The sequence below is a fragment of the Thalia democratica genome, chromosome 2, assembly GCF_965202585.1.
Source record: "Thalia democratica chromosome 2, ktThaDemo2.hap1.1, whole genome shotgun sequence".
Taxonomy (NCBI): Eukaryota; Metazoa; Chordata; class Thaliacea; order Salpida; family Salpidae; genus Thalia; species Thalia democratica.
In genome coordinates this window covers 69,057,037-69,129,125 of record NC_139166.1, presented here as the reverse complement: position 1 = coordinate 69,129,125, position 72,089 = coordinate 69,057,037, and positions in this window count along the sequence as shown.

The window sequence follows — 72,089 nt, the reverse complement described above, 5'->3', positions numbered from 1 at the left end:
ATCCCTAACTACTGAATACCTATTATTACTCAGATACTTACTTAATATGCATACTTGAGATTTTTAAATATATATATAGTTTGTTGAATTTCACGTGTAAATAAAATGAAATTAAACATAAAAATTAAGTTAAATACCAACCATACTTCGTAAATTCACGAAAAATGCATACAACCAGATTTTTATTTTACTTTTACTAACTATTTATTTAAACTTACTTTCTAGTTTATAAATGATATATATTTAGAAGATTAGATTGTATGTTACGAATAAAAAATCGAAAAAGATTAATTATTTATACTCGTTTCAATTATTAAAATTAAACATTAGCGTTTTTTATATAAACTTTATTAGAACAACTAAACTTGAACTAAGCTCAATCCTTACTTAGTAAACTTACTTAGTAATAGTTATGTTTTACAAACAATGCTTCTAAAACATCATCCTTTTAACTTTAATAGTCATAATTTACTTATTGCCTAAAGGTGAATGTTTTTTAAAGTTTTAATTTTAAAAAGCCTCCCGTGCTAAAGTTACGCTCGTTCAATAGAGTCTCTGTGAAAAAGTGTCCCCTCATGTTAAAGTGACGCCGTACAAAAGTGTCTTTGAGAAAAAGTGACACCCATCAATACATTTACCGGCTGAATTCTCAACCACTGTTAAGTAGTTTAAAAGAAGTTATTGAAGACGATACCATTGTTTTTCATTTATTAATAAGCTGTTGTTTTAAACTCGGACTGGAAATGTAAAAAAACGTGATACTTATATTTTTAGCTATTGTATTGACTGATAAAAATAAACTTGCTTGTTTTAAATAATTTAATCTAAAGGTTTATACGATTGATGTTTACCGCTGTTTATACATTTTTAGTATACAATAATAGTAACAAACTTTAAAAGTTAAAATATTTATAATTCAAAATATTTTGTTTGCAATAAGGTTTTTGTTAGCTGTTTATTTTTTTTCTGTATCAAACTTAAAGTTTTCAAGTTCAAATAAGTTTAAAAAACTTGTTTTTTTTAACATTTTCATTATATGTATAGACTATATTTAATTGAAGAAAAACTTCAAAAAATTAAATATTAAAATAATAAAAATAAAGCTTGGTTTGATTTTATACAATAATATTTTTCATTTATATTTTTGCTTTGTATTTTATAAGCTCGAATTAAGAATAGTAAATTTACTCCTTGTTTTATTACAACATCAGAATTTAAGTTGCTCAATTAATAACTAAGAGTATAACAACTGCACATTTGTAAATTTGTATAACACTTTAGGTAATAAAAAACCTTTAATAGATTGAATTTGGGTTCGCCTAATTCATATATGTTTTTAAAAATAATTTTTTAATAGATCTTAAATTTAATAAATAACAATAATTTAAAACAAAAAAAATTGGTTTGTTAACAAAGTTCAGACAAACAATTGTTTGAAAGTACATAATTCCGATTAAATCACTGAATTGCTTTTTTGGCTATTAAATCATCAGTTGTAGACTTATACTTTGTTGAAGTTTAAAAAATAGTTCTAGCAAGTCACACTGAGTTTGTTTTGTTAGTGAAATGAAGTTGATATATCAAATTATATATATATATAAGCTAAGGAATTAATACATTTAGTTCTAATTGAAGTTTATTATTAAACTTTATTTTATTTAACCATCTTACATTTATTATCTAATTATATTTTTTCTATTTATGATTTTTTTAAGTTATCATTCTAAAAAGTTATTTTTTACTTTTACTATTTTAGTTATTCTTTTAAAGCTTAACCCGGTAAGGCAACAGTAACCCGGTTAAGAACAAAACTTATACTTCGTTTAATTTTTTTATTTTAGTAGTTTAAATAAAGCTTTGACTAAAAACGAAGTTCAGCTTTTATTGTTGTTTTTTACAACTATAGTCGTAAAACTTTCTGAATTAGATATGTTTGAAAAATTATTTCTTTTTTATAAGTAAAACTGTCTTGTGTTCTTATTAAATATTTGTACTAACACGACAAATTTTGTCGTCTAAAATTTTTTTAGTATTGAATTTAGATTTTTGTTTTTCACTTATACAGAGTTATAATAAAGTTATAAATGTTTTATCTGCAGGTTTAAAGATAAAAAGATTTTGTAAACATAAAATTGTAATTCAGTTAAACTATAAGTTCATATGTACCTAATAAATTTAAATTGCTTCAGATAATGTGGTAATTATTTTATTCGACTACTATTATAGTTTGTCTCTTGAAGATAAAATAAACTTTTAATAAGCTAAATAAAAATTATTGTAAAACTTATTTGAAAAAAAACAAAAAAGTGATATGTAGACATCATTAACTTTTATTTTTAGGTTTAAATTTTTTAAGTACAAATCTCATAAGTATAGATATTTAAATTTAAGTTATAACAGGTAAATAAACAGTTTTTTTTTTGCATTTGAAAATGATGAAGTTTAAAGTTTTTTTACACTTTAAAGCAGTCTCCCGAATTTATTAACTAAAAGCCAAAGTTTATAATTTTCAAAATATAATTTAGGCATATTTTTAGTTAATAACAGTAAATTTTTTAAATGCTAAACTTTTTAAACTTACTGATATAAATAAATGCATATAAGATTTAAGCTTTAGTACTAATTGGTAACTTCAAAAGCACAATCAGAAGGAAAAACGTTCAGATAATAAAATATACTTAAGTTATAGCTTTAACCTAGTGTGAAATATTTAAAACATTTAAATTTCTGTATACAAATCTACCTGATATTATTTTTATAAGTTCGTATTGGTTGTTCTATAAAACACAATGCTGTAAACTTTCAATGTAATTAACTTAAAACAAAACACTTTTTTTTCCTTTGCTACTTTATATATAAAAAAAAAACTGTGGTTAATGCTTTATAAAATACTATGTAGTTGGATGTTCTATATTTTTCAGTCAAGCGCTCAAGCAGGCGCCTGCAACATAATTGCTAAAAACGTGAATTAATAAACGATAATTAATAAATCAACACTTAACCTTTGACAATACAATAATTAATCTTTCTCTTAACATCTATGTCAGTAAAATTAAGGTATAGGTATAAAGTAATATGAGTTTATAGTTTTCACTACTTTTTTACTAGTATTACAAACTTATGAAAGTATTGTTCTAGTAAATTACGTTTTTATATTTTACTTAAAACGGTGCAAACCTACCTAATTAGTATTAAAAATTAAATTTTACTTGTTTTTTCTAATCTGTGATGACTTTATTGATACTTTTTTCTAAATAGACTACGATTTAAAATTTTACTATTTTCGTTAAAAATTAAAAAAGAAAATAAACAGATTTTTCTTTTAGTAAAACATTAAGTCCTTAAATACTTAAATTTCATCAGCTGGGCGCTTTGGCAGGCGCCTGTAATCTAGCTGTTAGGAAGCCTGAAATGATGACGGTTTTACTAAATTATAGACCAGTGGTGACAAACAATATCTGGCACAATTTAAGTGATAAATTGAAAATTATATCATTTCTAGTAAGGTAATAACCGGATCTATTTCATTTTAGAAAACTTTATTTACAACTAAAATTTTGTGAAAGTAACAAAAAGTTTTTTGTTTTATTATATTAAATTTAGCTTAAAAATTATCGTTAAGCTATAAAGTATTACGTGTTGTACAATGGCTGACTGCTTTACTTGACTTTTTTATAAAATATAAAAACATTTTATTGTTTAGTAAAGTTTAAATACAAATTGTTTCGACTTATTGAGTTCTTGTAACTGCTGTTTAACAATAAATATCAAAAAAAAGAAACTAAAATCTTTCCGCAGGTCTGTTTGATATTAAGTCGTTTAAACTTTTTATATGATATAAAACGTTTGTTTTATATAAAAATAAGACCTTAGAAAGTAATGTTTAACTTAGTAATACACTTGTTTAAATTTGATTTCATTCTAAGTTAGGGGTAGGCAACGTATTTACTCTCGCAGCCGGATCCGGCCCGCAGAGTGAAAATGATCGGCTGCGAGCTAAATGATTGGCCCATGAAGGGTTAATATCACAAAATGTTAATTTTTATAACACTTTTACAAAATAAAACTGTAAGAATTTGACTTTAAGAACATTCTAAAAATGACTTTATAAAAAAATGCGTAAATACACCTTTCTGTCCTAATATTTTGTGTTGTTCTAACTTAGTTTGAATATCTATTTGCCAAATTACTCCAAGAAAAGTGTCTTTTTAAGTACGATATTTGTCAATTACAATGTCGATTTTGTTGATAAACACTATTTAAATATCTGACATGTCTTAATATACATTTTAAGTTATCAGTTTTAAGAAAGTTTGGTGAATTTGAAGGATTCAAAAAAGTGATCAACTGTATCCATAAAATTAGAATCCGACCGGATCAAAACTTTTTTTGAAATTAAAATCCGACTGGATCTGTATCTCGAGTTAAAATTAGTATCCAGTCGGATTCGGGTTCAAATAGTCATATTTCGGCTGGATCAAGATACTGGATCCGGTAAATTACTAATTTAAAATGCTCCGGGCCGCAAGAGACTTATTTTTTCCGGACCCAGCCACTTGTTAAAAAGCGTTACCCACCCCTATTCTAAATGTTTCCAAACTAACAGCTTAAACAATTTACGAAATTAAGATAAATTTCCTTAATCAACAGTTATCTCAATGACTTAAAATAAACTTTAATGTACATTATAAAAGTAACTTTAAAAGTAAATACTGTAAACTGAGGTTGACTGTTGAACTTTATTTATAAAAAGCTTGATTCAAATTTCAGTTAAATTATAATATAAAAAAAAACAAATACCATTAAATTTTGTTTTAACGTATGCATCAAGTTAAAACAAAATAAACATAATTTACTAACCAGAATAACTTAGAGGTTTAATCTTAATTTTGTCTTCACAAAATAAAAAAATCAATAATAATTACTTTACTACAATTACAAAAACACATATTTCTCGAGTTTTTATTTTAAATAAAACCAATATACAAGGTAAAAGAAATATTACTAATTTCTTTAAGTTTCTCAAAGCTATTAAAATTATTTTTTAACAAGTTATCTTACGAGAAATTGAACTAAACACAAAATAATTCTCCTTTTAAACTAAACTTATAGTATAAGTTTAACAAAATAAAAACTGCTTCACTATTTAAAGTTACAAAAAGTAAATGTGTTCATTTAAGCTTTGGTGTTGCTTAGTAGAAAGAAAAATAAAAAAAAAGAATGTAATTTGAACAACTAACTATAGTTCTAATTTTTGTTTACAAAGAAAAACAAACACTGTAACAGTTGTAAATATTTTGGTATATTTCCATAATGTAAAAGCGGTAGTAAACTTTGTTTTACCACAGCTTGTATGATTTTAAAAGTATTTGTAGCTTGTTTAAAAGATTATTTCCATTATGATCCACTGGATAGGCGCCTGTAACTTAATTATAAATAAATAATAGGAAATTTTAATTAATAAACAATAATTATCAAATTATAGCTTGAAGAAGGTGCTAAAAAGTAAACTATATTAAAAATTTAAAAGAGTAAAAGCTGTCATAATGTAAACTAAACAGATCTCAATTAAATATTTTTTGATTATACTTTGATTTCATTTACTTATAGAAATTATTTATAAAACCTTATAAATTATACTTTTTATATATAGAATAGAAAACAATTTTAACCTACTTATAAGTAAAAAACTATTGTAACTAAAATTGCAATAATGTAAGGTTTACTTGTTTCGCTTAACTTAGAAAAAAACTAATACTAGTTTAATTAAGTTCTTTTAAATATATTTAATTTGTTTTTCTAACTGCTTATGAGCGATAAATATCAAAAAATGATAGTAAAATTAAAATATAGGTTAACTAACAGTTTTAGCCTTATTTTAAGCAACAACCTACTTAAGTTACCTATCGTTTAACTTTAATTAATTATACATATTACACCAAAATATACATACTTTATGTATATTATGATGTTTTTAATACTTGTTTATATATCAATTTAGTGTTTTGGCAAAAATAACATATAAACTTACACTTAAACATTCAAAATAAAACTTTGAAATAAATATCAACATTTCATAACTTTCTGTATCTTGATTACAGGTGCCTACCAAACGTCCAGCTGATGATACCATAAAATCTTAATACTTATTTTAATTGAAAAAGCAAAACTTTAATTTAACACTAAATTAAAAGTAACTACAATAATATTTGCACTAAGACAATATTAGACAATTACTATAAGAGTAAATATATGAGACTTGAACTTATGTTAGACTTGGTTTTATTATATATAAACAAGTATAAAAACAATGTTAAACAATCATGTCATTTATATAAAACATTCATACAATAAATCCAGACAAAGAGAGAAATTATTTCTCTCTAAAAAGTTTTTTAATTAAAAACTTGATAAAATAAGAGAACAGATGTATTTTTATAAATATTTTAAATACCATTAAGTAAACATTGTTATGATTAATTCAAATATAGAGAAGCATCCTTAGAGTAGCTGTTTTGATAAATCTAACTTTTCTAAGTATTCACTAACATTAGCAAAACATCTGCTAAATAAAGTTTAAGCTTTTTGTTAGTCAGTCGATTAAAAATCATTACCTATCTAAAATTTTATAAAAGTTTTTGTAACATATACGTTACATAGTTTTAACAGAAATGTTTAGATCATATTAATTTTATTTATATTATTTATATTTCTTTTTTAACACTTATTTTGAAGTTTAGTGACAGCTTGACGCTTTGACACCTGTAATCTAGCAGCATAAAAGTTTGAAAACCAGACGATTAAACTAAAATGCTGATAATTTTAAAATTTTAATTGAGATTTCTTTTTCTTGTGTATCTTGGTAACTTTTATAACTATTTTATTTTTACACTGAAGAAAAATCAACAAGTATTTTAAATACAGCATTATAAAATAAAATTAAAGAGTAAAAAAATGAAATTCACTTTAAACTTAACTTAACTATTGTAGTTTATTCAAACGTTGTTTTATTTAAGATTGTGTTAAATAATATTAAAGGAAATCAGTTTAATAATATAACAGATTTAATAAACTTTGTCTAAAAATCTGTTTAGCTTTGCAAAATAATTAAAACTTGCTTAGCAAAATATTTCAAGGGGTTAAATGTAAATTATCTTTCAAAACATTTGTTTGTTTTTAAATAATAGCTAACTTCATAAAATATATTTGAAAAATATAAAACTGTAATAGTTCTATTTATGAACAGTTTGAGCTATGATAATATTATTTAACAACTAACGTTAATAACTGCGACGAAATTTAAAAAGTCTTTCTTTATAGTTTTGATTCTAGAATATATGATTTTAAAAAACTTTTTTTTTTGAATACATTTGTTATAGTTTTGTTCTTAAAGTCTACTTATGTTAGTGAAATAAATAAAAAAATATATACTTGTATAACTAAAACTTACTAAAATAACAGAACGTAAGCTTTTACAGTGCGTAGTAACAAACGAAGTTAATAATAGTCGCAGTTCAAATAAACAAAACATGAACAAAAGTTTCAACTTTACAAATAAGTAAAACAACAGTAAAAAAATATAACCAGACAAATTTTTACGAACATTCAGGTTTTCTACGTTGAATTAAAATTAGAAATGGAAGTTATATTACTTGTATTATGTAAATAGTAAGTTGAAGTTTTTGTTTTAGAGCTTCATTCTATAGAGTTTTTTATATTCTATTCTTATTTCTTATAACCTTGTTTACAGAAAGCTTTATATTTTATTAAAAAAGGGAATACTAATTCATTTCTAATTTTTCATAGCGTTTTCGGAATTAGAGTTCTAAAATTATATATATTAACGAATATCATTGTTCTAATATACTACATCAGTACTTGTTAAAATTAAATGAAATAAAGCTGAATTTGTATTTTTATAAAAACATATTTTTAAGAAAATGATTAAGTTTGTCTTGTAATTATTAAAAAATATTTAAATTGAATAATAAATTATTTTTATTATTTCTATAACTTTAAAAGTCACTTTAAAGTATTTGAAACCCCACAATTACAAATGTTTTAATTAAGTTCAAAAGCTACAAGTTTTTTTCTTTGATTTAAAATCTATTTATTAATATGCGGCTTTTTTAGAACTCGAATAAGTACGGAAAATTCAAAATCGAAACAGCTGGGTGCTTTGGCAGGCGCCTGTAATCTAATTGCTAGGAAGCTTAAAATGGTGACAGTATTACTAAATTAAATATCAACAGTGACATATTATTCTTGGCACAAACAATAAATTGTTCAAAGGTAGGTTATACACGGAGCCATTTCATTTTAGAAAATTTTATTCAGGCTTATAGTTATATTAAAGTATTTTCGGAATTATTTTAAATTTAGCGTAATAGTGTTTTTTAAATAAATCAGGCGTGTAACTGAGACTGACCGGTTTTTTCTGCTTTTTTTAGTGAAAAAAACATTTCTTTGAATATTAAAATTATTCGTGAGTAACTTGTTTTGTTTTGTTTAGTTTTTTGTAAAAGCTCTATAATAAAAACGATCACTAAATATACTAAAAGTTCAAACTTTTTTTTTATGCTAACTTTTATGCAGATAGTCTTTCTAATTAATTAATATTTATTTGTGCGACTTACAAAGCAAAAAATTAATAAATATTACGTAATGAGTACGAAATTTTGTTTCATTGTTAACAACTTAAGAAAAAGCAACATATTAAATTGTTTGCAAAATGTTATACAAACGGGAATATTTCTTTGAACTTTCTAGTTGAGGAATCAACCTAACATTTTAACTATTATATTGAAATTTAGAAGATGTATAAATAATTTTTGTTTTTTTCTATAATATAAAAATTCTTACCATATATAAGTTAAATATAGTTTGTAATGTTAGTTTAAACGTAGCTTTTGATTATATTGAATAATATTATGTTAAACATAGTTTTAAACAACTTATAAAAAAGTGTATCAATTTAAAGATTAAACATTTTAAGATATCTATTAGCTTTTAGCGACCAGAAATAAGAAAATTATCACCTGTAAATTTGTATATTCGGCTAAAATTACTATGATTGAACACTAAGAAAAGACCACAATCAAGCATCAAAAAAGCTTTTTTGTTACTCAAAGACAAACAAACAACAAAATTAAATTTGAATTTTATCTCAACTTAAGGACATAAAAATTTGATCAAAAAAATATTTTTAATAAAACATTTTTTGTATGTAGTAAACCGACGAGCTAAAAGATATGTATATGATCATTAAAGTTAATAACTTTTAGTTTCCGTAAATATTCTAGAAGATTTTTAATATCTGAAAGTATTTCAACTTAGAATTAAGATGAGCTCGACAAACAAGCATCAAAAAGCTTCCTGGTTGTACAAAGACAAACAAACAGTATGAATAAGATTTTAATTTAATTTTCAATTAAAAGACAATAAAACTTAAATTTTAATAACTTTGATTAACTTGTTACTTAAATGTTATTTATTTGCTGTAGTAAATCAGCACACTAATAAATATATATTATCTGAAGAGTTAAAAGCTGTTTTTACTCTCGTTTATGTAGGCGCCAACTAATATATTTCGAATCATGACGTTATAAATAAAAATTAACAAAAACTGCAAACAAAAACAGTTTTTAAAGAATAGCATTACATTTGTAATTACTCATAAAGAAAAAAAATAAATACTATCATAAAAAAGCAATACCCTTGTTATTATTTTATTGCTGTTCACTAAGTGAAACGTGCTGTTTGCTGATTTGTTTTCTAAATTTTGTAACTAGAAAAAAATGAATAAAGTTATTTCAGCGTACTTTGAACAAAACGATGCTCGAATTTTAAAGTGAAAAAACCCAACCAAGCGCGGGTAAACGGCTGGAGTGTGCGTTAAATTTTGCTGAAATTTTGTTAAATTTAAATAAAAAAAATTAAACTAAAACTCCCATCACAGAGCAAATTCACTAGATGAATTTACGTTTGCACTCATATCTTCGGAATATGATAGATTTATAATCCAGATTACCTTTAATTTCTTCAGCAAATTAAGTATTTAAAAATTGATATGTTTAACTTTAAATAGCTTTTAAAAATTAATTTCTACTGCAGGTTCTCAAATAAGTAAAAAAGTATCTAAATTAAACTTTATATCGTACAAAATTATTTAATCTTCGTTTTCATTTATGTGTATACTTCACGAAAAAATAAGTCAAAAAATAAAAAACGTTAAAAAAAGCATATATCTAAGTAGTATTACTACTACAATGTAAATGTTACAAAGAATTGTTAATGTTAGCAAAGCTCAAGTTTTTTATTGATTATGTTTTAGTAGCATATCACAATATTTTTCCTTTCAAATTCATTTACTAAATAATTTATTTTACAAAAGTATTTTTGACTAAAAATAATGTTAGATTTTAACATTTTCGTTAATTGTTTATTAAAAGTTTTAATCCGAGTAAAATTTATTATAAATAGAAAAAAAATCCTTATGTACACCTTAAAAAACTAAACAAGCTTAAAATACTATACAAGTTTATTTTGTTAGTTAATAAATGTTTAGTTTAAAAATATAAAAAAAACAGTTTTACAACAGATTATAAAAAGTCAATAATGGAAAGCAGGTAAGGTTTACGAGAGTATTTCAATAAGTAGTAATATTTTCTTTTTTTTGAAGCTGGGCTTTTGACAGGCGCTTGTTATCAAGCAGCTTAGAGTCTTGAAATCGAGAACAATATCAATAAACTAAAAGGCTTTTACACATCATCGTGTTCAAATGTATTGACTTACTTAGTATCGAATTTGTTTGATCACAATGTTAGTATTGTACCCAAATCTTAAAATAAATTTATTACAAAATAATTATGATTAATATTAATAATTATAAACATTATTAAAAATATTTATTATAAACTAGTTATTAGATAAAAAAAATAGTAAACTTTATTTAAAAATCATACAACAAATTTAAAAGAAATATTTAATATTTAGCAATTTACATATATTAAGTATTTAAGCAATATTTCGTTTTATTCACGGTAACGGCGTGAAATGTAAATAACAAGTATATAACAAAATTTATTTAATTTTTGCTTTAAAAAGTTCTTAGATACTTAGTTTATAATATTTTTTTTATTGCTTTAACTATTGTTTGAACTTTCTGTTTACTGTTTAAAATATAAACCTGCATATTTGAAAAGATAAATGGTAGATATACTGTCCATGCGTTAAAATCACTAAATTATTTTTACTTTAAAATTTATAAAAAAAAAAACTCTAGCTAATACCTTACCAAAATCTTACAGGCTTTGTGTTTAATTTGCTTTTTAGCATTTCCACAAAAATACGTAAATTAATTTAAACTGCTAAGCTTGGTATCAAAAATTTTCAAACAAAATTTTTCTATCTAATTTTTATGCAACTCGTTTGAAACAAATTGTATTTTGTTTAAAATTTCAAGACGAATTTATAACCTTGATTGTACTCTATGAATTTACATACTGTTTAACAAAGCTCATAGTAAGTTCAATAAATATCAATCACTGTGGTAACCTTATAATTGAGTTATACAATAAAGCTAGCTATACAGTTAACAGCGTCATGTTTTTAAACAATTGAACTCGATAAAATTTTATTTATTAAAATTTAATTGGTAATAATAAACCATTTAGTTGTAATTATAACTTACTTACTGCCTAAAGTAATTAATATATTTGTTTTTCAAATTTTTAGCTTATATATTACTTTAACTGCAAAGGTTTGTTTAGATTAAGTTTTTTTTATGTTTAAAAAAAATATTATAGAACATACACTTATGTTTAATATTCCTGTCAGTTGGGCGCTTTGGCAGGCACCTGTAATCTAGCTGCTTGGAGGCTTAAAACTGAGACCACTTTACTGAATTAAAACGCTGATAATTATCACCGCGTAAAATGTATCAAATGAAATAAACAGCAATTTTAATAGATGGTAGATATCGAATCAATTTTATTTTTAGAAGTTAAAATAAATGGTAATTTTTTTTATAAATGCAAATGTATGAAATTAAATATCAAAGTAATTAAAGAAGCTTACTGTGAACTAAAACTCAACGTTTTAATTTTTTCCGTTTTTTTTAATCTATAGCTGTTTTAAAATAGTATACAAATAGATTAATTGTATATGAGATGAACTTTATCATTTTTATCTTCACGTATTTTTAAAAATTTGCAAATAAAAACTTTAATTGCTGAAAATAATATCTTATAGATGTTAAGTCAAAGTCAATTTTAATCTTCTAAATTATAGTTATGTTTATTTTTCATATCTACTTTGCTATAATTATGAAACAAATAATATATATGTTTTTCTTTAATTTTCCTATAAATAATTTGTATTTACATTTGTAACAGTGTTACTGATGTTAGATGAAATAAAATGTTGCTAGTAGCAATAAATTATTCAAAGAGATTTATTACTAAATTTTGTTACTAAAAGCTTTTAGCATCATACTTATTTTTTTGCAAAATATTTATATTCTTAAATTGTAACATGTTAGTAAAAATTTAATACCATCAGCAAGGTGCTTTGGCAGGCGTCTGTAATTTAGCTTTTTAAAAGCTTGGAAATTTGAACAGTATTACTGAAATATGATGGTGATACATATTATGGTGATCTACAAGCTACGATTCGAAGTGGATAGGGCTGCATCGTTTCTTTTTAGAAATTTAATTATAAAACTATTATAAAAATGTAGTAGTTAGTTTATTATAGAGAATAAAAAACCCTTTTAATAATAATTTAAACGATTTAGTTGTGCTGAACCGTTTTTGTTTAAAAAAAGTTGTAATTAGTATCATTAATATAGTTTTTTGTTATTATTAGTTGTTCCAACTACTTATAAACAATAACTGTCATTTAAACCACTTAGACGAATCGTTACATGGTTTTTTTAGTAATCACTTAATTTTTTTTATTATTAAGTACACTTTCAATAACTTAGAGATCAAATATACTTTAAAATTTTGCAGAAACCTAGTTGTGTGCTAACTTTACCTTTCTTTGATAAAACCTAAAAGCTCAAACAGCTAAAGTAAAGAATATTGCCTTATATCAAACAGGTTGACAGTAAAAACGTATAAGTAAACAAAAATTAAAATATATAAATATTTAACAAGTTTTAAGAAAAAAATTCAGTGTGTTCACTTAAGTAAATAACTATAAACAACCATGCTAAATATTTAAAGATATAAACTTTGTTGATATATTGAAAAGTTCGATTAAATAAACAAAATCAAACAAATTTAACAGTTCCAGTTAATGAAGCATAACTACATAAGCGATTGAAAGAAACACATTTAAATAGTAAAAGTATATGAGTACTAATACAATATACTTCGGATTAAATAAATAAAAAATTATAACAAATCATGAAAGTTCGGGCTCTGATGATTTTTTGTAGATATGTTGTTTTATATGAACTTAATAAGCCCTATTTTATTAAGTTAACATAATTTAACTCTTACTTCCTGGAAGTACTTTCAAAGTTAAAATAACATTTAATTTCATAAACAAAAAAAATGTATTAAAATATTTTCTCTACAAATAACATTTACGATGTTGCCCAGTAACTAAAAAGATAAATTTAAAGATTAAAATACAACAAGTATTGTTAGTAACTACTTATAAATGAATAATTTATTATAAAAAGTATAAGTTAAACTAAAAGACAGACCTTATTTAATTAAATGTTAATAATTTTTTTTTAATGTGGAGTACGGAAATCATACAACTACAGAGATTTAAAATTTTCTATTTATAATAGCATAGAAGTTTCAGGTTTTGGTAATGGTAATTATTAATTAACGTATTAGTAGCAGTAAAAGTTAATAAAAATTTTAATGTAAAATATTTATATAATACTTGTCGGTTTTATATTTCGAACATAAAAATGAAAATAGGCTTATCCAGTATAATATCAACGGTAGTTTTTAGAATATAAGTTTTGTTGTTGCTTAACAAAATAATTTTAATCTTTGTAGTTTAACCAGTTAGAATACTTAGTATCTTACTTATTAAAGAAGTTAGTAGAAATACCAATACAATAAAATGTTTAAAAACCTGAATTTTTTTTTTTAATAATCATATATTGTTGTCAAATATCTATATTTCAAACAAACACTTTAAACATTTCAGTAGTACTATAACTTAGTATTGAAGTGTAACTAAATAGGTTATTGGTACTAATGAGAAAAAAATAAAATCATATTTATGTTAACACCTAAATCAAAAGTTCAGTTTCAAACTTATCAATTAAAATATTTTAATATTATACTGTTAATAAATTAAACATTTAAAAAAACTCTTTAGGTGTAATCTAAACTAAATTATCTATTAAAATAAATACAAAAACTTTTTCATTTACAAAAAATATTCAAATACTGGATTTAATACTACAACTATCACATCACATTATATAACAACTATAAAACTATCACATCACAGTAAACCGCAACGATACAATTATCACAACACAGTGGACAACAATGTTACAACTATCACATTACAGTAGACAACAATGTTACAACTATCACATTACAGTAGACATCAATGTTACAACTATCACATCACAGTAGACAACAATGTTGCAACTATCACATCACAGTAGACATCAATGTTACAACTATCACATCACAGTAGACAGCAATGTTACAACTGTCACATCACAGTAGACAACAATGTTACAACTGTCACATCACAGTAGACAATAATGTTACAACTATCACATCACAAGTATTTCATAATTAAAATAAACTTATAACACAAATCTATAAAAGTGGTAGCATTGATTTATAACTTAAAATACATTGTGACATTCTCAAAAATAAAAATCAAAGTAAATCTAATCTAGTGAAAAAGAAAATCTACTAGTTAAATAAGTGTTTGACAAATCATGGCTTTTTGATATAATACTAAAATTCTCATTTTTATTTAAATTATTTTTTTTCTAATTCCAAAACTTTTAATAAAAATCATTTTTTGTTATCCAGTAATGAACATATTACAACAATCGGTTTAATCATAACTTAAAACTTGAAAATTTACAAAGTTACGCGTAGACCAACCAACCGGTGTCAGCAACACTATGGAGTCTACACTTATCACATATATTTTTTTAATTATTTAAGAAATCAACCTTTGACGCAACTTCTTAAAAGGAGAACGGGTAAAAACTGCACGAGAACAAAATTGCACTGAGATACTTTTGCACAAAGGCAATTTTGCACAAAGGCAATTTTGCACAAAGGGTCAGTTTTGAACGAGTTACAGTTTTGCACGAGAGTAAAAAAACACAGATAAAAAATATATAACAAAAGACAGACAAAATAAAACTGAAAGATAAATTAAAAAAAAACAAAAATTAAAACAAGCTACTGCCGAGGGTAAGCGTTTGGGATGGAAGTTATAGAAAAATAAACTAATAAAACTTGATATAAAAAAATTAAATTATTTAGAAATCAAAATTAAGTTAACGACTGAGGGACAGGGGTAGTAGTGATAGTAAGTATAAATTAAATTTATAAAAAAAATAATTAGAAAAATTCAACCCGTGCAATAATGTCTCTCTTGCAAAAATTTTATCGTGCAAAAAAGTTCTGTACAATTTTATTTATTCCAGCAAAAAAGTCTTCGTGTAAAAGTATCTTTGTGCAGTTTTGTCCCCTCGTGTACTTTGTACGCTGGTGCAAAGTTAACAGCTAGCCCTTTAAAAGACTAAGTACTTTTTTGAGTTTTCTTACGTTTACATAAGTGCTTTCCTGAATTTCTTGGTCAATTAGTCTTGGACGTTCGAAAGCCATCACTACAAACATAATTTTTCAATAATTTTTACATACGTATTTTTATCGTTGTGATCTACTGTAATGTGATAGTTGTAACATTGTTGTCTACTGTGATGTGATAGTTGTAGAGTTGCAATCTACTGTGATGTGATAGTTGTATTATAGATATCTACTATAATGTGATAGTTGTAACATTGTTGTCTACTGTGATGTGATAGTTGTATTATAGATATCAACTATAATGTGATAGTTGTAATGTTGTTGTCTACTGTGATGAGATAGTTGTAACATTGTCGTCTACTGTAATGTGGTAGTTGTAGTGCTGCGATCTGTTGTGATCTGATAATGTATTGTTGCAGTTTACTGTGATTTAATAGTTGTATCGTTGCAATCTAATGTAATCTGATAGTTGGTTATTGATATATATTGTGATGTGATAGTTGTATTGTAAAGATCTAATTTAATGTGATATTGGTATCTTGCTAAAATGTATAATATAAAATATATATAATAATGTTAACATATATATATAAACATATAAAGTTCTAAGCAGTAAATGGTGACTAGTGACAAACGATAATAAATAAGTTATATCCATGTAATTTTTATCCATTTTTTTTTCTTTGAGAGTGTTTGTTCAGCAAAATACCTTATGTATACTTGTCTGAATGTTACCGTTTTTCGGTTTGTATTAGAGAAGTTATTATTTAGTCACCACTAGTGAGTCTAATAGTTCTTAAAGTAACGAGATTGCTAGCCTTTTATGAAGCTTATGCGAAGTTTTATAAATTTTAAAGTTCTAGGATTGATAACACAGCAAGTTGTTATATGTTCAGGAATACAGTCTACATTGAAAAAATTTTGGTATTGAAATTAAATCTATTTGAAATTAGATTTTTTATTTTGTATCAAAAATCACGATTGGTAAGTAGTAATAAAACTGTTTGGTTAACTTTTTGCAATATGTTAACTATTTTTGTTTTATTTTATATAGGAGATTGTTGAAAAAAAGTGTCTAGTGTTTAAAAAAATTTTAGCAGAACAAATTCAAAAATACATAAGCTTGTTATTTGTTATCGCAAAAAATTATAATTACTAAATTATTTTACTTAAACTCTTGGCTTTACGATGGTACCTTTAAATTAGCCAACATTGACCGCATTTACCACATACATATGTAAATATAAGACAACAACAAAATGCTAAGTCTTCTCCATACATACTCATGCTAGTGTAAACAAACAGTGAAAACAAAATTATTATAAACAAAACTAACAATATTTATTATTTGAAACAATTGTGAAATTTAATTGCAATGAACATCTTAATCAGAAAAAAAGATCTTAATTTTAGAGTCAAACAACACAAAATTATAGATCAAAAAGCATACAAAATTTTAATTTAAAAAAACTATTTAAATCTTAAAGCAACATTATGAGGTGAAGCATACATGAAAAGGTGTTGTTTTAGTAAACAAAAACCAGTATTTAAATTATCCTCTTCAATTATAAATGTTATACGAAATCAAGCAGACAAATTTCATCATTTTTAATTTTAAAGGGCGAAAATTATTCAATTTCTGACAATTTCAACTTTATAATTTTTTATTTTTTTTTCTCTATTAATAACTTATAACTTTACTATCGAAATATTTTTAGTTAGACCTACATGAATGTTCCTTAAGATTTTTTTTCTTACATGATAAAAAGAAGTTTTAAAATATGGCTCATTTTAGTTTAATGAGTTTTCTAATTACTCTTTTTTTTAATAATCATATGTTTAAGAATTAAACCTACATGATCATTTCATAAACTTTCTAAATTAATTTTTCTTCAGAAATGTTGCTCTCGAAAAGCTTTTAAAAAAACATTAATTTATAGCTATTTGTATATTTATGTAACAAAATGAACTGCACCTCAATATACTGCACATTTGATTATGAAACGATCATTTAAACTTTTACTTAATCCTTACATTGGTTTTTGCCAATGCTTAGAAACAAAAAGGCGGGAAGATAATTTTTCATTACAAAGTGGTGATGACATGATTGAATACAAACGCTGATATATATCGCCGTGTCTACAGAAATATTTTTCACATCTTTCAACTCCCCTGGTAAATGTCGAATGAATTATTTTACTTTAACAAAAACTTGATGTTTTTAAGATAAATCTTGATGTTTTTCGTTTTAATTTTCTACTGGTACTTATGTAAAACAAGAATGAACAAAATGAACAAAAATTGATAAAATATAACTCGATACAAATATTAAATATACTGTTGCCTAGTAACTACAAAAATTACTAGTAATTATCAAAATTAAAATCTCAATTCAACAGGGTATCGTTAGTACGACTTATAGTAAAACACTTGCTTTAAAGAAGGATATGTTTAACTATAAAGGTTGACACTTATCTAATATAATGCTAATCATTTCTATTTTCAAATTTTAAGTAATTAAACTATACAACTACACGCATTTTCTACTTATGTAAGCAAAAATGGTTAAAACATTGGTGGTGATAATTATTATTAAAATATTAATAGCAGTAAAAGTGAGTAAAGTATAAAGTATGAACATTTAAATAAACTTACATTTTAACAAACAGTACTATTTTAAAACATTGTACGTATTTCATTTGAATCTTACCGCTTTATTATGTTTAATACAGAAGTGAAAATATATTAATCCAAATAAAATATACGGTAAGTTTTATAATATAAGTTTTGCTGTTATCTAACAAAATAGTTTTAATTGTTGTGGTTTAAGCAATTTAGCATCTTACATACTGTAGTAGTTAGAAAAGATACTAGTATAGTAAGGTTACTAGAAGTGTACGAAAACTTATTAGAATGAAAATTATTTAGTTTAAAAGTTGTATATTGTTGTTATGAATCTATACTGTAAACAAAGATATAAAATTTTTAAATAAATCCATATCATAGCTTAGAAGAGCCAATGATTTTGTTATTGCTACTAATAAGTAAACGATAAAATCAAAGTTATCTTTAACATCAAGAATAAATACTATGTATTTTAAATGTTGTCATGGGTGCTTTGGCAGGCGCCTGTTATCTAGTTACTAAGAAGCAAGAAAATCCGACTTTACAAAGCAAAACACTGATGATCATCACCATGTAAATTTTTAAAACGAAACAATTTGTAGTGAGATTTTGTCGTAGAAGCTAAACGTTAGAATATTTTTATATACTAAAAACCGAATATATTTTTTAAATACAACTTTATAGAAATAAATATCAAGGTATATACTAGGGCTCACTGTAAACTGAAGTTGAATATTAAAGCTTATTAATAAAAAGCTTTATTAAAAGTTCTGTTAAAATATATTAAAAATAAGAAAAACTCATTAACTTCGTTTAACGTATACATAAACCTTAAACAAAGTTTCAAACTTAGAAACTGAATTTTTGATATTTTTCATATGCTTAGATCTATGGTCTTTTTAAATATTTCTCGTAATTGAACTTTATCTTAGGTGTAAAATCAAAGCATTGAGGATGTAATGTAAATAATCTCACAAAACAGTAAGTCACGAGTAAATAGTAAACTATTTGCACATTCTATTCGTGAATTTACATTAACTTTATGTATTTTTTAACTACGACAAGCTAAACACTTTGAAATATAATATTCATAAATCAATTAACTTATATAGTTATACAAGTATTTTATTTTTACGAAGTCTTATTTTAAGATAACAGATAACAGTAAAATTTAAAGCTGGGGCAATAAGTAAAAAAATACTTTTTAAGTACAAAAATTTATTAAAACAAAACAACTCTCGCAAATAATTTACCGAACGCTAAGAAAGTTAGTGTTTAATTTTATGTTTAGCATTTCAGAAAATAGTGCAAATTTATTTAAACAACTAGGCTTGCTTTCTTAATTTTTTAAACTCAAATTTTTAAAATCTAGGTTCCAGGCAATTTGACGCAAAAAATTGTATTTTTTTGTCTAAGTTTTAAAAGATTTTATAATTTAATCATACTTTATGTTTTTACAAAGTATTTTAGACAGTATTTAAAAGTATTTAACTCAAAGTAAGTTTAATAAAGTCTAATTACTTTAGCTATGAAAAATTTTCACCAACTAAACATTTTTATCAAACATTTTTGTGTTGAAAATAAACTACTTAATTGTAATCAAAACTTATTTACTGCCTAAAGGAATTAAAAACTTGTTTTCAAAGTTTTTAACTTGTTTTTTATTAATGTTATTGCAAGAATTTGTTTATGTTGAGTTTTTATTGAAATAAAGATATTTTTTAGGTTATATACGTATTTTTAATAACCTTGCCAGCTAGGCCTTTTAACATGCGCCTGTAATCTAGCAGCTTGGATGCTTGTAACTGAGGACGGCATTACTTAACTAAAATTCTGATAACAATAATCGTGTCAAATTCATCAAAACTCTTCCTACAAAGGATTGACAAGATATCAATGTTATAAGCTTTATATTACGGTAGTTGTCGAACTAATTTTTATTTATTAAACGTTAAAATAAACTATCAATGACTTTAAATAAAGTAGTATGAATGTAAGTATCAAATTAAATAATAAATATCAACTTAAAGAAAACTGAGATTTAGTGCTGTACTTTATTCTATAAAATGTTTAATCTATGTTTAAGTTAAAATAGAATATATACACATCATATTTGGACAAGACAAGTTTTGTTATTTACGTCTTCACATATTTTAAAACTTCGTAAACAAATATATAATTTGCTAAGTAGAATAGTTTATAGGTTTAAATTAAATTTTAATTTTCTACAATTTTTTTTAACTATCTGCCATATATGTTTCGGTATAATTATAAAAAGTAGTGTTTTGTATAATTTTGTTTTCTATATAATTACAGGTTTAACGTTATTATGTAAAATAAAACATTACTAGTTGCAACAATTTTTTCTAAGAAATTTGTTATCAGATTTTGTTACAAGCAGTATTTTATGATAAAAAATTTCTATATTACTAAACTAAGTTTTTAAATAAAACTTTGTTAGTGGAACATGATAAACAAATTTCATAACATAACCGACAAATGCAAAGTTTATACGAATGTGTTATTGACTTTGTTATCAAAAATATAAGTTGCAGTGAATATGAACAGAAAAGAAAGTAAAGTTTAATAGTCAGCCAGATCTCTAAAAATTGAAACAAATAAAAGTTTTCTTGTTTAAGTCTTAAGATGTTGTTAATAGACAGTTCTTTTATTCTAGTTCTAATTAAATTACCATTTCAGCTATAATGATAGTTTATTAACAAATATCTTATTATATACCAAAACTAAACTCAATTTATTTAGATTAGAGATTTTATTTGTTATAAACTTATAGTAGAATCGTAAAACTTGTAGTAGGATACTGTGCTACATCACACACGAGCATTTGCGGATGTTTAATTAAGATGCATTAAGCCTATATAACTACGTCACAAATACTATTTTTAGTTTTCAAGCTTTTGTATGCGTTTATAACTGATCAGTAGTTAATTTTAAGTAACGACTTTCAACGCTAACTATTTACGGTTTTTTAATTAAGAAAAATTGACTTCTTTTTATTTGTACAATAAAAAGCCATCTTTAAGTTTTTTAATAAGAAGCTTGTTTAGTTCAATTTTTTTTTTACAAACTACTAGCTCGCATGAACTGTATCTGATTTTCTTAAGGATTTTCAATTAATGTTAGAAATGTTTTAAACGTTATTAATACATTTAGTAATTAAAAAACAAAATTATATTTTTTTGCTTCTACGCCAGGTTTACTAGGCTTCTACGAGCCCAATATATTAAAGATAAGTATATGCGGGCTGACTATGAAAAACTTTAATTGCATTTTTTGCAGAATTTATGCAAAAACGTATATTTAAGTAATTATTTGTTGTACTATTATGTACAAGAAATAATTACAGAAGCTAGTTTAAAGAGCACAATATTTTATTTATCAATTTGTTATTATGCTTAAAAGTTAAACGTAAGAAGTATTGTTAGGCTAGGTGTTTGCTACATTTACTATCAATAAGCTTTTAGTTTATTCTAGCATAAAATTTAAGTATAGTAGACGGAAACTTTCTAGTATATATTTTTATTTTACCGAGTCACTTGTAGAACAATGGTTGACAATATGCAGCTAACTAGTAAGAATAATGTCTTTTGTTTAATAAATACTAAAAAAAATATTGTACTCGACAAAAACGAATGCAAAAAAAATAGAAAAAATATTTAGAATTACAACTAAAATTTATATAAAATTTTACTGCTTATTAACTCTTATACTTATACAATAAGGTGCAAAGACAAAATAATTAATTTGCTTTAATTTGTGATTGAGATCAAATTTCTTTTAGCTTAAATCAACACTTTTATCAAAATAAAAATCCAAGCTCAAAAATTTTGGTCGAAGGACCTGGTATAGTTAAAAGAAAAGATATAAGAACAAAATCTTAAAATTTTATTTCATTTTTATTATGTTATAGCATTAAAACTGCAAGCAAGAAGTAAAAGTAGGTTAGGTTTTTCCTACATTTATCATCCATTATTCGTTTACTAATTCATAGATTTTTTTATTCTAGCGTAAAATTGTAGTAAAGAAAATAAGAACTTACTAGTTAAGTAGTTTTTACTTTAATCTACAAAGTTATTAAACAAAGGTAAACAACATGCAGCTTACTAGTAAAGGAGTATATTCTAATTGATAATTACTAAAGAAAGTTTGTTTTTTTACAAAATGCAATTCAAAAAGTTTTTTAAAAGCATTTACAATTACTAACTAAATACAATTTTACTGCTTGTCAATTGTTTTACTGTTTTCACTAAATAAAATACAAAGACAAAATAGTAACTCTGCTTTACCAGAGTGTATAAATAAATAATAACTTTAATTTAGCTAGAATCAAATCTTTTATTACAAAATAAGCGCATAAAAATTTTGATCAAATAGCCTGGTATAGATAAAATGACCTTTTGTCATCAAGCTACACACGAACATTTTTTACAAGAGTTCATTTTAACACACTTCTTTCTTAGAAAAGTTTAAGTACACAACACAATGGACTAAATTGTTTTAAATAAACTATTTTTTATCACCTACCATTTTTCAAGAATTAAAGGTAACACTTAGTTATTGTAAAATTATCTTCCAGTTTTGTCGTTGTAATGTTCAAAAGTATATTTTTAAATATTTACGCTACAACTTTTGCTAAATAGTCGTACTTCTATTAGATAGTTTTTTTTACTAAGGTACTTTTTTAATAGAAACATTTTAGAGTATTGTTTATTTTACTTATAAGTTGCCGACACTGATTTTTTTTATTTAGGTTGTGAGAATTTTACCTTCAAAAATATTTTTTTATAAACAATATGGTGAGTTACTATAACGCTAAAATTTGTGAGTTGATTGAATTTTTATTAATCAGTTTAACTGAAATTGAACCCAAAAAAAATTATATAATTTTAGAGATGATAGGCCTTATTAAATTATTAAAAAAATTAAGGTTACAAAAATGAAGGTTAGATTGCAAAAAAAACTCATATAATACATATTAAAGTGCATCTATTGCATGATCTCAGAATTTCGCTTAGCCCATTTTTTGTACTTAGCAAATCACATTAATAAGCAGAACAAAAAGTGATCTATTTAGCTATAAGCTTGTTGGCTTTTTATTGATTTGTATTTTTAAATTTTGCTTTGTATTATTATCCTAAAAGATTTAAAATACAGTGGTTCTTTTTTTATGCTTTATTATGTAAAATTTCATAAAAGCAACAAGTTTCTTTTTAAAGCCATTTAAAATAAATTTCTTTTAAACATGAAAACTGACAGACAACCTAAGTAAATGTAAAGTTTAATAAGACTTAATAGTTATTTTTTTGTTTTACCACATGTCATATATAAGTAATTCAGATACATTTAGATAGATTTTGATAATGTATTGTTGCAGTTTACTGTGATTTAATAGTTGTATCGTTGCAATCTAATGTAATCTGATAGTTGGTTATTGATATATATTGTGATGTGATAGTTGTATTGTAAAGATCTAATTTAATGTGATATTGGTATCTTGCTAAAATGTATAATATAAAATATATATAATAATGTTAACATATATATATAAACATATAAAGTTCTAAGCAGTAAATGGTGACTAGTGACAAACGATAATAAATAAGTTATATCCATGTAATTTTTATCCATTTTTTTTTCTTTGAGAGTGTTTGTTCAGCAAAATACCTTATGTATACTTGTCTGAATGTTACCGTTTTTCGGTTTGTATTAGAGAAGTTATTATTTAGTCACCACTAGTGAGTCTAATAGTTCTTAAAGTAACGAGATTGCTAGCCTTTTATGAAGCTTATGCGAAGTTTTATAAATTTTAAAGTTCTAGGATTGATAACACAGCAAGTTGTTATATGTTCAGGAATACAGTCTACATTGAAAAAATTTTGGTATTGAAATTAAATCTATTTGAAATTAGATTTTTTATTTTGTATCAAAAATCACGATTGGTAAGTAGTAATAAAACTGTTTGGTTAACTTTTTGCAATATGTTAACTATTTTTGTTTTATTTTATATAGGAGATTGTTGAAAAAAAGTGTCTAGTGTTTAAAAAAATTTTAGCAGAACAAATTCAAAAATACATAAGCTTGTTATTTGTTATCGCAAAAAATTATAATTACTAAATTATTTTACTTAAACTCTTGGCTTTACGATGGTACCTTTAAATTAGCCAACATTGACCGCATTTACCACATACATATGTAAATATAAGACAACAACAAAATGCTAAGTCTTCTCCATACATACTCATGCTAGTGTAAACAAACAGTGAAAACAAAATTATTATAAACAAAACTAACAATATTTATTATTTGAAACAATTGTGAAATTTAATTGCAATGAACATCTTAATCAGAAAAAAAGATCTTAATTTTAGAGTCAAACAACACAAAATTATAGATCAAAAAGCATACAAAATTTTAATTTAAAAAAACTATTTAAATCTTAAAGCAACATTATGAGGTGAAGCATACATGAAAAGGTGTTGTTTTAGTAAACAAAAACCAGTATTTAAATTATCCTCTTCAATTATAAATGTTATACGAAATCAAGCAGACAAATTTCATCATTTTTAATTTTAAAGGGCGAAAATTATTCAATTTCTGACAATTTCAACTTTATAATTTTTTATTTTTTTTTCTCTATTAATAACTTATAACTTTACTATCGAAATATTTTTAGTTAGACCTACATGAATGTTCCTTAAGATTTTTTTTCTTACATGATAAAAAGAAGTTTTAAAATATGGCTCATTTTAGTTTAATGAGTTTTCTAATTACTCTTTTTTTTAATAATCATATGTTTAAGAATTAAACCTACATGATCATTTCATAAACTTTCTAAATTAATTTTTCTTCAGAAATGTTGCTCTCGAAAAGCTTTTAAAAAAACATTAATTTATAGCTATTTGTATATTTATGTAACAAAATGAACTGCACCTCAATATACTGCACATTTGATTATGAAACGATCATTTAAACTTTTACTTAATCCTTACATTGGTTTTTGCCAATGCTTAGAAACAAAAAGGCGGGAAGATAATTTTTCATTACAAAGTGGTGATGACATGATTGAATACAAACGCTGATATATATCGCCGTGTCTACAGAAATATTTTTCACATCTTTCAACTCCCCTGGTAAATGTCGAATGAATTATTTTACTTTAACAAAAACTTGATGTTTTTAAGATAAATCTTGATGTTTTTCGTTTTAATTTTCTACTGGTACTTATGTAAAACAAGAATGAACAAAATGAACAAAAATTGATAAAATATAACTCGATACAAATATTAAATATACTGTTGCCTAGTAACTACAAAAATTACTAGTAATTATCAAAATTAAAATCTCAATTCAACAGGGTATCGTTAGTACGACTTATAGTAAAACACTTGCTTTAAAGAAGGATATGTTTAACTATAAAGGTTGACACTTATCTAATATAATGCTAATCATTTCTATTTTCAAATTTTAAGTAATTAAACTATACAACTACACGCATTTTCTACTTATGTAAGCAAAAATGGTTAAAACATTGGTGGTGATAATTATTATTAAAATATTAATAGCAGTAAAAGTGAGTAAAGTATAAAGTATGAACATTTAAATAAACTTACATTTTAACAAACAGTACTATTTTAAAACATTGTACGTATTTCATTTGAATCTTACCGCTTTATTATGTTTAATACAGAAGTGAAAATATATTAATCCAAATAAAATATACGGTAAGTTTTATAATATAAGTTTTGCTGTTATCTAACAAAATAGTTTTAATTGTTGTGGTTTAAGCAATTTAGCATCTTACATACTGTAGTAGTTAGAAAAGATACTAGTATAGTAAGGTTACTAGAAGTGTACGAAAACTTATTAGAATGAAAATTATTTAGTTTAAAAGTTGTATATTGTTGTTATGAATCTATACTGTAAACAAAGATATAAAATTTTTAAATAAATCCATATCATAGCTTAGAAGAGCCAATGATTTTGTTATTGCTACTAATAAGTAAACGATAAAATCAAAGTTATCTTTAACATCAAGAATAAATACTATGTATTTTAAATGTTGTCATGGGTGCTTTGGCAGGCGCCTGTTATCTAGTTACTAAGAAGCAAGAAAATCCGACTTTACAAAGCAAAACACTGATGATCATCACCATGTAAATTTTTAAAACGAAACAATTTGTAGTGAGATTTTGTCGTAGAAGCTAAACGTTAGAATATTTTTATATACTAAAAACCGAATATATTTTTTAAATACAACTTTATAGAAATAAATATCAAGGTATATACTAGGGCTCACTGTAAACTGAAGTTGAATATTAAAGCTTATTAATAAAAAGCTTTATTAAAAGTTCTGTTAAAATATATTAAAAATAAGAAAAACTCATTAACTTCGTTTAACGTATACATAAACCTTAAACAAAGTTTCAAACTTAGAAACTGAATTTTTGATATTTTTCATATGCTTAGATCTATGGTCTTTTTAAATATTTCTCGTAATTGAACTTTATCTTAGGTGTAAAATCAAAGCATTGAGGATGTAATGTAAATAATCTCACAAAACAGTAAGTCACGAGTAAATAGTAAACTATTTGCACATTCTATTCGTGAATTTACATTAACTTTATGTATTTTTTAACTACGACAAGCTAAACACTTTGAAATATAATATTCATAAATCAATTAACTTATATAGTTATACAAGTATTTTATTTTTACGAAGTCTTATTTTAAGATAACAGATAACAGTAAAATTTAAAGCTGGGGCAATAAGTAAAAAAATACTTTTTAAGTACAAAAATTTATTAAAACAAAACAACTCTCGCAAATAATTTACCGAACGCTAAGAAAGTTAGTGTTTAATTTTATGTTTAGCATTTCAGAAAATAGTGCAAATTTATTTAAACAACTAGGCTTGCTTTCTTAATTTTTTAAACTCAAATTTTTAAAATCTAGGTTCCAGGCAATTTGACGCAAAAAATTGTATTTTTTTGTCTAAGTTTTAAAAGATTTTATAATTTAATCATACTTTATGTTTTTACAAAGTATTTTAGACAGTATTTAAAAGTATTTAACTCAAAGTAAGTTTAATAAAGTCTAATTACTTTAGCTATGAAAAATTTTCACCAACTAAACATTTTTATCAAACATTTTTGTGTTGAAAATAAACTACTTAATTGTAATCAAAACTTATTTACTGCCTAAAGGAATTAAAAACTTGTTTTCAAAGTTTTTAACTTGTTTTTTATTAATGTTATTGCAAGAATTTGTTTATGTTGAGTTTTTATTGAAATAAAGATATTTTTTAGGTTATATACGTATTTTTAATAACCTTGCCAGCTAGGCCTTTTAACATGCGCCTGTAATCTAGCAGCTTGGATGCTTGTAACTGAGGACGGCATTACTTAACTAAAATTCTGATAACAATAATCGTGTCAAATTCATCAAAACTCTTCCTACAAAGGATTGACAAGATATCAATGTTATAAGCTTTATATTACGGTAGTTGTCGAACTAATTTTTATTTATTAAACGTTAAAATAAACTATCAATGACTTTAAATAAAGTAGTATGAATGTAAGTATCAAATTAAATAATAAATATCAACTTAAAGAAAACTGAGATTTAGTGCTGTACTTTATTCTATAAAATGTTTAATCTATGTTTAAGTTAAAATAGAATATATACACATCATATTTGGACAAGACAAGTTTTGTTATTTACGTCTTCACATATTTTAAAACTTCGTAAACAAATATATAATTTGCTAAGTAGAATAGTTTATAGGTTTAAATTAAATTTTAATTTTCTACAATTTTTTTTAACTATCTGCCATATATGTTTCGGTATAATTATAAAAAGTAGTGTTTTGTATAATTTTGTTTTCTATATAATTACAGGTTTAACGTTATTATGTAAAATAAAACATTACTAGTTGCAACAATTTTTTCTAAGAAATTTGTTATCAGATTTTGTTACAAGCAGTATTTTATGATAAAAAATTTCTATATTACTAAACTAAGTTTTTAAATAAAACTTTGTTAGTGGAACATGATAAACAAATTTCATAACATAACCGACAAATGCAAAGTTTATACGAATGTGTTATTGACTTTGTTATCAAAAATATAAGTTGCAGTGAATATGAACAGAAAAGAAAGTAAAGTTTAATAGTCAGCCAGATCTCTAAAAATTGAAACAAATAAAAGTTTTCTTGTTTAAGTCTTAAGATGTTGTTAATAGACAGTTCTTTTATTCTAGTTCTAATTAAATTACCATTTCAGCTATAATGATAGTTTATTAACAAATATCTTATTATATACCAAAACTAAACTCAATTTATTTAGATTAGAGATTTTATTTGTTATAAACTTATAGTAGAATCGTAAAACTTGTAGTAGGATACTGTGCTACATCACACACGAGCATTTGCGGATGTTTAATTAAGATGCATTAAGCCTATATAACTACGTCACAAATACTATTTTTAGTTTTCAAGCTTTTGTATGCGTTTATAACTGATCAGTAGTTAATTTTAAGTAACGACTTTCAACGCTAACTATTTACGGTTTTTTAATTAAGAAAAATTGACTTCTTTTTATTTGTACAATAAAAAGCCATCTTTAAGTTTTTTAATAAGAAGCTTGTTTAGTTCAATTTTTTTTTTACAAACTACTAGCTCGCATGAACTGTATCTGATTTTCTTAAGGATTTTCAATTAATGTTAGAAATGTTTTAAACGTTATTAATACATTTAGTAATTAAAAAACAAAATTATATTTTTTTGCTTCTACGCCAGGTTTACTAGGCTTCTACGAGCCCAATATATTAAAGATAAGTATATGCGGGCTGACTATGAAAAACTTTAATTGCATTTTTTGCAGAATTTATGCAAAAACGTATATTTAAGTAATTATTTGTTGTACTATTATGTACAAGAAATAATTACAGAAGCTAGTTTAAAGAGCACAATATTTTATTTATCAATTTGTTATTATGCTTAAAAGTTAAACGTAAGAAGTATTGTTAGGCTAGGTGTTTGCTACATTTACTATCAATAAGCTTTTAGTTTATTCTAGCATAAAATTTAAGTATAGTAGACGGAAACTTTCTAGTATATATTTTTATTTTACCGAGTCACTTGTAGAACAATGGTTGACAATATGCAGCTAACTAGTAAGAATAATGTCTTTTGTTTAATAAATACTAAAAAAAATATTGTACTCGACAAAAACGAATGCAAAAAAAATAGAAAAAATATTTAGAATTACAACTAAAATTTATATAAAATTTTACTGCTTATTAACTCTTATACTTATACAATAAGGTGCAAAGACAAAATAATTAATTTGCTTTAATTTGTGATTGAGATCAAATTTCTTTTAGCTTAAATCAACACTTTTATCAAAATAAAAATCCAAGCTCAAAAATTTTGGTCGAAGGACCTGGTATAGTTAAAAGAAAAGATATAAGAACAAAATCTTAAAATTTTATTTCATTTTTATTATGTTATAGCATTAAAACTGCAAGCAAGAAGTAAAAGTAGGTTAGGTTTTTCCTACATTTATCATCCATTATTCGTTTACTAATTCATAGATTTTTTTATTCTAGCGTAAAATTGTAGTAAAGAAAATAAGAACTTACTAGTTAAGTAGTTTTTACTTTAATCTACAAAGTTATTAAACAAAGGTAAACAACATGCAGCTTACTAGTAAAGGAGTATATTCTAATTGATAATTACTAAAGAAAGTTTGTTTTTTTACAAAATGCAATTCAAAAAGTTTTTTAAAAGCATTTACAATTACTAACTAAATACAATTTTACTGCTTGTCAATTGTTTTACTGTTTTCACTAAATAAAATACAAAGACAAAATAGTAACTCTGCTTTACCAGAGTGTATAAATAAATAATAACTTTAATTTAGCTAGAATCAAATCTTTTATTACAAAATAAGCGCATAAAAATTTTGATCAAATAGCCTGGTATAGATAAAATGACCTTTTGTCATCAAGCTACACACGAACATTTTTTACAAGAGTTCATTTTAACACACTTCTTTCTTAGAAAAGTTTAAGTACACAACACAATGGACTAAATTGTTTTAAATAAACTATTTTTTATCACCTACCATTTTTCAAGAATTAAAGGTAACACTTAGTTATTGTAAAATTATCTTCCAGTTTTGTCGTTGTAATGTTCAAAAGTATATTTTTAAATATTTACGCTACAACTTTTGCTAAATAGTCGTACTTCTATTAGATAGTTTTTTTTACTAAGGTACTTTTTTAATAGAAACATTTTAGAGTATTGTTTATTTTACTTATAAGTTGCCGACACTGATTTTTTTTATTTAGGTTGTGAGAATTTTACCTTCAAAAATATTTTTTTATAAACAATATGGTGAGTTACTATAACGCTAAAATTTGTGAGTTGATTGAATTTTTATTAATCAGTTTAACTGAAATTGAACCCAAAAAAAATTATATAATTTTAGAGATGATAGGCCTTATTAAATTATTAAAAAAATTAAGGTTACAAAAATGAAGGTTAGATTGCAAAAAAAACTCATATAATACATATTAAAGTGCATCTATTGCATGATCTCAGAATTTCGCTTAGCCCATTTTTTGTACTTAGCAAATCACATTAATAAGCAGAACAAAAAGTGATCTATTTAGCTATAAGCTTGTTGGCTTTTTATTGATTTGTATTTTTAAATTTTGCTTTGTATTATTATCCTAAAAGATTTAAAATACAGTGGTTCTTTTTTTATGCTTTATTATGTAAAATTTCATAAAAGCAACAAGTTTCTTTTTAAAGCCATTTAAAATAAATTTCTTTTAAACATGAAAACTGACAGACAACCTAAGTAAATGTAAAGTTTAATAAGACTTAATAGTTATTTTTTTGTTTTACCACATGTCATATATAAGTAATTCAGATACATTTAGACCTTTTAATGTAATTAAGTACCATTTTACTACAAAACAAACAATTTGTTTCAATATAAACTTAATTAAAAGCTTAAGCGCTTTCGGAATATCCAAATTCCCTTATCGAAATGCTATACAATCCCTAGTTATACAAACACAAAATAAATAGAGTGAAACTATATACTTTGTAAAAATCTAAATAATCAGCTTGGTGCTGATAAAGAATCAAGAGTAACTATCAATATATTTAAATAATCCATTTTGTCTTAACTGTTTATAAAAATCCATTTTTGTTAATTACTTTTAATTAGTTGTGTTTTTTACAAATGATACAACTTCACTCTATTTTTTTTTGTGTTTGTTTAACTAGGGAGTGTTTGGCATTTTGATTTGGGAATTCGCATATTCCGAAAGCGCTTAAGTTTTTATTAAAGTCTACAATGAAAAAAATTTGTTAGTCTTGTAATAAAATGGTACATATATAGGTAATATGATCTTTATAAGTAACTATAGATTGTTAAGTATTTTATGTCTTGAATAAAATATTAAGACACTTAAAATTTTAAAAGTTATAATAAAATTATACTTCAGGTGTATCAAATGTGATGATAAAAACTATCTAAATGTAATAAAATTAGCACCTGTTTTTTACATATTTTTTATACTTAAACCTTAATATCAAACCTGTTCTAAAAATAATTCTGGGCTAGAACATATATTATATAGTGTTTATTTTTTATATCATAAAGTTCAAAGTTATTAGTATTTAATAAAAACAAAACACAGTTTGTTTTATTCACTAAAACTTATTCTAAAGCAAGTAAAAAGCACCCAACATATTCTAAGCGCAGTTATCTCGGCATAGTGGACACGAAACATTGTATTCAAGTTCTTCAGGATTGTCGATAATAGGAGTTGAAAACATTCCCTCAGTGCAAACTCTACAGCATAAGTGGTTACACGGCAAACGGCAAACTTTTTGATCTATTTCGTAATCAGCAAGGCAAACTGGACATGCTTCCACGTCTTCAAGTTCTTCTGTAAATCCTTGATATCTAAATGACATTGCACTGATATTTTCAGTAGAGATTTTTGAAATACAATAGTCAAAATGTCTTTGATCAATATGGGCCGCTAGATCTTTATAGTTTGAAATCTTGATATCAAAATTCTTATTGTCAAATAAGTAATTACTTTCTACAAACTTCTGTACATCTTCAACTGTTATAGCAGGTTTTCTTTTTATCTTTCAAAGTGTTAAGAATTTTTTTGGGTTTACATGTAATATCCGGAACTAGATATACATCATCATCATCATAAAGTTCTAGTATTTTTAAAGCAGCGTCCCTGTTTAAAAAATCTTCACCGTCATCCTTAACACTTAGATCTTGTTCGTATAAAACTGAACCATCTTCAAACTCAAGTATTATTTTTTTCAGTTTAAAAAAATTCTTATGTATGCGTAGAAAATTATACAACTCCTTTTTTATGGCTGTAAACTTTCTCATTTGAACTATTTCAACAGCTTCTGGTAAATTAGTATTTAAAGCTCTAGATATTTCTAAAATGAATTCTATGTAATTGTTAATTACGTCAATAATTGCATCTCCTACTACATGTGTTGGTTTTAGTTTATCTTTAGTTGTATTCAAGTATACCATTGTTATTTGTTAAATTAAAATATTAATGATAAATTTTTAAAATTTTATTACAATACAATGTTTCACTCGTTTATAAAAACGAGATCTTCAGTTGTTTAAAATCTGTAAAAATTTATGTGATAACAAGTAGGAAGACATTAGGCTAAACTTGAAATAAAAGAAGTTAAAAAGAAAAAAGTATAACGAAAAACTGAGTAAAATCTAATTAAAACCTATAGTTTAACGTTGCCAGCATATGATGATTTTAATGTCGTTAGGCTAAATTTAGGAAAATGCACGTTACTTAATAATCATACAACCTTAAAACTTCTACAAATAAATAAAAATATACAATAAAAAATAATTATACTAACATTTAGTGGCCTTTGAAATTTGTGGATGACTAACAAAGAAAAACATCTCTTTAACTAAGCGTTTAAGTTAAATTTACTAGTTTAAAAAAGTTTGGATATTGTATTATGACGTAATTATATATTGGTTTAAATACTTGTACAAATTAAAATAAATATTTGTTTATCAAAACGCTGTTAAGTTTTGAAATAAAGCTTCTTAAAGTGTATACAAGAGCATATTAACTCGTTCCTTTTATTCAAAGATGTTTCCCCGTCAGCGTTCGCTATTTCTATTTTTTCATAGGAGCAGGTCCTGCAGATTCTCTGCGGTTTCCTTATGTGTCCGATGTGGTGTAAAATTTCCCATTTGATGTTGTAGTTAGTGTTGTTGCGTTTTAGCTTCCAAATATATTTGGATAGTTCGGTTCCGTTCTCCTTGTAAATTTTAATATATCTCTTATGTGGCTATACCACCTTTTTTTGAAAGTTTCTCCTGTGCTTCCTACGTATTGCTTTAATTCTTTTTTCGTCGTGACCGTAGCTTTATAGATAACATTTTTAGTTAGGCATTTGTTTTTTAGCGGGCATAAGTTTTTGTTTCTACAATTACATAGTGGATCTTCTTTGTCGGTATTCTCAGTTTTTTCTACATTAATTAAAGTTTTTTTGTTGTGTCCTTGGATTAGCATTTTTATGTTACTTATGCAACTATACGCTAACTTACAGTTGCTTTTATTTATTAACTTGTTTAGACTGTTGTTCTGATTAAAAAGCTTGTTGATTAATTCAAAAAACATTTTTCCTATGTTTGTTTTTACTGATTCGCAAAATGGTGGGTTGAAATAAATTATTTTTCTTGTTCTGTTTCTTTTCTTTTTCTGTTTGTTAAAATCTTCCTTATAAGTCAGTTTATGTTTGAAATTTAATTTGTCTAAAGCGTTTTGGTATGTGTATGTATTTTGATCAAAAATATTTTTGTTTTTAGATAATTTAATCAGTCTGTTTTCTATCATTGCCGGTAAGTTCTTTTTAATGATTTTAGGATGGTTAGAGTTTCTATTAATATATCTTATTTCTGTGTTTTCTTTTTTGTACGGTTTAAATAAGTTATTTGAAAGGTCTAATGTTATATCCAAAAAGTTGCATATAGTTGCACCGGTGTCTATCGTTATTTTAAAACCAATATCTCTGAATATTTTTATTGTTTTTTTCTTTTTATTTTCTAAATCTTGGTTGTTTTTTGGTTGGATAATTGCAAGGCCGTCGTCTCTATACAAACCGATCTCTTTAGTATCATAAAGAGATTCAAGCTTGCTCAATGCATATAGCCCGATTAAATCGCATAACTTCGGCGCCGAGTTATGCGATTTAATCGGGCTATATGCATTGAGCAAGCTTGAATTTCTTTATGATACTAAAGAGATCGGTTTGTATAGAGACGACGGCCTTGCAATTATCCAACCAAAAAACAACCAAGATTTAGAAAATAAAAAGAAAAAAACAATAAAAATATTCAGAGATATTGGTTTTAAAATAACGATAGACACCGGTGCAACTATATGCAACTTTTTGGATATAACATTATACCTTTCAAATAACTTATTTAAACCGTACAAAAAAGAAAACACAGAAATAAGATATATTAATAGAAACTCTAACCATCCTAAAATCATTAAAAAGAACTTACCGGCAATGATAGAAAACAGACTGATTAAATTATCTAAAAACAAAAATATTTTTGATCAAAATACATACACATACCAAAACGCTTTAGACAAATCAAATTTCAAACAAAAACTGACTTATAAGGAAGATTTTAACAAACAGAAAAAGAAAAGAAACAGAACAAGAAAAATAATTTATTTCAACCCACCATTTTGCGAATCAGTAAAAACAAACATAGGAAAAATGTTTTTTGAATTAATCAACAAGCATTTTAATCAGAACAACAGTCTAAACAAGTTAATAAATAAAAGCAACTGTAAGTTAGCGTATAGTTGCATGAGTAACATAAAAATGCTAATCCAAGGACACAACAAAAAAACTTTAATTAATGTAGAAAAAACTGAGAATACCGACAAAGAAGAGCCACTATGTAATTGTAGAAACAAAAACTTATGCCCGCTAAAAAACAAATGCCTAACTAAAAATGTTATCTATAAAGCTACGGTCACGACGAAAAAAGAATTAAAGCAATACGTAGGAAGCACAGGAGGAACTTTCAAAAAAAGGTGGTATAGCCACATAAGAGATATAAAAATTTACAAGGAGAACGGAACCGAACTATCCAAATATATTTGGAAGCTAAAACGCAACAACACTAACTACAACATCAAATGGGAAATTTTACACCACATCGGACACATAAGGAAACCGCAGAGAATCTGCAGGAATTGCTACTATGAAAAAATAGAAATAGCGAACGCTGACGGGGAAACATCTTTGAATAAAAGGAACGAGTTAATATGCTCTTGTATACACTTTAAGAAGCTTTATTTCAAAACTTAACAGCGTTTTGATAAACAAATATCTATTTTAATTTGTACAAGTATTTAAACCAATATATAATTACGTCATAATACAATATCCAAACTTTTTTAAACGAGTAAATTTAACTTAAACGCTTAGTTAAAGAGATGTTTTTCTTTGTTAGTCATCCACAAATTTCAAAGGCCACTAAATGTTAGTATAATTATTTTTTATTGTATATTTTTATTTATTTGTAGAAGTTTTAAGGTTGTATGATTATTAAGTAACGTGCATTTTCCTAAATTTAGCCTAACGACATTAAAATCATCATATGCTGGCAACGTTAAACTATAGGTTTTAATTAGATTTTACTCAGTTTTTCGTTATACTTTTTTCTTTTTAACTTCTTTTATTTCAAGTTTAGCCTAATGTCTTCCTACTTGTTATCACATAAATTTTTACAGATTTTAAACAACTGAAGATCTCGTTTTTATAAACGAGTGAAACATTGTATTGTAATAAAATTTTAAAAATTTATCATTGAATCATTCTCCTTTTTAAGTCGAGAACTTTGATTGCAACCTTTAAAGCAAAAAGTACGCAAATTAAAATATCTGCAAAACTATAAATGTTTTCTAATTAAATCCTATCAGGTACGACTGATTAATTATGACTAATCATACATTCATATTCGATTTACACTAACAATATATAATTATAAATTCTCTTTTACGTTTTCAAACTCAATTTTTTCGGTATTTTAATATGATGTGGGAAAAATACACATTTATTTAAGTTAAATTTAAGTTTAAATTAAAGTATAATTTAATTCAATTCATGAATAAAATTCTCTGAGCCCATTGTTGAAAGGGTAAAATTAATATACTAGTGTAATTTACAATCGGATCATTTTAAGTTTTTAAAAATTAGGATTATAACTATGTAAAAACTGCACTTTTATGTTTTGAGGTTAACAATTTTAAATAGAGTCAAACTTAATTATAAATCTGTATAATTAATTTAAATCGTATTAATAAATGCAATCTAAAGTAATTATTAAAATGTTTATATTAAACCATAGACTAAATGTCTTTTAGACAGACCTTTTCAACCAAATCAACTACATTTAAGTAAAAACTAATTTATGAGAAAAAAACCGATTCATATGATCGGGCTTTTCAAATCCAGGTTAAGCTTTGTAAAGTTTTCAATCTTAAATAAATTTAACACCGTTAATAAAACCATAACTAAATATCATGGATTTTTCCTATGTATTTTTTTTTTAAAGTTGGCGGCAAGACTTCACTTTTTAGGTTGAAAAGTATTTAGTAGTTTAAATAAATAACTTTTAAAAATAAAGAAACATATTTAAGTTTTTATTTGATAGTTGTTTAAAACGTATTAAAAATCAAGTTATGATAATAACTTTTGTATGAAACAATAGTTTTTTAACCTTCACTATATAAAAGTACCAATCGTTACTTTTGTCATTATACTACTCTATTACATTTGACCATAGCCTCATAACACTAAAAATATAAGTTGCAAAATAATCTACACAACTTTAACTCTTTACACGGAGTTCTGCACAGGCGAACTTTTTTGTTAAATTTTTAACTGCTACAAAATAGAAACTGAAAGTTAATTTTATTATCACAACAAAACTAATTTGCATAAAATTAAAAAATGAAAATGAAGTTTAAAAATTATTTCATTGAAATAGCTAAATTAAGCTTATTTAGCTAATTTAAATATAGCTAAATCATATATATAATTTAAAATAAAGAGGCGATAGGAAGTAAGCCATATTTTTACAAGTTGGTCTTATTTTTTAGAGATTTTACTAAGCTTCAAGTTGCTTTTTACGATATAAAAGAACTTAAACTAGTTTTTAAGATATGACCAGTCAAAATCGTGCCGTATTATAGGTTCCTAATCGGAAGGGAAAATTAAACAAGCGAAAAAAGACTATTTTGTTTAAAATATACCTTCTCCTACATTATTTGAACATTTTCAATTTTCACAATTCATTTCATTTAAAACTTTCACAGTCTAACTTTGAGCAAAAGTAAGAAAATACTTTAGACTTTAACTAAATATTTGAGAAAAAACACCTTTAAAAATATTTATCTTTTAACATTGTACAACATTATCTCACTCAGGATTTAAAAAAAAGAACTCGAACTTTTGAAAATTTTTAAAATTTATGATAGTTTTTAAAATACAGCATACTGGCCTGAGTCACAATAATCAAATAAAAAATTTCTGAGTCTATTTTAATGTTGCTACTTTAAACTCTACCAACTACAAATAACTTTTTTGTAATAATACTTATTTTTTATATCCTGTTGTTATTTCAATATTCACTATTTGATTTAAGAATACCACAAGCACTCAATTGAACGTAGGTGTAGATTTTAACAAAAAAAATTGTTTAGTGAATCTAGTTTCAGTTCTTTTTTTAATAGTAGACTCTAGAAAATACTCCAGGTAATCAAGAAAAACTAATTCCTACAACTGATTATATTGTATGACTTTAAGGTTTTATATCTTCTTGTTTCAATATTGTTGTTTCAATTTTCATTATTCAAAACATCAGTAAAGAACTAAAAGCATTGAGTGCAGTCATTCTTAAAATACACTATATTGATAGAATAGTTGCTCAAATTGTTTGAGAAAATTACCAATCAGCTATTCAAGCATTCTAGAAAAAATAAAAAACATTTCTATATGGTATTAAATATTTTTCAATTTAATTATTAATAAAAATGTTTAAACTGAAACAAATAAAACCTTTTTTAGATCTAAAAAAATGCTTGATATTTTCTAGGAATCTTACATTGAGTTTTTCATAAAACAACTACAGGCCTAAGTCATCTGAGTTATTGTAAAACTCTAATGTTTTTGAAAATATTAAAATTGTCTTTAGTTTTCTGAGTGTATGGAATCCTTGCCTTAATCTGTTCTAAGTTAATCTAAATGATTTTAATGTTTCTAATAATAGTTAAAAAATAATAAAATACCATCTAGTAACTAAAAAAATCAACACTAAATTGGAACAAATTTGGTTATAAAATATGATATTTATGAATATGGAACAACAATATCTTCTTAAAGATTAAGAAAAAAATGACTATTATTTTATAAAATTCACACAAATTACCCATAATCCTTTATAATATTACCATACTTGCCTGATACAATTTGAGTATTAAAAATAAACTAGCTAAAGTTAACCTGAGATTCAAAATATTTCAAGCTATTTTGTGTTATTCAGAGTGTATTTAAACTTTAAACTCTCTTTAGACTTCTTAAGTCACCCTGAAGAATTTTAATTTTTCAAATTTTCCTGAGATATCCTTTTTTTTTTCTTCTTTTAGTTTTTCCTTAGATATAAACCTGAGATTAAAAAAGAATTTCATAATACCATGGGCTTTTGGCAACCCTGAATAAACGGCGTTAGTCTTAGTTTTACCAGACACAATCGATTGTATTGTAATGACAATAAGTTTTATGTGCAGTTTTTGACCTAACAACTTTTTTAGTGAAATAAATTTTAATATTTATGTCTTTTTTAGTAGCAAAGTAGGAAATAGTCTGATATACTTGATAAATACTTTAAGATAAAAAACTGTCTTAAATAGTACAAAAATCTAGGAAAAATATTATAAAAGCATATTGCAAAGTGTTTTTATTTAAAACAATTATGATAGACACAAAAAATTATTTATCTGTATGATAAATTTTCCTTAAAACTATAATTTTTCTACTTAACTTGTAAAAGTAGTTTAAAATTCCAGGTTTTTAAGAAATTTTTGTTCAAGTTTCTCAAATTCACAGGTTTATTAGTCTCAACTATTAATTATAGGTTTTTCAGAGTTCTAGTTTTTTATCAATCCTGTATAGTTTTAATTATAAATACTTACAAATTTGCTAATATCTACTAGAGTAAGTTAGTTATTATAGTTTCTGTATCATTTAAATAAGTTTAAACTAAAGACATATAATCTCTTCTTTTGAAAAAAAAAAATAGAATTTTTTTTCAAAATTAAACTATACTTAATTATTTTAAACGTTCTTTAATCCTTAATCAGGATTAATATTAATAGAATTTTCAGGATTAACAGGAAGTCAAAAAAACTACACTTACTGAAAAAATTTATCCTAAGTTATATTTTAAGAGTGGCAACTTTGATGTAACCTGACATAATAGACCTAAAAGTGTCCAATATTATCCTTAATTATCTTTAGTCTTTTACAAAATCCGTAAATAATATTTTGTGTAAAAAGAAGTAAAATATAAATGAAATGAAATTTTTGAACCTTGCTATAAAACATCATGTTATAGAAATTCAAAGAACTACATCTCATTCATGATTTAGAAAATAAAAATATAATCTTTAAAAAATATTATCGTTAAAATGAGTTATCTTTAAAAACACCATAATTGTCTACTCATTCTTATTATATGTAAAAAATCTAGCCTTTGTTACCTTGATATTTAGAAGAAAAAGTTCAAAATTATCTAGAGTATCTAACTTTTAATCAACCCTATTTCAAAGTTGTTTCTACAAGCTACAATTAATCTTATTGTAGAGAAATTTAACCATTATATCCTATTTTAATATATATATTCATTGTTTGAAAAATCAATAAATTATAACAAGCATATAATCTAACGTAGGTGAAGTTTTAGATTTCAAAATTTATTTATTAAACCTTTTTTCAGATTATCTTTTTTTTAATGGTTAACTTCAGAAAATCAAACAAAAAAAAACAGAGTAAAAAACAGTTGTTGCTTTCAGCTCTAATTCCTTCAACTGATTTCATTGTATGACATAAAAGTTTTATATCTTGTAATTTCACTATTCACTATTCAATAAATCAGTAAAATACCATAAGCATTAAGTAGAGTCATGCTTAAAAGTACATCATTTAAATATGACAGTTGCCAAAATTGTTTGAGAAATTCGCCAATCAGCAATTCAAGCATTCCGCCATAGTTTAAAAGTAATACATCATGATGTTATAAAAGTTTTTAAATTAAAAATTAATGAAATTTTTTTAACTGAAACAACTAAAGCTTTTTTTGATCTAAAAAACAAACTTAATACTTTCTAAAAATCAAAATTTGAGCTTTTTATATGTTTAAAAATGTCTACTTGCAATAATTGTTTAAAATTACAAGTATTTAAAAAATGTTTGTTTAATTTTTCCAGGTTTTCACAGTTTTAATATCCTGAGTTTACTATTCTAAGTTTGTCAGGTTTATATTTTTCATCAACCCTATATAGTTTTAACTAGAATTTCTTACTAATTTGCTAATTACTAGTAGAGTACCTTAGTTATAACAGTTTCTGTGTCATTTAATTAATTTAAAACGATTTACATTTAAATCTTCATTTTGTAAAAACTTTAGAATTTTTTTTTTTTTGAAATTAATCTATACTTGATTATTTTAAACTTTGTTTAATTCTTAATCAAGTTTGAAATTAACTAGATTGCCATTTTCATAGTTTAAAAAACTACCCTTACAGACCAAATTTATACTGAGTATTATTTGATGAATTGCAACCTTGAAAGAATCTGTCATAAAAACCCTATACAGTTCTTAGTCATCCTGACTTATTTTTAATTTTTTTATAATCCGTAAATAAATTTTTGTTTATCTAAAATAATATAAAATCAATTAAAATTAAGGTTTTGAACATTAAACCTGGCTATAATATATCATACTATAAAATTTGGAACAGATATATCTTATTTGTAATGTATAAAATAAGACTAGGATTTTAAAACAAAACTTAATTATCTTTAATAACAACATACTGGATTTATTCATCCGAAATATATAAAAGAAATCTAGCCTTAGTTACCTTGACTTAAAAAAATAAAATTATCATGAATATCTAACTTTTAATCAACCCTATTTTAATGTTGTTTCTTCAAGCTCTTCCAGCTGAAACTGTTTTTATTGTAATGGCTTTAAATATTTATATGCTGTTGTTATTTAAATATTCATTATTCTAAAATAATTTTATTTCTACAAGCTTTTAATTTAATACAGGTGTTGTAATTTATCAAGAATTTATTTAGTAAATCATTTTTCAGATTTTTTTTTTAGTGGTAGACTTAAGAATATAAATCATAAAAATCATCAGTTATTTTAAATTTTATATTTATCGTAGCTTTTAGATGATAAATTTCCTTAGATATTCGAAGTTACCCTGAGAATTTAGAAGAATTCAAATTGTTTTAATTACTCTGAGTTTGTGGCACACCTGATTTAAGTTGTTGCTTTCAGCTCTAATTCTTTGTATGACATCAAGGTTTTGTTTATTGTAATTTCAATATTCACTATTTAGAAAAATCTGTAACATACTATAAGCATCGAGTAAATTTATCCTTAAAAATACACTATCTAAATAATATAGTTGCCAAATTTGTTTGAGAAAATCGCCAATCAGCTATTCAAGCATTCCGTCATAGTTTAAAAGATATTTCATTATGATATTACAATAATTTTTAATTTAAAAGTAAGTCAAAATGTTTAAACTGTAACAACTTAAACTTTTTTAAATCTAATAAACTAGCTGGATATTTCAAATAACCCTTAATTTGAGTTTTTTTATTTTAAAACTTTAAGGCCTAAGTCATCCTGATTTTTTTTTTAATCAAGTAAGCCTGAGTTATTGTAAAAATCTGAAATATTTGAAAAATTAAAATTAAGTTTAGTGTTCTGAATATTTGGAAACCTTGCCCAAATATGTCCTGAATGACTTTTAAATGTCCATGGTTATACTATATTTTCAATCCTGCTTATAAATGCTAAACAATAATTGTATACAATCTAATAACTTTTAAAAAGAAAAAAAATGTAACAAATTTGGTTGTAAAATATGATATTAATGAATATAGATCAACAAAATTTTATAAGATGTAACGTTATAAGGCGTTAAATCCTGGAGATCCTGATAAGCTAAGCTTATCGGAATGTATATCACAGATGTTCTTGTGCTAAAACTTTATTTCAACTAACGGCGTTTCGCTGCTCTCAAATAAATTTAAGAACAGATCTACGGAGTCTTACTAATTTCTTACTAATTTGCTAATTACTAGTAGAAACATTAGTTATCATAGTTTCTGTCTCATTTAGCTAAGTTTAAACTATTGACATTTAAATCTTAATTTGGAAAAAAACGTAAGAGAATTTTTATTTCGAAATTAATCTATACTTGATTTTTAAAACATTTTTTAATCCCTAATCAATTTTGAATTTAAGTGGATTGCCAATTTTGAAGTCCAAAAAACTACCCTTACAGACCAAGTTTATTCTTAGTTATGTTTTAAAAGTGGTAATTTTGATTAAATCTCTCTGTACAACTTTATTCTGTACAACATTATTCCATCTTGCAAAATAGTCTTCGTGTGAAAGTATCTTCGTGCAATTTTTTTCCCTCGTGTACTTTGTACTTTGGTGAAAAGTTGACAGCTACCCATATAAAAGATTAAGTACTTTTTTGAGTTGTCTTACGTTTACATAAGTGCCTTCCTGAATTTCTTAGTCAATTAGTCTTCTAGTTCGAAAGCCATATACTAGAATTTCTAGTTCGAAAGCCATCACTATAAATAGCATTTTTCAATAATTTTATCTACGTTTTTGTATCGTTGTGATCTACTGTGATGTAATAGTTGCATTGTTGTAATCTACTGTGATGTGATTTAAAATATAATCCCATATCACAAAATCTTTAACAGGTACACATTCAAAATTTCTTATAGCTGTATGGAAAATTTTTAAACAAACATTCTTAAACACAATAACAAAGTATAAAACAACCTAAACTTCAAACAACAAGAAAAACCCCGCAACTGCAGGAAAGAAAAATGCCCGTTAAACAATAATTGCCTATCAAAAAATATAATCTACCAAGCAACTATAAAAACAGAAGATATAACAAAATTTTACGTAGGTTCCACTAGTACAACATTTAAAAACAGATATAGCAACCATAAAGCAAGCTTTACTAACCAATTAAAAAGGCACAATACCGAATCATCAAACTATATTTGGTAGTTAAAAGACGCAAACAAAGTCTACAAATTAAAATTGGAAATACGCTGCAGAACCAAAACAAAACCGAAAAACAATAAAACATGCCATTTATGTTGCTTGGAATAGTACGAGATTGAAAATCTGGTCTGCTATTTTTCAATTCAAGCTTTGGAACTTCAGATAACTTTCCTACTTGACATATCTTTATACTTGCAACATTCCATACAATATTACTCTGCATATTTTTTAGATAATAATCTAAAAGTTAATGAAAACAAATGTTTACTTTTTCTTTAGTATTATTAAACATATTTAAAAAAAAAAAAAAAACTTTGAAGATATTAGGATTGCCTTGCCACTCTTTGAGTCAAAATAACTGTCCTGAGTTAGTTTAAAAATGTCATATGTCATCATAAGCATTTTAAATTCTTTTACAGAATTATTTATTGTTTTTAAACTAATAGAAACTAAGCTTTATAACAAAGCTTTTACAACCACTAAATCTACCCTGAGTTAAAAAAAAACAAGTCTATCCTTATTCAGCCTGAGCTTAAAAATACTTAAAACATTCTGAGTTATCATGATTTTTACTGAGTCATACTAAACGTTTCCAAAACTTCATAAAATCCTGATTTATCCTGAGTGTGTGAAAAGATTTTACTAAATGTTTCTGATACAATACAAAATGTATGAAAGATAAATTTTTTTAAGGTCAACTTTTTCAATGCTTTTAAAAATTCAAAAGAAATATAACTTTTCACTTATCTTAAAGTCAGTTTTTCTAAGATCTTTAGGAAATAGCATTTTTAAAATACTACAAACAGTTGGTAGAAAGTAGTTTTTTTCAAAATATAATTTAAAATTTGATTTAAAACTAAATAAATTTAAATATAACATTATTCATTTATGTCTTTTAGACTAAAAATTGGTTGTAAAAAACTCTGTTTTACAAGTTGCTACAAATTTATTCATAATGTGACTAAAGAAATTTTAAAATAACTTGCTACAAAAATTGATTAATTTTTACACTTTATGGCTGATAAAATAACAAAGTTTGATTTGTTTGTTATCTTAATAAAAAAAAATGTTTAAAAAAATTTTAAGTTTAGTTAATTTAAACAATACTTTTTTTATAGTAAGATTAAAACTGTAATCACAGTATGAACTGTTTGTTTGTTATTGGTTTTAATTGATTTCTTGTTTTTTTCTGTTTTTTTTTGTTTTTTTTTTAAATTATGTTGTTAGTATTTTTTATTCTTATTATCAATTTATTTTTATTTTATTAGCTGTTGTTTATTGCTATTTTTACAACAGTTTGTTTATTCTTGAATCATTATCACTATAAAACAGGTTTAGCTTTATGTTTTGTTAACAATATGTTAGCATTTGACCTTGTAAAAAAATCTGTCATAAATTTATACTACTGCGGTGCACTAACTAGTTAAGTACTGTTTAAGTCTAAATTCTTATGAAGTTAATGAAGTTATAAAATTATTCCTTATGGAGTTTTTCATTAACATCGCTGCGTAATTTCAATTACGCACCGAATCAGTATACTGGGTAATTTCCCTAACTTGTCACTAATTGGTATTCGAAATTTCGTTTTACTTTTCGAATAGTAGAAAAACATAGTTGAAAAAAGACAAATTAAGCAAAAAAATAAAACAATAAAGAAAAAAAATATTACATTATTTTTTACTATTTTTTTTAGTGGCACGCATGCGCCAGCGTCCCTCCCCAAGCTACGCCCCTCGTATCAAATAAAGTTTATACGTGTAAGTAAGCAATTCAATTATATCTAACGAAAACGTTTGTCTTTAATGTTTAGATTATATCACAAGGAAGCTGACATAATAACTAACAGTGCAATTTACATCCTATAGTTAAAATATTAATGTAAAAAATTTCTAAAATTCTACATTGTATTTAAAATAAATTAAAACGGTTCAATTCAAAATATTATACATCTTAATTTAAACATAAACGTTAAAAGTAATGTTAATGAAATTAAAGACCATTACAATTAAAATTAAAAAAAAAAATCTATGCTTTTGAAAACACGTCTGTTAGTGTAGCTTGTTCTTTTAAGTTTAGTGACGTTTATAATTATTGAATTAGACTTAATGTAATAAAAACCAATTTTTTTAAGTATGCACAGCCGTTGTATACAAACTTAAATGCAAGGTTACTGTTTATTATTATTATTTAATATACAACATTTAATACTATTTAACTTATTTTGTCTAAGCAGTAGTTTAAAAACTGCGGGTCATAGCTAAATGCAATCTTTAAAGCGAAAAATTTTGCCAATTATATTTTAACTGGAATCATTAATGTTAAAAAAAATAAAAATATTGGTGAAATTCTTACGATTAGACTTTTTAGTACAAAAATTATCTTCACAACCGCTCTTTTATCCCATATATTGTCATATTATTGTTTAAATAATGTTTTTATGTTTTTTAATTGATTAATAAAACAACTTTAAATATCTTAGGACCGGTAGAAAAACTTTGATATCATTGATTTTTGCTTTTCCTTGGTTATGTTTTATATAGTTGTATAACAAAAATACTTAATTTAGAGCTTCATTGCAAATTTCAATGTAGTTTTGTCAATATTCGTGGTTTTAAAGGAATAAGCAAATTTTACAAACTCTGTATAAGCAACAAAAAGCTTTTCTTAGAGTAATTTTTTAAACGGCTACCATTAGTAACATTGAATCTTTTTTTCAAAGTCTAAGCTATTTATGTAAAGAGTCGTTAGTTCTAGAGCGAATTAAACTTTGAAAAAAAAAAAAAAAAAAATTTGCTTCTCCTTGAGAACTATTTCAAACAGCTTTAATATAAACAATATTTGAGTTAGAGTGTAATTCAATTTTTAATACACTTTAAAACATTACTGTAAAGTTTTAGTTAAGTTATCCGTAAAGAAATGTCGAACCAAAGCTTGAAAAAAATATTTTTTGCTTATTTCAGTAATAACTCAAACGGTTATAAAACACTTAATTTAAATATTTGAAATGAAAACTTTATTTTTTATATACTAATGAACATTACTGCAAAATTTGAGTTCGTTCTGTATTTTTTTTGTCTTTTTTAAAGTCTTATTTCGGCCGTAGTAACATAGACAAAACTTAGAGATTAGAATCTTAAATATTATTTTCTTATTTCTAAATAATTTATAAATAGAATATAAGACGAAAAATAACTTTGTGTTTCTACTCTTTAGCTAGTACTATGAAACCTGCTTCTAGGCTACCTTTTTAATAGTGAACATTAATGAACTCTTGTATTAGATGGTCAGAGATGCCTATAAAAAGGTAATTAAAAATTGGTAGCAAAAAAAAGACATCAATGCCTGGTGACTAGAATTAATAAAGAAGAATTTGAAACTTGCAATGTGTAAACCAAATAGTCAAATTTTTTCAAAATTTAACTATTTCTTTTGTAATTATACATTGTATAATTTATAATCACAAAACATGAGTTTTGTAAATTTATGACTTATTTTTTAGTATATTATTTAGAATGTTTGTTATTGTATTAAGAAGTTTTTAACTTTTTATTACGTTATTTAACTACATTTTATATAAGTATTCTTCACTTCTTAAAAGCATCTTAAACAACAATTTAAATTTACCTTTTTTATTTATTTTTCTATTAACTTATATACTTAAACACTTTTAAAAGTCATAATAAAATTAACTTAAGTTCCTTATCAATGTTATTCTGGCAAATGGTTGTAAAAAGAATTAAAATATTAATTCTGGTTCATTTTTATCCTGTATATCATTTAAAGAATAAAGATTACGTTTGTTAAACAATTTTTCTGTTAAATTATAAAAAGAATTTAAAAAGTTTATAAAAAAAACGGGAAATATATACATGCCTGTAATTTACAAATTGTAAAGTCACTTCAGCTTAAAGCCATAAAAACTAAAAATTTAATATGTTTTGCTCGTTTTTATATACTAAAAATATACAGTTATTAAAAAACATAAACTTTAACTTTTTTTTACACTAAATCACCACTATTATAGTTAAATATTTTAAGCTGTCTGTACCATTCGGTCAATTTTTAGAGTATTAAGATTATGCAAAAAAAAAAATGGTATAAATATTTTTTTTTTAGTTTGAAATTTTTTTATTAAACGTTATACTAAAATCAAAATCTGAAATATTTTATTATAAATCTAAATGCATACGTTTCAGTCACTATAAATTTCGTTTTTAAAACAATTGCAAGATAATTTTAATACTGAGAAATCTTCACACATGAAAAACATAAAACATTTTCTGTAACATCACATGATTCTTCAGACCATTCATCTTTATCAACATCATAAATAATAACTGATGATCTGTTATCTTGAATTGTTACAATTCTATTTCCAATCGACATAGCTTTATTTAAATTTAAATTGAAAGATGACTTAATTGCAACAAATTTTTCACCAACACTGTCAAAAACTTCACAATTGTTAATTCCATCACCAATAACATACAATTTATTTTTTACAACAACTAAGCTATGATAATCATGACGATTTATCATATTAGACATTGATGACCATTTATCAGCAAATACATCATATGTTTCTACTGTCTTTACATTAACTCCATTACTATTCTCACCACCAGAAACTATAATATTTCCTTGAAAAACTACACAAGCTGCTGAATCTCTTAATTCTTTCATTCCAGAAACCTCTTTAAAACTGTTGTTTTTTGTATTAAATTCTAAACAGGTATTAAGTATTTCATCAACTTCATCACTGTCATTATAAAAACAGCCACCAGCAATAAATATTTTATCTATAAATGTACAAACACAAAAGTACTGACGTTTATCAAGCATATCAGTTAATATTTTCCAAGAATTAATAGAAGGTGAATATTTTTCTATAATACTTACCGGGTTAGCAGTATTATCAGTACCACCAAAAACATAAACTTCTCCTTTTAAACAAACAGCTTCAAGACCGTGTCTACAGTGATTCATCGGATTAAGATATTTAACATTTTTTACATAGTTTCCATCAATTCGTTGTACTTTGCTTACAATTTTATATTTACTTTTTATATCATAACCACCACAAATTAAAAAATTAAATTGAGTTTGGTTACAATACCTATTAGTGTAATAAACAGCTGACTTATTTTTAAAGTAGTTGTTTTTTGCTAAAACTTCTTTTAATATGTTTTCATGTTCATTATTTTTACTAATTGAAGAACTTATATCTAAACAATATTTCAATGCATGTTCTGAAAACAAAGGAAGTCGAACTTTTAGTAACAACTGTTTTCCGTATTTGATACGTTCTTCATTGTTGTGTTTCAACCAAGTAAATACTGCATTAAATACTTCAATTTCTGAGTGAATATTCAATTTTGAACTTGCAAGTATTTTCAAAATTAGATGAAAATCTAAGTGCAAAAAGTTTTGAGTCTCAACAACCATTGGAAAACAACGTTCTATATAAAGCAATGATGACTCAGAAATAGTAGCTAGTTTGTAAAGTTTAGCTAAACTATAAAATGTTAAAACATTGTCTTTGCTCACTTTTTCTTTTAAAATATCAGATATCTTAAAAATTTTATCTTCATTTAACATCAACTTATTCAGTTTCAAAGCTGCTGCTAATTCGCTTTCTTCAACCTTTGGTATATCTGAAAAAATATTAAACATGTATATACATATTTAATTTCTAATAACCTTAGTTTTATTTTATTAAAATATTTAATAAATCTTAACTTTTCTAGTTAAAAATCAAAGCATTAAATTAATCTACGTTATATTGTTGGTCTAAAACAAAATTTTGTTAACATAGAAATAAGATTTTACTTAATTAAAAAATTCAGGGGTTTAATAAGTAGTTTAACTTTTTGAATAAAATAAACTGGATGTAAAAGATAACTCTAGAAAACATTAAAGTAAAATTAATTATTTTTTTTTAGTATTTCTAAACTTTATTAAATGTTTTCTTAATTTAAAACTATTTATTTCGGATAATTTTACAAATATGTACAATATATTACTTTTTAACTAGTTTGTTTTAAGGATTTGTAAAATTTTTTGAATTTATATTGAAACAAGACTTCATAAACAATATCTTAGTTAAAATTGCTTTAATATTTTGTTTAATAAATGTTAAAGCAGTAAATATAATTATTATTAAATAACTATTTTAATGTTAGTAAATACGGTTGTAAAACAATTTTTAGCTTTCCGCAGCTTAAAAGAATGCGGAGAATTTAAATTGTTTTAAAATTTATTTTCTAAATTTTTTACCTGGTTTAGAATTTACTTTTGAAGATTTTGCAACAATTTCTTTCAAACTTCTTTTAGCATTTCTCTTATATTTATGTACCAGCTCGTACATAACTCAATGCTGTTTATTTTTAACAATTATTTTCAATCTGAAAAAAGTATAATTGTATTTCAAACTATTAAAGATTATTCAAAATGAAACAATACTGAACGGCCATTGAACTACATTCTGTCTATACATATATATATATATATATATACATATATATATAAAGGTTAATTTAAAGATGTAAAACTCAAAGGACTCGATTTTCGTGCACTCATCAGCTTCATAACAAGTTTAAAATAAAGCACAAAACAAAATCACAAATAAAAGTTAAAAATTTTTGTATGAATAGATTATGACGTAATTTTGAAACTATCAAAAATCATGCAAAACGGCTTTTGCAAAAATAAATTTACCAATCGACAATAAACTGGCTAAAATTCATAAAACTTCAGTGAGTAACTATATATTATGAAGGATAATTGAAAGAGATAAAGATAAAATTAAGATGCAAATTGAAATTTAGGTTATTTTAGAATAAAATTAAAACTTGTTAAACTTTAAAAGCGACTTTTTTTATATGTCTACAACACGATACAAACTCGCTTCTTTTATTTAGGCATCTTTTGTCTTTCAGTGCATATACAACGGCTGATGCTTCTTTGAGACACAGCCTACATATTGGGCTATTGCTGTCAGCTATAGGCTGTGCTCTTTTTATAACTTCCGAGGATATTTCAAAGTCAATACCGCTGCGCTTTAAGCCACAAACATACTTCGAAAGTTCAGTGTCATTTTCATATATGCCGCCTTTAAAAGATTTTTTATGATTGGCATACCTGAATCTAAACTGAGTCGAGCACAAGACGACATAGAACCTCGTCTCAACGCCAGAATTGACTGTGGCCTTGTAGACGATGTTCTCTGAACGGCAATTGCCCCCTTTCAAATTATATTTACAGCTACATTGACTTCGAATTCCTAAGTTTTGAAGCTGATGAGTGCATAGGCACGAAACTCGAGTCCGTTGAGTTTTACATCTTTAAATAAACCTTTTTATTAATAAAGCCCTCAAGGTGGGCTCAGTGTGAAAAAATTTAATTTATTAAGTTAAATAACTTATTTCTAATTATATACATATAATAATATATTATATATACTGTTTACTGTAAGATAAAAAAAAGCGCTCAAAAAGTTTGGTCTAAGGCAGTGCTTCTGAAATGGGGTTCCGCAGATCCCTAGGGTTTTGCAACGCCTTTCAGGGGTTCCGCGAAGCCTTTCGAAATTTGAAAAAGAACATTTTATGTAAAATTAAAATTAGGCGTTCTGCAGAAAACTCAAACTTTGGTAAAGGATTCCGCCACTAGAAAAGGTTCAGAAGCACTGGTCTAAGGACCTGGTGTACAAAGGAACCTTTCGGTTATCGAACCGTACACCACATGCTTATAAAGTTTCTTACAAGCTATTACACATAGTTTTTTATCATTGAAATATTTACATCGTCAGTACTAAACAATAAGTTAAACGAAAAGAAAAATAAAAGAAAACAAAACTAAATGAAAATTAACTAAATTTTGTATTTAATAATGTACAATGAATCTTGTTTCGTACCATATGAACTAAAATATATATATAAATTTAAATTAACTTTTTATATGTAGATAAACAACATTTATAACAAACGTGTGAATACTTGAGTAGTAGGTTACAAGTTTTTTAAAGAAAGTAAAATGTAAAACGTTGAAATTTCTTTAATACATTTTTTTTTAAAGTAATTTTATTAAAATGGTAATTATTGTTTTATTTAATAATTTAACTTGAACAGTGAAAACATTTGAACAGTTAAATAATCTATTTTTTTTTTTTCAAAGAGATTTAAAGAAGTGATTTTTACAATAACTGAACATAACTTTTATACAACATAAAGATAAATACTGTAAAATTCAAGCTTTTTATAAGAAAAAAAAGAAACAAATAAACAATAATAGTTTTAACAATAATAATATTAACCACAAAAAACTTTCTTAAATTTTAAAATATTCTTTTTATTTTTACTTTTTAATACTTTTCCAAGTCTAAAACTGTAATAATAGAAAGCAAGCAACATTTGCAAGCATAAAAAAGAAATTTTTTTTTGTTTAATTTCCTGAAATTATAATAAATTATAATTAACATAAGTTTACTTGTAAAATTTATCTTAGCTTACTATTTAATTTAAATTTTTTGCTAAGTAAAAACATATATAACTATTTTTTTTACATTTGCATGTCAAAAAAAAATTGTAAATATAAAAAAAACAAAATGTAAGCTGTCAATTAAATAAATGAACTATTTTCATAAACAGTAAAAACAAAAATTGAAATAAAATGTTGTGATAGAAAGTATTGTTTATTTAACGCAAATAAGTAGCTTTAAATACTTGGTCTTAGATTTTTGAACCTTGCTATAAAACATCATGTTATAGAAATTTTAAGAACTACATCTCATTCTTGATTTAGAAAATAAAAATATAATCTTTAAAATTTATTATCGTTAAACTATATTATTTTTAATAACACTATAATTGTCTTCTCATTCTTATTATATAAAAAAATCTAGCCTTTGTTACCTTGATATTAAAAGAAAAAGTTTAAAATTATCCTGAGTATCTAACTTTTAATCAAACCTATTTCAAAGTTGATTCTACAAGCTACAATCAATCTTATTTTAATAAAATTTAACCTTTATATCCTGTTTTTATCTATATATTCATTGTTTGAAAAATCAATAAATTACCACAAGCATATAATCTAACGTAGGTGCAGTTTAAGATTAGACATTTATCTAGTAAATCTTATTTCAGATTATCTTTTTTTTATGGTAAACTTCAGAAAATCAAACAAAAAAAAAAACAGAGTAAAAAACAGTTGTTGCTTTCAGCTCTAATTCCTTCAACTAATTGCATTGTATGACATTAAGGTTTTAAATCTTGTAGTTTCAATATTCATTATTCAATAAATCATTAAAATACCATAAGCATTGAGTAGAGTCATGTTTAAAAGTACATCATTTAAATAGGATAGTTGCTAAAATTGTTTGAGAAATTCGCCAATCAGCTATTCAAGCATTCCGCCATAGTTTAAAAGTAATTCATCATGGGGTTATAATAGCTTTTAATTTAAAAAATAATTAAAACTTTTTAACTGAAACAACTAAAACTTTTTTTGATCTAAAAAACAAGCTTAATATTTTCTAAAAATCTAAATTTGAGTTTTTTATATGTTTAAAAATGTCTACTTGTAAAAGTTGTTTAAAATTACAAGTATTTAAAAAATTTTTGTTTAAGTTTTCCAGGTTTTCACAGTTTTAATAGCCTGAATTGTACTATTCTAGGTTTGTCAGGTTTATATTTTTCAGCAACCCTATATAGTTTTAACTAGAATTTCTTATTAATTTGCTAATTACTAGTAGAGTACCTTAGTTATAACACTTTCTGTGTCATTTAAATAAATTAAAACGATTTACATTTAAATCTTCATTTTGAGAAAAACTTTAGAACCTTTTTTTTTGAAATTAATCTATACTTGATTATTTTAAACTTTGTTTTAACTTTAGTCAAGTTTGAAATTAACAAGATTGCCATTTTCATAGTTTAAAAAACTACCCTTACAGACCAAATTTATACTGAGTAATATTTTAAGAATGGCAACCTTGAAAGAATCTGTCATAAAAAACCGTATACAGATCTTAGTCATCCTGATTTATTTTTTAATTTTATATAACCCGTAAATAAATTTTTGTTTATCTAAATTGTTATAAAATCATTTAAAATTAAGGTTTTGAACATTAAACCTGGCTATAATATATCATACTATAGAATTTGGAACAGATATATCTTATTTGTACTGTACAAAATAAGACTAGGATTTTAAAACAAAACTGAATTATCTTTAATAACAACATACTGGACTTATCATCCTATATATATATAAAAACTAAGCCTTAGTTACCTCGATTTAAAAAAAAAATTATAAATATCTAACTTTTAGTTAATACTATTACAATGTTATTTCTTAAAGCTCTACAAGCTAAAACTGATTTTATTGTACTAGCTTTAAACATTTATATCCTGTTTTTATTTTATTACTCACTATTAAAAATTTCATTTTATCACCACCAGCTTCCAACTTAATACAGGTGTTGTAATATATGAAACATTTGTTTATCATACCTTTTTTGATATAATCTTATTTTTAAATGGAAGACTCAAGAAAATAAATCATAAAATTCATCAGCTTAAAAAATATTTTGATTATCCAATTTTTAAGTTGCTAAATTTCCTTAGATACCTTACGTTATCCTGAGAACTATTGAAACTTTAAGTTGTTTTAGATATTCTGAAATTGTGACAAACCTGATTCAAGTTATTGCTTACAGCTCTAATTCCTACAACTGATTAAATTATATGACAACAAGTTTTTGTATATTGTAATTTTAATATTCACTTAACAAAAAATCAGTAAAATACCATAAGCATAAAGTAGATTTATCCTTAAAAATATGATTTCTAAATTATATAGTTGCCGAATTTTTATAAGAAAATCACCAATGAGCTTTTCAAGCATTCAAACTTTAATTTTTAAAATGTTTCATTATAATATTATACTAAACTTTTAATCTAAAAATAAATCAAATTGTTGAAACTTAAACAACTAAAACATTTTTTAGATCTAAATTTCTAGTTTAATATTTTATAAAACCTTAATTTAAGTTTTTTTAAAACAACTAATTGACCTGAGTTATCTTGAGCTTGTTTGAAAATTTTAAACAAGCCTGAGTTATTAAAGATTCCTGAGATTTTTGAAAAATTAAATTTTTCTTTAGTTTTCTGAGTATGTAGAAACCTTTCATAAATATGTCCTTAGTGACTAAAAAATGACTTAGGTCATCATGAAATATTTTAATCATTTAAACATTTCTTAAGCTTTTTTTTGTATAGAATCTAATAACTTTAAAAAAAAAATGAAAAAATTAACTCATAAAATATGATATTTGGCGAATAAAAGAAACAAGATCTTATTCAAGGTTAAGAAACAAGGACTGTGAATTTTTTAAAGAAACAAAATTTCCCAGAATCTTTTATAATAGCATCATACTGGCCTAATACATTTTGAGTATTGAAAACAAACTAGTCTAAGTTACCCTGAAATATTTCAAGTTGTTTTGAGTTGTCCAGAGTTTTTTTTTATTTCAATCTATTCTTAGATATTTTACGTAATCCTGAGATCAAATAATAATTCCTGAAAAGTCTTTGGCTTTTGTTAATCCTGGTTTAATGAAGTTAGTTTTATGGTTACTTGACACAATTGATTGCATTGTTATGAAATTAAGTTTTATACACTGTTATTTTAGTATTTACTCTTCAAAATATCTGTACAACACCCACAGAACTTTTTTTAACATAGATGCAGTTTTTATCTAAACAACTTATTTGGTAAAAGTATTTTTACAGTTTTGTGTTTTTAATAGTAGTTGCAAGGCAGTGTGTAAGAAACAAGTTATAGATTCTTTGTAAATAATTTAAGGAAAAGTTGTGTTAAATAGTATAAAAAAACAAGAAAAATACTGTACATTATTATTTTCTTAATGAAAAATATTTGATAATGGAAAATAATTATCTGTATGACAGATTTTAAATGTCAAATAAAAATTTCTCTATTTAACATAAAATATTAACAGGAAATAGTTTGTTATACTTGGTAAATACTTAAAGGTAAAAAAAAAACTGTCTTAAATAATATAAAACCTTGGAAAGATACTGGAAAGCTTTTTTAAAATGTCTTTTTTATTTAGAAAAAAATTTGATAATGACAATTAATTTTTAACTTATTGATATATTTTTTTCAAAAAGTTAAAAGTTGTTTAAAATTCCAGGCTTTTTAGTAATTTTTGTTCATGTTTTTCAAATTCCAAGTTTTCACAGATTTATTAGCCTCAATTTTAAATTTCCAGGTTTTTCTAGATTTCTAGTTTTGTAGCAACCCTGTATAATTTTAAGTATAAATTCTTATTGATTTGCTAATATCTAGTAGAGTAAGTTAATTATCATAGTTTCTCTGTCATTTAAATAAGTTTAAACTATTGACATTTTTGTCTTCATTTGGAGAAAAACTTCAAGTAATTTTTTTTTGAAATTTAACTATACTCGATTATTTAAAACAGTCTTTAGCCCTTAATCAGTTTTGAAATTAACATGATTGCCATTTTTTAAGTCAAAAAAAATATCCTTACAGACCAAACTTATCCTGAGTAATATTTTGAGAGTGATAACATTGATAAAATCTATCATGAAAAACCATAAACTTTTTTGAGTCATACTGATTTATTTTTCTTTTGTACAATCCGTAAATACTTTTTTTTGTTAATCTAAAAAAAATATAACATCAATAAAAATTAAATCTTTGAACATTAAAACTGGCTGTAAAATATCATATTACAGAATTTGGAACAATTATACTTCATTTAAAATAAAGAAAAATAAAAGACAAGGATCTTTGATAATTCTTAAAAAAAATTGAATTATCTTTAATAACACCATACTGGTCTATTTATCCTAAATGTATAAAAAGTATCTAGCCTTAGTTACCCTAATTTAAAAAAAAAAATAAAATATCATGCTTATTTAACTTTTAATTTACACTTAAACTTTAATTAATTTTATGATTAACAGGATCGCAATTTTTCAAGTTCAAAAACTACCCTTATAGACAAAATTTATCTTAAGTTATCTTTTGTGTGTCACAACATTGCTTTAATTTGTCATGAAAGACTTAAAAATGTGCGGTGTCATGCTTAATTATTTTAATCTTTAACATGATTCGTAAATAATATTTTGTTTACCTTAAAAAAACATAATATCAATACAAACTAAGTTTTTTAAACTATCTTTAAAACATTACATTATAAAATTTTGAAGAACTATATCTCATTTATGATTTAGAAAAAAAGATCACGATCTATAAAACTAATTAAAATTAAAATGAACTATCTTTAATAACACCATAATTATATATTTATTCTGAAAAAATTTAAAAATCTAGCCTTTGCTACCCTGAAATTTAAAAAAAATAAAATTATCTAGAGTATCTAACTTTTAATCAACACTATACCAATGATGTTTCTATACGCTCTATGAGCTACAACTGGTTTTATTGTAATGAGATTAAACCTTTATATCTTGTTTTTTTCTATATATTCATTTTTCAAAAATTCATTGAAATACCACCAGCATTTAACTTAATGTAGGTGCAATTTTAGATTAAACATTTATTTGGTAAATCTTTTTTCAGATTATCTTATTTTAATAGTAGACTCTAGAAAATCAATCATAAAAATCATCAGCTACAGTGACCTCTCGGATCTTTACGAACTCGTGACGTTACGCACTCTCGTTTAGTTACGCATTTCAGAATTCTATAAAATTGAGAAAATAAAAATTTTATTTTTTTTTAATATTGCACAAATTAGGTTTAATGTATATTTTTAAATTAAAATATGTTTTTGAATGCTAACATACCTCTCTATATCTTTAGACTTTGTAAATTTATGTTCCTTGACTAATTGATAAACATTTAGTTATACCTCAGTATATCAGAAATTTTGTTAACAATAAGAGATTAAATCAAAATTCTGAAATAAACATGACTGTGTTTAATAATGAAAGTATAATGAAATAATGACAGTTTAAAACACAAAGAAATAATACAGCAGTCTTGCCCTATATATTAATAAACACCATTTTATAATTGTAAAGAAATTTTTAATTATAAATTGAGTTTGCTAAGTAGAATAGAATATAAATGTCACATATAAATAAAGATAAAGATAATTTCTACTTATTACTAAAATAGTCAAATTATTTCTACTCGTATTATTATTATTTTATTGAAATTCAAATCCTTTTTTTTAATATTAGTATAGTTTTATCTGTGGTTTTCATATTTATAAATGAAGTAAACAAATAGTTAAAAGTGGGAAAGTGCCCAGTCTGCTTTTAATTGAAGCAATATTAAGAAACAGCGATTATAGTGAGTATGATTGGTACCTCTCGTTTCTTTACGATCTCTCATATCTTTACGCACTTTTTTTGTGGACACAATGTGCGTAAATAAGCGAGAGGTTACTGTATATCAAATTGTTTTAGTTATCTCGCTTTTTTTAAATTGCAAAAATCCTTAGGTAACTTTTCCTGAGAATTGTATATATTTCAAATTGAGTTTGTGACAATCCTAATTCAAGTTGTTGCTTTCAGCTCTAATTCCTACAACTGATTACATTGTATGACATCAAGATTTAACATCTTAATATTTCAATACTGATATTTCAATTTTAATTATTCAAAAAATCAGTAAAATACCATAGGCACTGAGTATAGTCATTCTTAAAAATATACTATCTAAATAGGTTAATTGCCAAATTTGTTTAAGAAAACTGCCATTCAGCAATTCAAGCATTCCGTCATAGTTTGAAAAATAAATCATTATGGTATATATAATAACTTTTAATATGGAAATTAATCAAAATTAGGAAAACGGAAAAACTTTAATCTATTTTAGTTCTTAAAAACTAGCTTTATATTTAAATAAATCTTATTTTAAGTTTTTTTATAACAAAAAACTGGCCCTAGTCATCCTGAGCTTGTTTAAATTTTTCAAACAAGTCTGAGGTATTATAAAATTCTGAAATTAAAAAAAAATAAATTGTCTTAAGTTTTCTGAGTTTGTGGAAACCTTGCCTTAATCTGTCCTGAGTGACTTAAAATGTTATGATTGCTTTTATCCCTCTTATAATTGTTAAACAATTTTTGTATACGATCCAAAACTTTTTAAAATCAAAAATAAAACGAACAAATTTTGTTCAGAATGTGACATTAATGAATTTGGAACAACATTATCTCATTAAAGATTAAGAAAAAATAACAATGATTTTATAAAACTCACAGAAGTTACCCTGAATCTATAATAATATTACCATACTGACTTGATAAATTTTGAATATTAAAAATAAACTAGCCTTTGTCCACCTCAGATTAAAAATATTTTAAGCTATTTTGAGTTATCCAGAGTGTTTTTAAACTTTAAACTATTTTTAGATTTCTTAAGTCATCCAAAAGTTTTTTAATTTTTCAAACTGTTCTGAGTCATCCTAGTTTCAATTTCTTTACTTTTTTCTTAGATATAATTTTTTCTTAGATATAAGTTTTTCCTTAAGTCAACCTTAGATTAAAAAAAGATTCCTGAGTATTTTGGGCTTGTGGCAACCCTAATCAAATGACATTGATCTTAGTTCTACCACACACTATTGATTGAATTGTAATGACAATAAGTTTTATAAATATGAAATAATAATATAAATATATAATTAGTTTTATATATTGATATTTGAACATACATTATTTAAAAAAAACTGTACAATCCCCACGAGCATTTCTTGTAACCTATGAGCAGTTTTTAACAAAAACTTATTAAAAGGAAGAAATTTTCACATTTATATCTTTTTAGTAGCTAAGATTCTAGGAAATAGTCTTGTGTACCTGGTAAATACTCAAATGTAAAAAATGTCTTAAATAGTAAAGAAACACTGGAAAGATACTGGAAAGCTTTTTTTAAATGTGTTTTTAATAAAAATATATTTTTGATAACGACAAAAAAAATTTATCTGTATGATAGCTTTTTCTTAAAACCAATATATTTATACTTAGTTTTTTAAAATTCCAGTTTTTTTAGTAATTTTTGTTCAAGTTTTTCAAATTCCAGGTTATCACAGGTTTATTAGTCTCAATAGAAAATTTGCAGGTTTTTCCAGATTTATAGTTTTTTAACAACCCTGTATAGTTTTAATTATAGTTTATAATTAATTTGCTTAAATCTAGTAGAGTAAATTAGTTAACATAGTCTCTGCATCATTTAGATAAGTTAAAACTATTGACAAATTAAACCTTCATTTGGAGAAAAACTTTAGAGCAGTGTTTTGGAAATAAAACTATACTTGATTATTAAAAACATTTTACTCTTTAGTTAGTTTTAAAATTAACTGGATTGAAATTTTTTAAGTCCAAAAAATTACCCTTATAGACCAAGTTTTTCCTGAGTTTTAAGAGTGGCAACCTTGATGGAATCTACCTTGAGAGACATAACAATGTTTGGTTTATCCTTAAATATCTTAAATCTTTTACATATTTCGTAAATATTATTTTGTTTATTTAAAAAATACAGTATCTATGAAAATTAAAGTTTGAACATTAAAACCTGCTATTAAATATTATATTTAATAACTAGGAACAAATATTTTTCATTTATGATAAAGAAAAAAAGAACTAGGATCGTAAAATAAAGCTGAATTATCTTTAAAAACCCATTCTGGCCTTATTCATCCTAAATATATAAAAAGAATCTGACCCTATTTACTCTAACTAAAAAATGAATTATTATTAAACTGAATATCTAACTTTAAAAAAACCCTATTTCAATGTTGTTTACTCAAGTTCTACCAGCTAAAAATGATTTTATTGTAATGACTTTAAACATTAATATCCTTTTTTTAATTAAAATATTCCCTATCAAAAAATAATTTTATTGCCACCAGCATTTAATTAAATACATGTGTTGTTATAAAACAAGCATTTGTTTAGTAAATCTTTTTTCTGGAAATTTATTTTTTAAGTGGTAGACTTTAGAAAATTATCAGCTATTTTAACTTTTTTTTAGTTATCCTTGTTTTTAGTCACTAAAATTCATCTTTATTACCCTGAGAAGTATAATTTTTTTTTTTTTAAGTATCCTGATTTTCTGACAATCCTGATTCAAGTTGTTGCTTCAAGCTGTAATTCCAACAACTGATTGCATTGAATTACATCAAGATTTATATCCTCTCATTTCAATATTCACTATTCAAAAAATCTGTAAAATACCATAAGCATTGAGTAGACTTATTTTTTAAAATACACTATTTAATTAGGATAATTAAAGAGTTTGTTGGATAAAACTGCCAATCAGCTATTCAAGCATTCTGTCATAAATTGAAAAATAAATCATTATGGTATATATAATTACTTTTAATATGGAAATAATTCAAAATAATGAAACTGGAACAACTAAAATCTTTTGTAGATCTAAAAACTAGCTTGATATTTTAAAAAAATCTTATTTTAAGTTTTTTATAACAAAAAACTGGCCCTAGTCATCCTGAACTTGTTTAAATTATTCAAACAAGCCTGAGTTATTATAAAATTCTGATTAAGAAAATTAAAATTATCTTTAGTTTTCTGAGTATGTAGAAACCTTGCCTTAATCTGTCCTAAGTAACCTTATATCCTGAGTTATCCTAATTTTTTTTAATTCTGCTATTAGTTTTTAACAATATTTATATACAATCTGATAATTTGAAAATTCAAAAAAAAATTTAAACAAATTTGGTTTTAAAATATGACATTAATGATTATAGATCAACAATATCTCATTAAAGATTCAGACTAAATAGACTATGATTTTATAAAACTCACTGAAATTACCCAGAAATCTTTATCATATTACCTACTGGCCTGATACATTTTGAGTATCAAAAATAAACTAGCCTAAAAAACCTGAGATTTAAAATATTTCAAGCTATTTTGAGTTATCTAGAGTTTTTTCAAAATTAAAACTTTCTAAAGATTTAATAAGTCATCCTAAAGATGTTAATTTTTTTAAATCCTTAGTTATCCTATTTTTTTTTGTTCAGTTTTTCCTTAGATACCTTAAGTCAATCTGAGACTGATTTTTTTAAGTATCTTGGGGTTGTGGCAACCCTAATTAAAGTTAAAGGCCTTAGTCATAGTTCCACCAGACACAACTAATTGCACTGTAATGACAATAAGTTTCATATTTTGGAATTAGAATATTCAATATTTCAAGAAACTGTACAATACTCAGGGGGATTATATGTAACCTATGTGCAATTTTGAACTAAAATTTTATTTAGTGAAATAAATTTTAACATTTATATCTTTTTCTAGCAAAGACTCTAGGAAATAGTCTGGTGTACTTGATAAATACTTAAATGTTAACATTTTCTTCAAAAAACCTTGAAAAGATATTGGAAAGCTTTTTAAATGTGTTTTTAATTAAAATATTTTTCTATAGTTACTAAAAAATTTATATGTATAAAAGCTTTTCCCTAAAACCAAAATTTTTTTACTTAATTTGTAAAAGTTTTTTAAAATTCCAGTTTTTTTAGTAATTTTTGTTCAAGTTTCTCAAATTCCAGGTTATCACAGGTTTATCAGCCTCAATAGTAAATTTGCAGGTTTTTCCAGGTTTCTAGTTTTTAGCAACCCTGTATAGTTTTAAATATAGTTTTGCTTAAATCTAGTGGAGTAAGTTAGTTATTATAGTTTCTGCGTCATTTAGTTGAGTTAAAACTAATGACAAACTAAACCTTTATTTGGAGAAAGACTTTTGAAAATTTTTTTTGGAACTAAAACTGTACTTGATTGTTTTAAATATTTTTTAATACTTAATCAGTTTTAAAATTAACTGGATTGCCAATTAAGTCCAAAAACTACCCTCACATACCAAATTTATCCTGCGTTTTAAGAGTGGCAACCTCAATGGAATCCTTCATGAGAGACATAAAAATATCCGGTTTTATTCTGAATCTTTAATCTTTAACATGATCCGTAAAAAATATTTTGTTTATCTAAAAATATAGTATCAATAAAAATTAAAGTTATAAAATACCATACTAGAGAACTTGGAAAAAGTATATCTTATTTATGATGTAGAAAAAAGACTAGCATCTTAAAAAAAAACAAATTATCTTTAATAATCCTTATTCATTCTAAATTTATAAAAATATTTTAGCCCTAGTGACTCTAATTGAAAAATAAAATTATCATGAAATTGAATATCTAACTTTTATTCAACCCTATTTCAATGTTTTTTCATCAAACTTTACAAGAAAAAACTAATTTTATTGTAATGGCTTTAAAAATTTATATCCTGTTGTTATTTAAATATTCATTTTCCAAAAATACTTTTATTACAAGCAGCATTTAATTTAATACATGTGTTGTTGTTTATTAAGCATTTGTTTTGTAAATCCTTTTTCAAATAACTTATTTTTAAATGGTAGACTCAAGAAATCATCAGGTATTACATTTTTTTTAAAATCATCCAATTTTTTTTAGTTGCTTAAATTTCTCAGATATCTTAAATTTCCCTGAAATGTATAAACAACTCAAATTGTTTTAAGTATCCTGATTTTGTGAAAAACCTGATTCAAGTTGTTGCTTTAAGCTCTAATTCCTACAACTGATAACATTGTTTTGTAAGATTTATATCTTGTAACTTAAATATTCACTATTCAAAAAATCAGTAAAATACCATAAGCATTGAGTCTATTTATTCTTCAAAATAAACTATCTAAATAAGATTTTTATCAAATTTTAATCAATTTTTTTTGAGAAAATCGCCAATCAAGCATTTCAACTTTTGTTTTAAAAGTATTTCATAATAATGTTATGAAACTTTTAACCAAAATGTTGAAACTTAAACAACTAAAATATTTTGTAGATCTAAAAAACTAGCTATAAAAAAATATTAATTTTAGTTTTTTTATAAAACAATAAACTGGCCCTAGTCATCCTGAGCTTGTTTAAAAATTTCAAACAAGCTTTAGTTATTTTAAATTCCTTAGATTATTGAAAATTTGTAATTTTCTTTAGTTTTTTGAGTATGATCTGTCCTGAGTGTCTTCTGAAATAACTTCTGAAATTCAAAATGAAAAACTGAACAAATTAACTAATAAAATATGGTGTTAGTAAATAGAGAGCAACAAAATCTCATTCAAGATTGAAAAAAAGTCAGTGAAATGTTACAAAATTTACCTGAATCTTTTATAATAACATTACTCGGTCTAATAAAGTTTGAGTATTAAAAACAAACTAGTCTAAGTTATCTTGAAAAATTTTGAAGTTGTTTTGAGTTATCCGGAGAGTTTTTTAACTTTGAATTGTATTAAGATATTTTGAGTCATCCAATTTTTTTTTAATATTTTGAATTGTTCTAAGTTTCTGCCTTTTTTTTTTATTTCAATCTATCCTTAGATATCTTACGTGACCCTGATATTAGAAAAAAATCCTGAGTGTCTTGGGCTTGTGCCAATCCTGGTTCAATGACGTTTATCCTAGGGTTACCTGACATAGTTGATAGCTTTGAAGTAAAATTAAGTTTTATTAAATGTTATTTCAACATTCACTCTTCAAATAATCTGTACAATACCACACAACACTTTTTAAAAATAAATGCATTTTTTATCTAAACAACTTATTTAGTATTTTCAGCGTTTTTATTTTTAATAATAGTTGCAAAGCAGTTTGTAGGGAACAAGTCTAAGACACTTTGTATAAAGTTTAAGGAAAAAAAAAATAAATCGTCAAAAATCATAAGAAAAAACCTGTACTTACTTTTTGTTTTATATAAAATGATGGATAACGAAAAAAGATTTCGATTTTTTCTTTTGTTTTGAATAAAATTTAAGTATAATAAAAATACATATTAACAAAAATATCATAAAGAAATTTTAGTTAATTTTAATGTAACTTACACCGTCTTATAACGAAAATTATTATAAAACTAATAATATTTTAATTTCTTAAATATGTAAAACCAGTTTTATAGTCACACTTTTCGAGTAGTTAGATATTCAATTTACATAAAGAAAATTGTTTTTAAGAAAAACAAAGAGCTATTTTAACAAGATCAGCTACTTTTACAAAAATATACATTTAATACGGTACAAGCTTACATGTTTTTTGTTTTAGTAGTTGTTTTATTTAAAATGTTTCTTATAATTTAAATATATATTTTTTTCTAATATAATGTTTAAAATATTTCTTATATATAATCTTTTTTTAAAGTTAGTAAATATATAAATCTTTTAAATAAATTTCGAAAATTTACTCTTAGATATTTTTACATAATACTTTGATCAAATATATATTTTTAAGTACTATACAAACCAACAATTTTCCTACTTTTATTATAAATGTTGAAAAAACTTGGAGTTTTAGCTTTGCAAATTTTAAAGTTCTTAAATCTATTGAAATCAACAGCTGGGCGCTTTGGCAGGCGCCTGTGATCTAGCTACTAGTAAGCTTGAAATGATAACGGAGTTACTAAATTGAATATCAACGTTGACATATCATTCTTGGCACAAACTTAATAACTGCTATTTTCTTAGGTAACAACGGGAAGCATTTAGTTTTGGTTACTGAACCTATGAGAATAACTAAAAGAGTTAGTTAAATTAAATCACTTTAGCGTAAAAATTATCTTAAAAGTAACATTTTTTTTTGCTTTAAACTTAGGCGTACTGTTTTGATTTGTTCTTTTAAAAAGTAACAGAACACTTCAAAGAGTTTTAAAATTATTTATAAGTTATTGTTTTGATTTGTTCTGTTTTTGAAACTTATCTGTAACACATATATCAATAACATAACTAAATTAGACAAATATGCTTCAACCTAGATATGTATGGGTTTAAATGTTTTACACTAGATATTTTTAATCTAACAGATTAAGCTGTTTCAGTAAATAAAAGAAAAGCCATTAATCGACAGTACTTTCAAAAAATTAAAATTTTGAGCTTGTTTAATTTTTCAAACAAGCCGGAATTATTATAAAATCTGAGATTTTTGAAAAATTCAAAAATCTGTTCAGTTTGGGGGTATTCCCGCTTACAGAACTCGCGTGCAGGATGCCGTTCGTCAGCTGCCTGTGACGCAATAGCGGGTACACGAACAGGGGGAGGAGTGCCACGTGGGTCAGCAATGACGTCATGAAGCTGTTCATTTTGAACTTGAAAAAAACTATCATATTTTTTTAAGTAGAGCATCATAAAAGTAATTTCAAAGTAATTACTATAGTTCACTGTCAACTGGTGTTGATTATTTAAAATTATTTTTAAAATACTTTATTTAAATTTCCTTTAAAAGAAAATAAAATTAATCAGCACTAGAAAATGACAAAATTTATTAAGTTTTTATTAATGAATGTATAAACTAAGTACAAAATAGACATAAATTATATTCAAAATAGTGGAGATTAAATTTTTATTTTGTTCTTACATAACAAAATTAGATCTAATTTGGTATAATCAGAAAAAGAACGAATTTCATAAGTTTTAGTTTTTAATAAAAGCAACTACCAGGCAATGTACTAGGTAAAAACAGAACGTTACTATTTGATATAAAATTTTAAGAATTGTTACCAGAAATTCGTTATCAATAACTTTTATTACATAAAAAAGTTCTACTACAAAATAATTTCACGCTTGATCTAAAAATTTGTTATTAAATTAACAAAATAAAAACGTACATTTAAAATTTACGAAAAGGTATATTAGTGTCAGCTTTAGTGTTGCTTAACAACTAAAAACATGACTATATCAATATAAACAAACAATATTTAAAAAACATTGTCATAAATATATAATACTAACATTAGAGCAGTTTACATTTTGTATTATTAAAATGAAATATTTCTTTTGATCTCAAGCTAAAATGCTTAGGAAAGCTCCTGAAGTCTAGAAGTTAAAAAAAAAGTGAAATTTTATTTAAATTGAAAGATAAATTTGAATTATTCTTAGTCGTCATTTAATATACGAGATATGGTAGAGTTTAGTCTTTACTTGTCCAAAAGCGGTTAAAAACTTTTAAAGCTTTAATAAATCAATTTACATAATCTTATATACGTGAAAATATTTTAGTTTTAGTTTTAAACTATTATAAGTGTTTTCTTTAAAATAAAACTCTAATTACTCTCAAATGAAAAAAAGTTTTCTGTTAAATAAAATTATAAACTTTTACTTATTTTTATGTAAACATGTATAAGAAAACAATTAAATGAAAAGTTACACTTAAATAATTTTACTAAACTATTAAAACCTTATCATTTTTTTTTATGTAAATACTCTAAATCCAACAACTTGACTACTTATGTTTTTATTACCAATATAAAAAAGTATTTTATGCTTTGGAAAGTATTAAGAAGTAAAAAACATAAATTTCAGCAGCTGGGTGCTTTGGCAGGCGCCTGTAATCTAGCTATTTAGAAGCTTGAAATGGTGACGACCTTACTAAACTAAAACGCTGATAATCATCACCGTGTAAAATTATAATAAAAAGCAAATTAGGTTTGAATAAAGTTCAATAAAGGTAATTGTCGGAACCATTTCTTTCTTTTATAAACTGTTCATCATCTTTTTTATATACAGCATTATAGAAATAAATATCAAGATAAATACTAAAACTCACTGTAAACTGAGGTAAACTAAATTCAAATTTCTGTTAGAGTAGAATAAAACTAAGAAAAAATTTATAAATTTTTTTTTAATGTATGCATGAACTTAAAACTAAAAAAACATAATTCACTAACCAGAACCAGTTAGAGGCTTAAATTTATTCTGTCCAAGTTAAACCAGAATAAAAATTTTATATGTACTGCGGTAAAGTCACAAAAAAAAATAATTTCTCAAGTTTTTGTTTTTAATAAAAAAAAAACTTATAAGCAATAAACTAGATAAAAAAGCATTACTAGTTGCTTTAAATTTTTCAAAGATTTTTATCACCAGAAATTATTTTCTGACTACCTATAGCTGGCAAAGTTTTATTATTCAAAAAAAAAAGATCACTCGTAAACTACTTTTAATTTAGTTTTTAGTATTTACCGTGTCAAATTTATTAAACGAGTTAAATATAAGCAATAAAATTACAGTAGTTGTTAATCCTTTTTTATTAAATGTAAAAATAAAACATAAAATTTTTTCAATGCAGCTGTATAAAAGTAATTATAAAAGTAAACAATAAAGGATTCTATAAACTAAAACTGAATGTTTTATTTTTTTAACTTTTACTCTGAATTTGTGTAAATAGAACACAAATATGTCAGTTCTAGACAAAACATAATTTATTATTTTTATTCAAACGCGTTTAAAATTTTCAAATTAAAACATTGTACGCATAAAAGAATGAAGGTTTTAAATTAATCTAAATCTTCTATAGTTTTTTTTATATTTATTTTTCATATCTACTTTGATATGTTTATAAAACAAAGATTAAATACTTTTCTTAAAACTTTCTTTTAAATAGTTTACGTATACATTTCATACAGCTTTAACGTTATTAGATGAAATAAATTTTTATTAGTAGCAATAAATTTTTCAAAGACATTTGTTACTAAGTTTTGTTATTAACAACGTCTTATTCCATATTTTATTTTTTGCTAAACTATTTTGTTCTTTAACTATACAATGTTAGTAAGACATTAATCCCATCAGCAAGGTATTTTGGCAGGCGCCTGTAATCTAGCCACTTATATGCTTGGAAAAATGAACAGTATTACTGAATTGTAATGTTAATGAATATAACCGTGAATGATTATTACGATCTTTATTACGATGCGAAGTAGGTAGTGTTGCACCGTTCCTTTTCATTTACTACATTTTAAAAACTAAAAGCTAAAAGTGTAATAGTTAACTATAATTTAATGTGTTAGTTAGTTTATTTAAAATATAGAGAATAAAAACTCTTTCAAAGATAATTTAAACGTTTTGATAGTGGTTAAATGTTGCTTTTCAAACAAATTACAACTAGTATTATAAATGTAGTTTTTGATATTATTAGTTGTTCTAACACTTATAAACAATAACTTTCGTTAAAACCACTAAAGCAAATCTAATATGCTTGTTTACTCATCGTTTAATTTTTTTTACTTGTTAACTACATTTTACTAATTTTAGGAGAAAATATAATTCAAATAAATGCTTCAACCTAGTTTTTTGCGAACTTTAACCTCTGAAAAAACCTAAAAGTTTAGACAGCTACAGAAAAACGTATCACTCTATATAAAACAGGTTGACAGTTAAAACAGATAAATATATAAAAGTTAAACTATAAAAATAATTAAGTAAATTGCTATAAATAACAATCCTAAATATGCAGTTATATAAAGTTGTTTATATATTTAGAAACTCGATTAAATAAACAAAATCAAAAAAAATAAATAGTTCCAATAAATAAAGTATAAAAACATAAGTGACAAAAAGATAAACATTAAATAGTAAAAGTATATTGATAAAACAAACTTGAAACAAAATAAAAATAAAATTATAACAAATCATGAAAGTTCGGTATCTGATGATTTTTGACGATATATTACTTTATATGAATTTAAGAAACCCTATTTAAATATTTTAACACACTTTAACCTTTACTTCCTGGAAATACTTTAAAACTTATGATTGAGTTTTAATTTGTAAAGAAAAATATTTGTATGATAATTTATAAACTATGATAAATTATGAAATATATGATATATTTGAAAACATTTATATGATAGAATATTTTCTCTACAATTAACATTTATAATGTTGCCTAGTATTTATAAAGAGTATTTATATAGAGTAAAGATTAAGTACAACAGGTATCGTTAGTAACTACTTATAGTCGAAAAAAAGTCTTAAATAAAGGATAAGTTATACTACAAAGATATGCATTTACCTGATCTAATTTAATAGTAATAAGATTTTTTTTCAAATTTTAAGTACTGAAAGTATACAACTACAGATATTTTTTAAATTTATACCTTAGTAGCATAAAAAGTATAATTTTGGTGTTAGTAACTGTGTTTAAATTATGTACTAATTATGTAATAATTAATCATCAAAATATTAGTAGCTTAAAAGTGAAAAATGTATTAAGTATGGTCAATTAATCAAAATTTATATTTTAAACAAACAATAGCAACTTAATACATCGTACAGGTTTAACTTAATACTTATCGATTATATATCATCTTTAATACAAAAGTGCAAATAGGTTCTTCCAATCAAAATATAAACAAAAAATTTCAAATATAGTTTCTGTTGTTGTCCAACAAAACAATTTCAATTATTATGATTTAACAACTACAGCGTTTAGCATCTTACATACTATACTAGTTAGAAAAATACTGGTATGGTAAGAAAACTAAAAGTCTTTGAAAAATTTTGAGAACGAAAAAAAATTATCTTGATAATCGTACATTGTTGTTGTTAAGTATCTAAACTTTAAACAAATGTTTAACTATGTAAGTGAAACTATAGCTTAGCTTTTAATTGCCAAAGGGGTCGTTATTGCTACTAATAAGTAGACAAAGAAATTAAAATATGCTTACAATATAGAATAAGTAGTACGACTTATAAAATTTATCAGCTGGGCGCTTTGGCAGGCGCCTGTAGTCTAGCTACCCAGAAGCTTGGAATGGTGACGACTTTACTAAACTAAAACGCTGATTACAATCACCGTGTCAATGAATGTAAAAAATATTATAAATAGTAATGAGTTTTACAAAGGTAATTGTCGAAAACATTTCTTTTAATAATGAAAAAAATTATTATGATTTTAAAATAATGCATTCCAAAAGTAAACACCAAAGTCAACCTGTTAACATAATAACTAATAACATAGTTTGTTGAAAGGAAATTCCAATAAACTAAAGTTTACTTTTTTCAACATTTTAAGTTTTATTTTTTGAGTGGTTATGAACAAAAACTAATCAATAAAATTACTGAAACGTTTAATTTTTTAACGTTAAATCTTTTTTTGTAAACTACTATAAATTGTAAACTAAGTTAAAAATCAAAATGAAGTGACTAAGAATGGTTAATGACAACTAATTCTACTCAAGTAGTTCATGGTTCATTAAAACATAATGTTTTGTGAATTTTTATAAACTATACAGTAATTTTGCCCACAGCAGATATATGTTACTTCTCACTTTAACGCGTAAACAAATTTTCAAGGAAAAAAATTGCCTTTTCGTCTCGTCAAAGTTCTTTCAGTCTTAGTTTTGTTTTGCGAACAAAACAGTTAAAAAACAAATCTCGGAAAACATCACGATCAAAGTATTTGCTTGGTTTCAGTAGAGAGCTGGCAGTGCCTCCATGTTGAAGTTATAAAAACAACACTTATTTTTAGCATTGCAAATCATCAATAAAAGTAACTTTATTGTTCCACTATTATTTGCACTTGCATTTATTGCGACATTGTCTTTAGCTTTTTTTGTTCCATCTTAATACTTACCTTAAATTAGTAATAAAACAAAAGCAAAGTGCTATATATAGTTCGCAACGTCTGTTGTATTTATTTTAATGTTTTTGTACCAAAAATTTATTAGCGTAATTTCGAAAAGTAATTTCCGTTTAAGTTTTTCAAATTTAAGTTTTTACCATGAACTTTGTTTACGCAATCTACTAATCTCTTTTACTTAAATTGATTACCAAAAGAAAACTAATTAAATTTACTTAAAAAGAATTAATACGCTCAGTTTTTTTTCTAGTTTTTAGTATATAGATATCAGGGGCGTAGCGTGGGGAGGGACACTGGCGCATGCGTGCCACCCAAAAAAAGAAAAATGTAAAAAAAAGAATGTAATATCTTTATCCTTTATAGTTTATTTATTCTGCTTAATTTGCCTTTTTCAACTATGTTTATCTAGTATTCAAAAAGTTAAACGAAATTTGAATACCAATTAGTGACAAGTTAGGAAAGTACATGTTATTACTCAATATACTGATTCGGTGCGTAATTGCAAATGCGCACCGATGTTGATGAAAAACTCATTAAGGAAAAATTTTATAAGTTCATTAACTTCATAAGATTTTATACTCAAAAAGTACGCAATTAATATAGCGCACCGCTCTAGTATAACCTTATGGCAAACTATTTTTCTACAAAAAGTTTACAAAAATACGTCACACTTAAAGAAAATTAAACAATTTTACAATTTTTTTTTTATGCTACATTATTAAGACTACTGCTAGTTTTCTGAACTTTATTTTTGTAAACATACAAGT